At 41.3% G+C, this 72,089-nt stretch overlaps 1 protein-coding gene, 1 long non-coding RNA gene, 1 other non-coding gene and 2 pseudogenes across 4 annotated transcripts; 4 read left to right on the top strand and 1 right to left on the bottom strand.

Annotated features, from left to right (window-relative positions):
• The first annotated feature begins 19,656 nt into the window (after positions 1 to 19,656).
• On the top strand, positions 19,657 to 19,852 carry LOC121775609. Its single transcript, XR_006045161.1, has one exon. It is a non-coding gene; the product is annotated as a U2 spliceosomal RNA (small nuclear RNA).
• Positions 19,853 to 20,185: 333 nt separating this feature from the next.
• Positions 20,186 to 23,703, top strand: LOC121774449 (annotated as a pseudogene).
• A 455-nt stretch (positions 23,704 to 24,158) lies between these two features.
• On the top strand, positions 24,159 to 24,963 carry LOC121773934. The gene is made up of 3 exons (XR_006044885.1): positions 24,159 to 24,209; positions 24,387 to 24,634; positions 24,732 to 24,963. It is a non-coding gene; the product is annotated as an uncharacterized LOC121773934 (long non-coding RNA).
• Positions 24,964 to 41,335: 16,372 nt separating this feature from the next.
• On the top strand, positions 41,336 to 44,540 carry LOC121773201 (protein WVD2-like 3). 2 transcript variants are annotated; one of them, XM_042170015.1, is made up of 7 exons: positions 41,336 to 41,483; positions 42,493 to 43,039; positions 43,284 to 43,369; positions 43,506 to 43,587; positions 43,675 to 43,746; positions 43,853 to 43,963; positions 44,074 to 44,540. In XM_042170015.1, the coding sequence occupies exons 2-7, from the start codon at positions 42,497 to 42,499 to the stop codon at positions 44,323 to 44,325; spliced, it is 1,146 nt and encodes a 381-aa protein (XP_042025949.1). In that variant the 5' UTR covers positions 41,336 to 41,483; positions 42,493 to 42,496; the 3' UTR covers positions 44,326 to 44,540. The 2 variants fall into 2 exon arrangements, with proteins under 2 accessions (XP_042025949.1, XP_042025948.1); XM_042170014.1 differs by having other exon boundaries at positions 43,503 to 43,587.
• Positions 44,541 to 46,618: 2,078 nt separating this feature from the next.
• Positions 46,619 to 49,653, bottom strand: LOC121773949 (annotated as a pseudogene).
• Positions 49,654 to 72,089: the final 22,436 nt, after the last annotated feature.

Raw genomic sequence — 72,089 nt, 5'->3', positions numbered from 1 at the left:
TCAAACACGTACTTGCCCAACTGCGACACATGGAACACGTTGTGCACATTCCCAAAACTAAGAGGTAACGCCAGACGATACGCTACAGGACCTACTTCATCAACGATCTCGTACGGTCCTACAAAACGTGGTTTCAATTTGCCCTTCACTCCAAACCTCACAACTCCTCTCATCGGGGATACTTTCAAGAAGACTTTGTCACCAACATCGAATTTGATTTCTGTTCGGCGCACGTCAGCATACGACTTCTGCCTATCTTGAGCTTCTTTGATCCTTGCACGGATTTGATGCACAATTTCGGCCATCTCCTTAATAGCGTCGGGTCCTAACATCTTCCTTTCACCAACCTCATCCCAATAGAATGGGGATCGACACTTCCTACCATACAAGGCTTCATACGACGCCATGTCGATCGTCGCTTGATAGCTATTGTTGTAGGCGAACTCAACCAATGGCAGAACAGTTTCCCAACTTTCCCTTCTGTCTAGGACAACAGCTCGCAGCATATCTTCAAGTGTTTGAATCGTCCTCTCCGACTGTCCGTCAGATTGCGGGTGATAGGCATTGCTAAAGTTCAATTTTGTGCCTAGCTCCCCGTTGCAAACTCATCCAAAATCTTGACGTGAACTTCGTATCGCGATCAGATACAATGGTCTTTGGCACTCCATACAAACGTACAATCTCACTCACGTAGAGTTTAGCTAACTTGTCCGATCCATAGGTAATATTAATCGGCAAGAAGTACGCGCTTTTAGTGAGTTGATCGATGATCACCCAAATCGCAGTGTTCCCCTTTTGTGACTTTGGTAAACTCGTCACGAAGTCCATGGCTAAATTCTCCCACTTCCATTCGGGAATTTTGAGCGATTGCAATTTCCCATATGACCGTTGGTGTAAGGCCTTCACTTGTTGACACGCTAGACATAGTTCCACAAACGATGCTACGTCCCCTTTCATTCCATTCCACCAAAAACGTTGCTTCAAGTCTCGATACATCTTCGTGCTTCCAGGGTGAGCAGTGTAAGGCGTGTCGTGTGCTTCGCTCAAAATCTCATCTTTCAGCGCCTCATCGTTCGGCACACATAATCGTCCATCGAACGTCAAAGCATTGTCCGCCTCCTCACGAAAGTGGTCATGTTTCTCGGTTCTCACCTTCGCACGTGTCTCTTCCAACTTCTCATCACGTCGTTGAGCTTCTATGATCTTGGTTCTTAAGTCTGGCTCAATCACTAGCGTCGTTATCCTTCCTCCTATTGTCTCGGGCGCTTTCACTATCTCCAACTGCATCCTATCAAATTCACGGATCAACGCTTCCTCTTGAGTTAGAAAAGAAGCCAGTTGACATTGGTTCTTCCTACTCAAAGCATCAGCCACTACGTTCGCCTTGCCCGGATGATAGTGAATACCGCAGTCATAATCCTTTACGATCTCCAACCAACATCGTTGTCGCATGTTCAGTTCATTCTGCTCAAAGAAGTACTTGAGACTCTTGTGATCCGTATAATTCTCACATCTCACTCCATAGAGATGATGTCTCCAAATCTTTAGTTCGTGCACTACTGCTGCTAGCTCAAAGTCATGAGTTGGGAAGTTCAGCTCATTCGGCCTCAATTGTCGGGAAGCATACGCTATCACTTTCCCATCTTGCATTAACACGCATCCAAGTCCTACTTTCGACGTGTCAGTAAACACAGTGAAGTCCTTGTCGGGTTCCGGCACCGCTAGAACAGGTGTTGTAGTCAATTTCTCTTTCAACAGTTGAAAACTCGCCTCGCATTCTGGAGTCCAAACCACTTTGATTCCCTTCTTCAACAGTTGCGTCATCGGTCTTGCAATTTTAGAGAATCCTTCGATGAAACGTCAGTAGTATCCCGCCAATCCCAAGAAACTTCGAATTTCACTCGGCGTTTTCGGCGACCTCCAATTTTGCACAGCCTCGACTTTCGCTGGGTCCACTTGAATTCCATCAGCTGTCACTATATGACCAAGAAAGTTCACTTTATTCAGCCAAAACTCGCACTTACTAAACTTGGCATAAAGTTGTTCCTTCCGCAATGTTTCCAACACGGTTCGCAGGTGCCATCCATGCTCCTCCTCGTTCTTCGAGTAAACCAACACAATGACGCTGAAGACTAGCACAAATTTGTCGAGATACTCGTGGAAAACTCGGTTCATCAAGTCCATGAAAACTACCGGGGCGTTAGTCAGTCCAAATGGCATCACGACAAACTCATAATGTCCATAACGAGTGCGAAAAGCAGTCTTAGGCACATCCTCTCTTCGGACCTTTAGTTGATGGTATCCCGACCTCAAGTCCATCTTTGAAAACACGCCAGCTCCTTGAAGTTGGTCAAATAAGTCATCAATTCTTGGCAGAGGGTACTTATTCTTCAAGGTCAACTTGTTGAGCTCACAATAGTCGATGCACATCCTCATCGTCCCATCCTTCTTCTTCACAAATAAAACAGACGCTCCCCATGGTGACACACTAGGTCATATGAATCCTAAATCTAGCAGTTCTTGCAACTGAATCTTCAATTCTGCCAACTCCTTAGGGGTCATTCGGTATGGTGCCTTCGATACTGGCACGGATCCGGGTTCCAAGTCAATGGTAAACTCCACTTGCCTGTCAGGCGACAGTCTAGGCAAAGTTTCAGGGAACACGTCGGGGAAGTCTCGTACTACTGCCACGTCTTCCACCTTCAAGTCCTTCTTCTCCCCTCCGTTCAAGTACACAAGATATGTCGGACGCCCTTTTCTGATCATCGTGGTTGCTTGCAATGTAGAGATTATGGAGGTCCGACGGTTCATCGAGATTCCGTGCAAGATAGTCGGCTCTTTGCCAGGGGCTCGAAAAGAAATTTGTCTCTCCTTGCAGTGGATCGTCGCGTGGTTCTCGGCAAGACAATCCATTCCCAAAATTATGTCGACGTTCTCCAAAGGCATGACGTGCAAAAGACGAGCTACTACTCCTAACTCTCCTAGCACAAACTCTACGTTCGAGCATGTTTGCACAATATCAATCAGACCTCAAACAGGTGAAGACACCCTGATAATGCCTATTTCATGCATCGGTTTATGGGTAAAATATGTGCTATTTGATCGGTTTATCGCGCAAAACAAGTGTTAATGGTGCAGAAATGCCGCTTGACCAAGGTAGCAAGGCCGAACTGATCAAGTAAGTACAAAAGGCGATAAAAGGCCAAAAATCAGGGGGAGTTGATCAATGGGGAGTAATCAAGCAGTTAGGCGGGGACCGCTGACTTCTAGAAGAAGAACACGTGAGGAAATGAGCTGGATGAGGCGCACCATTCAGTTATCAAGGACGACGTTCTAGAAGGGGACACGTGCTGGCATATGAGACGCAAGGACGGGGCTGAGTCACGAATTTGTTACTGAAAAGAGTTGTCATTCTAGAAGGGAAGCACGTAGCAATCAATGAGTCGCTCACTCTCAGCATAAGCGAACATTCCCTGTCAAGATCGTTATCCAGCTGGAGGTCAAAGTCGAGCCTATAAATAGATGATGTGCCACCACAAGAAAGGGATCTGATCCTTTACTTTCCGTCTAGTTTAGCTTAGTTTAGTTCTCTAGCTTAGTCCAATTCTCTAGAATAGCTTAGCTTAGATAAAGTAATGCGTAGTTAGAAAGGGGAATTAAAGAGGCCCTGCAGAATACTTGTTATCTGTCGGTTCCTAAATTACCCGCCGAGATTCTTCTTGGTTTTACTTGCTTTCTTATTTTCCGAAGTATTAGCTTAGTTTCAATTTCACACTATACTGCTCTCAGTTTAGTTTAATCAAAGTTATTACGTTTTCATCCTCGCATTTACTGTTACGTTTTCACCTGCAATTCACTTGACCCAATGGTTAAATTTACCTTGATCAAGTTAGCAAGTTTAATTCTGCCTAAAGTAAAAATAGTAGTTAAAAACTCCCAAGTTAAAGCGTGGCAGCAGCCAACCCCCTGTTCACTACACACACTCTCGACACACCAACTTCTCTGTGGGATCAACCCCGAACTTGGCGCTTTACTGTTAAAGTAGTGCAAAATTGGGAGTTTACAAATTACATTGGTAGGAAACGAGCGAGAGCGAGTTTGAATCGATCAAGTGGCAACGACATTTGCTAACTGATCCAATCGGTTAAGTTATTTTCAATATAACTTGGTCCGAATTCGCGTCCCTCTCGAGGCCTTCCACACCCTCAAACCCAAATCAAGTTTAGCAGTGGAGAGTTCTAAGGCATTCACACATGACATCGAAATAAAAGAGTGCGAAGCACCCGTATCAAACATCACGATAATAGGTAGTTGCTGGAGCTTGCCCATACCTGCCAAGTTATCTTTGCCCTTGCTGGCGTGCTTCTCCTGCCCTTGATTTCCTCTCAGTACATACGCCCTTGCCTATTGTGAGGCCACTTGTTGGATCGGTTGTGGTTGTTGCAGTTGCCTCTGTCCTTGCCCGTTCTTCATTCTCCCTTTGTTGTTCAGACACTCTCGAGACATGTGTCCGTTTCCACGATAAGCGAAGCATCGAATGCCTCCGACTCTGCACTCCCCAACGTGAAACTTGGAGCACCAGTTGCAGTAACGCGTCCTCTGTTGATTTCCTCTCTATTGTGGCACGACTTGTCGGCCATAGTTCTGTGGCTGGCGGAAAGTGGAATGGATGTCGCTTGTTGTCAAAAGGGGCTCGGTTGCCTTCCCACATCCTCTTGTCTCTATAGTTCGGTTGTGGTGTGGGTGGTGTAGGATTTGCTTCCCTCTCGTTCTTAGGCAGTGCCTCTTCCACATATAGGGCGCAACTCAAAATCTCGGAGTAAGAAATTCCTTAGGCGGCTGGCCACGGCTACTCTTATCTCGGTTCTAAGGCCAGAGCGAAACTTTGCGGCCATCTTCTCATCCGTGTCCACCAACTCGGGCGCATATCGGGTCATCTCACATAGAGCACAGTCGTACTCCGTCACCGTCATATTTCCTTGTTCAAGGGTGTGGAACTCTACTATCTTGGCCCTTCTGTAGCTCATGGGAATGTACTTATTACACACCTCCTCTTTGAACTCGTCCCATGTCAACGCCTCTCGGCGGGCGGGGTTCATTGTCCTTCGCTTGTTTCCCACCAAAAATCGGCAGGCCCAGTCAATTGATAAGTCACGCAAGCCAGACGTTCCCTATCAGTGCACTCCATAAAATCAAAAATACGCTCGAGGTCGCGTATCCAGGCCTCTGCCTTTGGTGGCTCTCCCAGTCCATCAAACTTTGGGGGGTTTTCCTTTCGGAAGGTCTTGATGTATTCATTTTCTTGAGGTTAAGGTAGGGGCGGTGGTGGAGGCGGGGGTTGATTTCCAACACTCCCCTCGGACCTTTCCTCTTCATTGCCCCCTACTCGTGGGCAACGTCTACTGCTTGGTGGAATCTTGATCTAAAACACAAGTTAGCATCGTTGTTAGTATTCGTTGTTATTAACCTGACCACCACCATTCATTCGCTGTGCATTTGGAAAAACAAACTTCAATTCCTACAGAAACAACATAACATTGATAAGCACAGTGCACCAACCCCCACCATACTGTAAATTAAACATGACACAACCTTCACAAACTGCGCAAGGGGAGCACTAGGATGCCGTGACGTGATAAGCAAAATTTTAGGATCACTGACGGTTGCATTTGCATATTCATCATCAATGCTTGATCGGGGAACTGCATTCAAGAGAGAAAAAAAGTAACTTAGTTCAAATTCAAACCCATAATCTGTCACTCTTATATACCTATACGTATTCACAAGCCAAACCTGAGTTATAAACATAAGGCTTTTCAAAAGTTGCCGACTTTCAAGCTATAGAAACAACATAAAACTATTCGCAACGGGATTACAAAAAAATGTACCAGCAGTTTGTTCATCTTCGAGGTCGATTTGTTGTCGGAGGGCGGCCTCCTCGTTCCTGAGCTCGGTAGGAATCGGTACATTTTTCTTACAGTATAGATACTCTTTCCTTAACCTCACGTTTCTCCTCAACATTTTTCTCTCGCCAAAATCCACAAATTCTCTTTTGAAACCCTAATCTATCTATACATATATAAAAGCCGAGTTTTGGGCTTCATTTTTAATATATATAAATTTTGGGCCCAAATTTTAATATTTATAAATGATAAGGCTCATTTCATGCATTGGTTTAAGGGTAAAATGTATACTACTTGATTGGTTTATCGCGCAAAATAAGCGTTAAAATGTGCAGAAATGCTACTTGACCAATGCAGCAAGGCCGAACTGATCAAGCGGTACAAAAGGTGAAAAAGGGCCAAGATTCGGGGGAGTTGATCAAGGGGGAGCGATCAAGCAGTTAGGTGGGGACCGCTGGCTTCTAGAAGAAGAACACGTGCCGGAATATGAGAACGCAAGGACGAAGCTGTTATACAAATCTGTTACCAAAAAGCATCGTCATTCTAGAAGAACAACACGTAGCAATCAATGAGTCGCTCACTCTTAGAATGAGCGAATATTCCCTGTCAAGATCGTTATCCAGCTGGGAGTCGAATCGAGCTTATAAATAGATGATGTGCCACCACAAGAAGGGGGATCCGACACTTTACTTTCCGTCTAGTTTAGCTTAGCTTAGTTATCTAGCGTAGTTCAGCTCTCTAGCTTAGTTTAGTTCAGTTCTCTAGCTTAGCTTAGATAGCTTAGTTAAAAGGGCGACCGAAGGGAGCGCTGCAGAATACTCATTTCTGTTAGCGTTATCTTAAGTTTCCCGCGGAGATTCTTCTCAGTTCTTACCGCATTCTTAGCTTCCGAAGTGTTAGCTTAGTTTAAATTTCACGCTGTACTCAGTTTTTAGTTTAATCAAAGTTATTTTCGTTTACATTCTCGCATTTACTTTTCTGCTGTTAACTGCAATTCACTTGACCCAGTAGTTAAAGTTCCATTGATCAAGCTAGCTATTTAAATTCTGCCTAGAGTAAAGTCAATAGTTTAAAACTCCCAAGTTAAAGCGTGGCAGCAGCCAACCCCCCTGTTCACTACTAACACACTCGACATACCAACTTCTCTGTGGGATCGACCCCGAACTTGCCGCTTTACTGTTAAAGTTGTGCAAATTTGGGAGTTTATAAATTACTTTGGCAAGGAAGAAAGAGCGAGAGCAAGACTGCAGTGATTAAGTGGCAATGACCGGTTCGGTTATCATTCCATATAACTTGATCCGCATTCTAATCACGTTTTCGCCTATTTCCAAGTCCCGCCAAAATGGCGCCGTTGCCGGGGAAGCATGGTGTTATTTTATGTTTGTGTGTAGTGCGTAGGAGTAAATAGTTTTATTTCTTTCTTTTCTCATTTGTTTTTCCTGCTGTTGATGAGAAGGTACCACCAAGGCGATTACTGGAATCATCCCTTTACATACAGAAGAACTAACACTCAGTGGAGAATCCAGGAAGTCGGCGTAGTGACCACTCATTACAGAGCCGCACAAGCAGCAGCAGCCACCGAGCAGAACACAAACCCACCACCACCTGAACAAGCAGAAGTAAAAATGGCCCTTGTCCCTGACGACTCGGGAATCGGCTCTCTACACGCTCATGATGAGAGAGAGCCCACACATGCCATCGCCGCTACTCCTGGGATGCGGACCATCGCAATCAAATCAGGAGTACTGGCCGTTTTGTCCCACTTCTACGGCCTTTCGAAGGAGTGTCCGTATGCTTTTTTGGAGGAATTCTGCCTATACTGTGATATTCAGCCCGTGCCAGCTGGATCCACATCCGAAGATTACAGGCTTAAGGCTATTCCCTTCATTTTGAAGGGGGACGCGGGTGTCTGGCTGTCTAGGCTGCCAGAAGGATCCATCAGGACTTGGGCCGAATTCCGCATGATATTCCTCGATCGTTTCTTTCCAGCATCGAAAACAAGTGCCCTAAAAAGGGAAATTACAGAAGCCAGACAGGAGTATGACGAGCCCCTCGGCCAGTACTGGGATGGGTTCCAAGGGCTGCTTCAAGCATGCCCTAACCACAAGCTGGGAGAGAATGAGATCTACTCGATCTTCTATGGCGGACTCTCTGTGGAGAGCAAGAACGACCTCAACCTCGCAGCACAAGGGGATTTCTCAAAAACCCTTTTAGCCAAGCTAAGAATATTTTGGAGAGGCTGATTGAGGCTAAGCGGTCGTACGAAACATCTCAAAGGCAGTACAGGAGAGGAGCAGTGCACGCAGCAGAGGCGCGCAACGATAAAAAGCTGGGGGCTCGATTCAAGCAGATGGAGAAGAAACTGCTGGAAGTAGTAGAAAAAACGAGACCGCCGCCACCGCCTGCACCGAATGAGACACAATATGTTTATCACTACTATTACTGCGAGTTTCCCCCTGAGGTAGAGCAAGTAAACGCCGTAGGCCACTGGAACACAAATGGCAACTGGATCCAGGGGAAGCAGAGAGATGCTCCGTGGAGGGACCACCCCAACTTTAGATGGACTGATCAGAATCAAAGCCAACCACAACTAACCGTGATACAATAGGTACAGCCCTCTGACGGGCAGTCCAACTGGCCAGCTCGAATCCTGGATAGACCAAACACTGGAGGGAATAGAATGTAGGGAGGTCAGGCAGGTTGGTCAAGTGGACCTCAAGGGAACTGGTCAAGTGGATGACAGCCTAGCTGGACAACAGGAATGAGAATGGGGGTACCTACACCAAGCCCCTCAGTATAGCAACCAGGGAAGGCAACCAAGTAATCAAATGGTGAGTTATGTTCCGCAGTACCACAGAGGAAACCAGCAAAATCAAGGGAACCCACAGTATTTCCAAGGAAACCAACAAAATCATCTTTCCCAAGACCAACCAGGACATTATGGACCCTCCGGTTTCTACCAGCAAGGCCATGGGGGAAGCCGATTTAATTAGGGAAATAGCAGGCAGCAAAATGAAGGTCCAGGGGATATGATGATCCCACACCAGCCCCATGATGTTGTGCGAGAAATACAGGAAGCCCAGAGAGAACAGAGAGCTGCATTGGAAAAGCTTACGAAGCAATTATCTCAGGTCGCCATGTCACTGGGCGAGCTGAGAGGTAATAAAGGAAAGATTCCGGCTACAGTGCAACCTCCAACAGAGCGAGAGAATGTCAACACAGTCTCTCTGAAATCAGAAGGAGTTTATCAGAGCTCGACTGCAAGTTTTCCAGCACCTAGGACCAGTCTTAATAAAAGCCTTGAATCCAGCGCCCTTGATCAAGTCACAGCGAAAGAAGAGTCTAACATTTGTGAACAAGGAGCTGAAAAGAGGAGGAGGGTCGAAGCAGAAAAAGTGACCGGTATGATCCAATCTGGTGATATTCCCCCCAAGAGAACTGACCCAGGGGTATTTACGCTCCCAATTTCCATCAGAAACGTTCAAAGAGAGCACGCAATGTGCGGCCTAGGGGCTTCCATCAATATTATGCCATATTCTATATACAAGAAACTGGAGAATGCTAAGCTCGTCAAAACCAATATGGAAATACAGCTAGCAGACGGGTCTTGCATTTACCCCGAGGGAGTTCTGGAAGATGAAATCGTCAAGGTGAACAGATTTATGTATCCCACCGACTTCTTTGTTATTAAAATGACGGAACCAAGAGCGGAGGAGTCTATTGGAATCCTTTTGGGGAGACCTTTCCTATCCACCGCCAACACAGTCATTGACGTCCGCCATGGGACAATTAATCTGGAGTTTAAAGGAGAGCGACTTACAGTCGGCATTAATGAAGCTGCAAGAAGGCCACAGGACAGAGAGAGCATACAAACAGTAGACACTATCAGCCCTCGGAAACAGAAGTATTCGAAAAAGGAATCCTTCAAAGAGCCACCCTCTGGTTCCGCTGAAGGTGAATAGCTCAAGAGAGAGGCAGCAGAATGGTTTGATACGACAATGACGAGAAAAACGCATTTATAGGCTAGTTTGCCTTTAAAATAACGAAAATATACCCATTTTGTTATCTATTCCACAAATGGGAAAAACGCCACTCTCGTTGGCGTGTTTTAAGTGAAAACGCCAACCTTATTGGCGTTTTACACCGTATGTGGCGTCGTATTGCATGTACGTTGAAAAACGCCGATGTGGTTGGCGTTGGAACGAAAAACGCCAATCCCACTGGCGTGTTTCAAAAACGCCAATCTTGATGGCGTGTTTCAGTCTATACACGCCAATGGGATTGGCGTGTTTGCTGTGAATGGGATTGGCGTGGAAATAATGGCCAAAAATTCTCCTTATACACGCAAGTGGGATTGACGTTTTTGACGAAAAACGTCAATCCCACTGGCTTTTGTAAGTGAATTTTGAGTTAAAACGAAATGCACCCCCAGTGTTTGATGAAATGCCTCAAAGAGGATTATGTTCTTGTCTCTTACATAGCACACCAAGTGTTTGATGGAATGTTTAAGTGAGCTCCAGCCAACTTTTTACATCCTAAACTTCGATGAAAACAACGTCCGCGCCATCGAGGCTCTTGCCAACTCCACATACGCGGCGGCCTTCGGGGTCGGGGTAGGGATCGGGACCAACTTTTAACCTATTTCATTTTTCATACATATCTTGCAATGTCGGTAAATCACATCCAAAATTTCCACATGAAATAGTAGCCTCAATACGACAAATTTTGATGAATAGAAAGATAATGTTGCATCATTCGAGAGAGGGAGAGGCCTTTGAACGTTGAACTATTTTCAGGAATTAAGGAGACTTTATATCATTTCTATCACCCATTAATCATGATAGACCAACATAATTCAGGGTTAATGTCGGATTTAAACAGTATTTAGATGTTGCAAAATCTTAATTAAATAAGTAACTAAAGTAGTGGTCTAACTAATGTTCCCGTGCACGTAAAATCTGTGGAAGAATGTGGGTAGGCATTAAAAATTAATGTCAATTTGCATGGATTTTTAACCTTGTTTAATCATGTGGAGTATAGTAATTCATTATACGTGTGATTGTAACAATTATGTGTATAAGTGGTGTGTTGTAAAATCCATATGTTCCGGCCATCGGTTCCCAATTTTTATTTAAATTTTTTATATTTCCAATTTTTCGTTTTTTTTTTGTAACTCTCAACTTTTAAATTTTTTACAAAGTTGTGTTATACAACACAAGTGTAGTTCAAACAATGAGTATATAGCGAAATACACATAATATCCGTTCACAGTTAATAGACTTATTTTTTCATTTTTGATATTTATAAAACCTTTTTTTATTTTTTGCAGTAGTACTAGTTAAAAAAAGTATATCAATAAGGTAAGTGAATACTATTATAGGAGTAGATGTATTAGGTGAGTGCGATGTGTCAGCATATATCAAGAAAAATCAAATGTGATCCAAAAGATATCATAGTTCCCAAAGCTTGCCATATTTATTTTTTGTACTGGCATGAAGTATGAAATTTTACCTAGATTGCAAAATTTATTTTCTGTCACGTATTTTGTTTTGTTTTCTCGAGTTAGGATGGTTTGGCCTTGGAAAAGTATTTAAAAACTTTATAATATAGCTGTGCAGTTGGTAGAAAGTATAGTTACGTTCACACATTTGATTTGCTGTATGTATATGCTACAATAATTGAGTAAATAAAAGATAAATGTCTTTCCTGACATAATGTGGATAGTTGTCATTTACCAAAGAAATACTCCATGTATCAGATAATCATAGGAAGAGATTATTGGATATGTAGGTTTGGTGACATTCTTCTCAATTTATCCTTATTAAAAATATATATATAGTGTATCAATATCAATATAATAGAAGTAACTAACAAGGTTATAAATGTTAGAATTTTCTTAATATAAAAAGCGTCACTTAAACTCATCAAATCGTGTTTTCATCGAAGTTTAGGATGTAAAAAGCTGGCTGGAGCTCATTTAAACATTCCATCAAACACTTGGTGTGCTATGTAAAAGATAAGGACAGAATCCTCTTTGAGGCATTTCATCAAACACTTGGGGTGCATTTCGTGTTAACTCAAAATTCACTTAAAACGCCAGTGGGATTGGCGTTTTTCGTCAAAAACGCCAATCCCCCTGGCGTGTATAACTTGGGACAATTTTTGGCCATTTTTTCCACGCCAATCCCATACACAGGAAACACGCCAATCCCATTGGCGTGTATAGACTGAAACATGCCAATCCCATTGGCGTGTATAGACTGAATCACGCCATCAAGATTGGCGTTTTTGAAACACGCCAGTGGGATTGGCGTTTTTCGTTCAAACGCCAACCACGTCGGCGTTTTTCAACGTACATGCAATACGACGCCACATACGGTGTAAAACGCCAATAAGGTTGGCGTTTTCACTTAAAACACGCCAACGAGAGTGGCGTTTTTCCCATTTGTGGAATAGATAACAAAATGGGTACATTTTCGTTATTTTAAAGGCAAACTAGCCTAGAAATGCGTTTTTCTCCGACAATGACTGGAGCAATGGATGATCAATCCATTAGAAGGGCAATTATGGAATTTTGCCAGCCGTCACAACCAGCCGAGGCAAGAGAGATTACTCAACCAAGAAGGGTCGAGAAAACACCTGACCAAGCCGCCCCATTAAAAGGAATGCTGAAGAAGGATCCTTCGCTTACAAGGCAACTACTTTCCGTACCAGTATCGCCGATGGCTTTCAAGAACCTGTCCAGCCAGACAGATCACAAACCAGTCGAACCAAGATTGCAGAAACAGAAAGAACTACTCTTCCAACATCAACCCCAACTGATGTCCAAGAAGCGAAGTTCAAACTGGTCAGACCCTCGAACAGTCATGGCAAGGCACACACATGTGGCAAAACTTTCATACCCTATTAACCAGGAGGAGATCAGAGCCTTGTTAAGGCACGCTGAGGCCCATGGAGGACTCATCAAGGATTTCGCCGGGAGAGCCCAGATCCTGACGAAGCTTCCCCAGGATGACGTAAAGTTTAAATTTTCTGATGTCTGCAAGGCCGCGTTCTCATTTCTGAAAGATCGATTGGTGAGTTATTCTATAATACGCGGCCCTGACTGGAATCACTCCTTTGAGGTGATATGTGAGACTAGTAACTGTGCTGTGAGAGCAATACTAAGTCAGAAAATCAAGGGGAAAAGTTATGTTGTCCTCTACTCATCAAAAACATTGGGTCAGGCGCAAAGGAACTATGATGTGACCGAAAAAGAAATGCTGTCAGTAGTCTTTGCATTTGGGGAGTTCAGACAGCACCTATTTGGTTCCAAAGTGATGGTGTATACGAACCAGGCGGCCATCAAATACCTATCGTCGAAGAGGAGATCAAACCCGCATTTGATCAGATGGTTACTCCTACTACAGGAGTTTGAGTGGGAAACAGTTGATAGGAAAGGATGTGAAAACATAGAGGCGAGTCACCTGCGCCGAATTCTGCAAAAAAAAATAGGGAAGCCATTCCAGACAAGTTCCCTGAACGGCACCTGCATCTGATCAAGTCGAAGTCTGAGGGACAGCGGATCTGCCAGGAAAGGAGGATTGATCAAAGTAAACAGAGAAGCTGGGAGCAACTTGCACCTAAAAGGGCAAAGTTCGCAGGAAGGACCGACAGTTTGGAGGAAAGCGAGTTACCCGGTAGGAACGGAATGGAGGCGTTTGTAGTGAACGACATTTCACTACCAATGTTTATCTCACGCCAGTAAACAGGTAGAAGGAGTGATCGGGTATTCATGGATAGTCTGCTTGATCAAGCGACAAATTATAAATCTCTTAATCTGATCAAGTGACATTCCAAGGAAACCCGGTCAAATCCTTGTTAGTATAAATAGTTTTTTTTAGTGTGTTAAGTTTTTCTTAATTAATCAAAAGTCAGACGTGGAGGAAAGAAACTGATCAAGTGGAATTATGTGAGTTGTCATCGGGATTTAATGGTCCACGTGATCAGTGCAATTTGAATTTAATTGGTGGTGCAGTGATTGAGTTGATAAGAACAGGTGATGATAAGACCTGCGCAGTAATTTGAGAGGTGTCAGGCGGCGCCGACTGTTGAAATGAAAGGATGTCCTGGAGAGAGGAAGGAAGCGTATCGGAGAAGCTTTGCCACCTGGCACTCTAAAAAGGTGCGCCTGCACGTGAAGAGTCGCACAAATCTGAACAAACGCATAGATCTCAAACAGGTGGGAATCTCAACAGTCGGGACTGCAATATAAATAGGGTCTTCCGGATCTCACTTTCCATGAACTACCTTCAGAACCTTTGTGTTATCCTCATCTAATTCTCTCCAAATTCAAATCACCAGCAAACATAATCAGAAAGAAATGCAGGGCAATCAACTCGAGACATCCAATACATCCTCGTTTTCTTCAGGAGCCGGCATCAACAGTGAGTGGTCCTTGTTACCATCCAGTCCACCAACCACCAGAACCCCATTATTGCCTCCTAGATTCATCGGCCCGCTCCAATATGTGGACCCGGCTGACATAAGGCGTGTGGACTCCGTACTCAGATGTTTTCCCGCCGGCGCTGACCCCGTGGAGATTTACACTGCCCTAAAAGCTCGCCTAAGAATTTCTCGGTCTAAGGACCCTGCTCCGCCACCACCAACAGAAGGGCTGCCTCTTCCCAGTGATTTCCTTCTATGACGAAAGGAGGCAGAATTTAACCTTTCTTCGACTATAGAGGAAGACTCCATCCCGAGAAGGACGCGCCACCAGACAATGAACCAGCTGCTTCCTGAAGCTGATGGTTCAAGGCAGCAAGCGGATGAGGAGAAAACCAAGGGACCGGAGCAGTCATTGAAGCAAGCAAGACTGTGGAGTGCAACCAGGTGAGAGCAGAGGAAGGGGGAAGAAAGTATCCTTCCTTCCCCTAAAATGGGCGCTTACTAACGCTGCCAGCATGCTTCTCCCCACGAAAGAGAAAAAGAATAAAAATACCAAGGAGGAGGAGCTCCGATAAACGTGAAGCCTTAGAGGCAATAAGGAAGGCCTGTGTAATGGAGGCGATAAGGAAGGCGCGCAACATTCCCCTGATTCAACAATTTAGAAGGCAGCAGTATCAACCTTAACCCTGTTTCTTTGTGTAAATTGTGTTTTTGACTCCGTTCTCACACTTAGTCCAGTGTCTGGACTAAGTGTGAGAAGTTTATGGAAGTTATTGTCTGTTTTGCCTATGTGATATGTTTTTTCTATATTAGCATGTGTTGATTGCAAAAACTTGATCAATTTGAACGACGCAAGTATGATGGAAACGCTCAATTTTCTAAACCAACTGTGAAGTATCTCTATATGTGAGTTATAAGACAAAAGTAGAACACTTTCTACTATTTTTACAAAAGAACAAATTTACGAGAGGCTGACTTTTAATATTGAGATGAAAATTGCACAATTAGTAAGGACTAAAGGCACTAGGACTTAGCCTTTTGAGCCGTTTTCTTCCTTCGATTCCACAACCCCGCCTCATTAATCAAGGCACCCCTTAGTTAACCACTTTGAACCCAAACACCCTTACCCATTCTTTGAAGCCTTAAGACCAAATACAAGTTTCATATCACATGAGAAAAGAGGGTCGAAGAGATGAGGTTTGTCAAGGGAAATAAAATGGGATAACAATAGAATGATCGAAATAAAGGGTAGCCGGGTTGATCAAGTTAGACAATCGAGTTGATCATATAAAAAATGATGAAAAGGTTTGAGAAAAAGAAAAGGCAGTAAATAGTTGTAACCTGACCCTGAAAATCAAAAGTAAACAAATAAGCCGAAAGTTATAAGGCTAAAGGTCGAAATTTGATCGAGAAGGAGCATCAAGAAGATGAAGAAATAAATATCCCAATTCTGATCCAGCGAGTTTAGTCAAATCTTTGGCTTTTCGACTCATGTGATTTTTCTTTAAAATTTTATATTTGAACTTAGAACCCCTAGGACCCTACCCTAATACGTTACTACCCTTGAGCCTCGTTACAACCCAAAACAAAGACCTTAAGGAACTATCTTGTGCAGTCCGATTCAAGGTATTAAATTTATGGCAACACCAAGTGAACAGTCCTAACATCTATGTGAGAAATGAGTGACTGAGTGAATCCAACAGTGGTTTTTAAATTGAGCAATCTTGACAAGCTAACACCTTGATCAAGCAAATGCGAAAGAGAAGGAATACAAGCTACTGACAAATGGATTGACCTCGACCTCGGGTATGATTGTTGGAAAATTATTCGGTCTAATGCATATATATGTGAATACGTGTTTTTATCTTGAGGTATTGTTTTTTCTTTTCATTTTTTTTTCTTTTACTTGTGCAATAAGTAAACCATGCCTGAAATTTATCTTATCTTTTTCTTTTCTTTTTCTTTATACTTGAGGACAAGTATGTTTTAAGTGTGAGCAGTTTGATAAGGCTCATTTCATGCATCGGTTTAAGGGTAAAATGTATACTACTTGATCGGTTTATCGCGCAAAACAAGTGTTAAAATGTGCAGAAATGCTACTTGACCAAGGCAGCAAGGCCGAACTGATCAAGCAAGTACAAAATGCGAAAAAGGGCCAAGAATCGGGGGAGTTGATCAAGGGGGGCGATCAAGCAGTTAGGTGTGGACCGCTGGCTTCTAGAAGAAGAACACGAGAGGAAATGAGCTGGATATGGCACACCATTCTGTTATCAAGGACGACGTTCTAGAAGGGGACACGTGCCGGAATATGAGAACGCAAGGACGAAGCTGTTATACGAATCTGTTACCAAAAAGCATCGTCATTCTAGAAGAACAGCATGTAGCAATCAATGAGTCGCTCACTCTCAGAATGAGCGAATATTCCCTGTGAAGATCGTTATCCAGCTGGGAGTCGAATCGAGCTTATAAATAGATGATGTGCCACCACAAGAAAGGGATCCGACACTTTACTTTCCGTCTAGTTTAGCTTAGCTTAGTTATCTAGCGTAGTTCAGTTCTCTAGCTTAGTTTAGTTCAGTTCTCTAGCTTAGCTTAGATAGCTTAGTTAAAAGGGCGACCGAATGGAGCGCTGCAGAATACTCATTTCTGTTAGCGTTATCTTAAGTTTCCCGCTGAGATTCTTCTCAGTTTTTACCACTTTCTTAGCTTCCGAAGTGTTAGCTTAGTTTAAATTTCACGTTGTACTCAGTTTTTAGTTTAATCAAAGTTATTTTTGTTTACATTCTCGCATTTACTTTTCTACTGTTAACTGTAATTCACTTGACCCAATAGTTAAAGTTCCATTGATCAAGCTAGCTAGTTAAATTCTGCCTAGAGTAAAGACAATAGTTAAAAACTCCCAAGTTAAAGCGTGGCAGCAGCCAACCCCCGTGTTCACTACTCACACACTCGACACACCAACTTCTCTGTGGGATCGACCCCGAACTTGCCGCTTTACTATTAAAGTTGTGCAAAATTGGGAGTTTATAAATTACTTTGGCAAGGAAGAAAGAGCGAGAGCAAGACTACAGTGATTAAGTGGCAACGACAATTTGCTAACTGATCCGACCGGTTCGGTTATCATTCCATATAACTTTATCCGCATTCTAATCGCGTTTTCGCCTCTTTCCAAGTCCCGCCAATAAACTTTTGGCAAATTTGCATATTTAAAATAACTAATGAATATTTATGTATAATAAATGCCATGAAATAATTTAAACTATACACGGCATAACTAATGAATTTAGACTATGAATAGCAGTTACAAATATTTATGCGTTTTGGAGTGTTTGGAAAGGGACGTTTTGTAAATTAACATAACATCTATTAATAATTAATTGTATGACTAATATGTCTAACATAGTATAATACACAAGATTGCCATTATGAAATTTTTATACTATTAATGAAATGAAAAGGTATTACTTATATTCATCATAATTAGGATAAGTGAAATGAAAAGTTTTTTTTGAAGATTATAAGACATTATAGATTTTTAATAAAATTATGAATGTGAATTTCTCCTCGTCGTGGAAACACACATCCATAGCTATAATTGTCACACTACGAATTTAGCATTGATAAGAAATTGATATTTAGATACAAATCCAAATAATTTTAAATTATTGTACTCCTTTGAAAAGGTGGACATGGATACAATCACCATTAGTTTAACAAATTTTTATATATTACTAACGTTTTGCATAGGTATGTCTTTTAATTATAGAAATGTATTTTTGAAGAAGACAAAAATATAAAGATTTAAGAAAATAGGTAAACGCCGCTATCAATCATATAAAAAGTTCATATAATTTGATAAACGATACTATCATATCTTATCCATCAACACATTGCCTCTCTCTATATATAGAGCATTCTTTTACTCTTACACTTCAATTCTGTCTCCCAAGCACAATCCCTTTACAAGAAAATCTTATTATATAAAAAAAAAGATGGATCGTTCACCTCTATCTTCAGTCACAGCCAAAGATGAGGTTGAAGAGATAGAAGTGGCAGATTTCGACGTGAACGTGCTATGGGAGCTACTGCACGACGAGCCAACGGGGGAGGAAAAGGCAGGCCGTGACCATGATGGCACAGCTCCAAAGCAAATTGTAGAGGTTACAGACTCAAATCCCAACTCAGGCATTGAGAGCTACTGGTGCCTCAACAATAACGACAACAACATCACAGATTTCGACTGGTTTTCATATAATAGAAGAGACCTCAATACCATGCAATGAAATTGGAGGTTGGTATTGGGAGCCATGAATGGAGATGGATGAGATTCTTGAAATAGGAGACTACACATTTCCACACACTCCACACACTACTATTTTTTCTGATGAAATTGGATATATAGGATTGTGGCAATAGTTAGAAATCCCTATGACCAAATTGTGGTAAAAAACTAAGTTACCAATAGCAATAATATTTTATGCTTGTCACACTTGTAACAGAATGCAATATATGAAGAAAAACTTGCTATGATGAATGTTTGCTCTACGGTAACCACCCATTTAGACAAACAAACAAATGTAGTAAAGCTTAATTGTCCCTAAAACTCTGATCAATCGCCAACAAACTTGCGTTTTTTTGGAAGTGTTCATGTAAGGCTGGTGGACCCATTCTATAGGAGCTTCTTCTTGATCCATTGTTCCCAGTTTTATCTGATCCCTGACGTGCATGTGTCATACAAGCAGCCCCTTGTCGTGTTACCCGTTGAGAAGCAGAAACTTGTATCAGCATATTATGGAGTTGTGTATATTCCAAAGGTGTAAATTATTTAAGTTTTATACTTAAAAGATTCACCTATTTTGATGGCGACTTTGTTTGGCATGTATACAAAGGTAGGCAGAGAGTTATACAGGCCTGCTCAGTTTTCCTTTTTACTATAGTGCATTTTTGCACATTTTTTGGTTCTCCCTTACTTGTTGTAGACATCAGAGCTATCTACCTCGAACAATGTCATGTCGTGTGTATAGTTAATGCAATATACCATCTTTCATGTCGATGGACGCTGTGTTAATACAAAAGATAAGAGTATTAAGTAATAAAGCATCAATGTCAAATACAGATTTTCATGGCATGATCTTGTTGTGGATGCTAGCTTCTGCCTACTACTGTAACCAAGAACGAGATAGAGAGTTGTTTGTTTCATGCTCGAATGAAAAATAAGATAGGCGTTTGGAATTTGACAATCTACTATATTCCCATATCGAAAAGAAGAGAGTAGTAGTATGGGTGAGAGGACTATAAAAGGAGAAGGGCCTAAGCTTTAAAACTCATACCTTTCTCGGCCTTTTGGCTAAGATCAAGTGTAGTATCTGTTCTTATCAGTTTAATATCTTATATGTGGATCATCGGTCCACACGATATTAAATTTATTTTTTGAAGGGGATGGCCCATCAAAGTAGCTTGCTACTTGGGCCTTCACGTGTCGCCCCTGCGTTGCACTACTGCTTGGGTCTGGCGCACCCCACCAAAACTAGTTCAAGCTTTAATTCGTATTAATTTTTATAAATTTGTGAGTTGTGAAATTTTTATTTGTTATTATTTTGTAGTAAATGTTAGTGTCGTGTTAATTGCTTGTGGTTATCAGATTATGTCTACTGTATACAATTAAGTCACTTAGCTATTTTCAATTTTAATGGGGAGTCGAAATCAGTAAATCATAAACAAGGGAGTAAATCAGTAAATACAGGGCTGTACAGATTAATTATATTAGCTAAAAGCGTCAAATCTGAATAACAACTCTTCTTCCAAACAACGAATCATAACCGCTTGGAAGAGGACACGATTACCGATTACAGATTTTACTGCAACTGCGAAAATCTTCATCAAAACCTCATCTTTTCATCCATTAAAATTATTTCTTCTCCAAACCTCAGCGAATAAATATTGGCCAAGGTTAGCTCACAATCTACATTGTCATGTCCAATTGAAGAAATCGAGATGCTTGGTGGTTTGTCAGTGTCTGAATCCGCCGCCGAAGTTCTTCTATTGGGCCGGAATTCGTTGCTCCCTTGTGGATTTCCGGCATTGCGGAGGCCTGTTTCTGTTGCTTCTCCGAGGAGGGAGAAGTAGAGAACAGTCTCGGCGAGAAGCGCTTTGAATGATGGCGTTGTTTTTGGTAAGGAATTTGAGTTCACGCCGTCGTTCAGCGAGTATTTAAAGGCGATGGAATTTCTCAAGAAAGGGAAATACCAAACCCTGAAAGGAAGTGACAGTAGCAGTGTTGGTGGTGATACACCGAGGGGAAAGAAGAGTGTGAAGAGAATTGTGCGGGAAGAGGATAAGAGCGGTGATGAGCTGACCGCAGCTGAAGAGAATTCGAGAAATGGGAAGAAAGGGGCGTGGTATAAAGATGATACGAAAAGGGATGATAAGCAGAATATAGATAGGGATTTGAAGATTCGAAATAGGAAGATAAGTGATGGCAGTGAGAGTGAGTCCTTGAGTGTGGAACGAGATGCGTTTAAGCCGTTGGAATTGGGTGACGATGCTTTAGGGAAGCCAAGAGTGACAAGGGTAGACATGGAGGAGAGAATACAGAAGCTTGCTAAATGGTGAGGATAGTGAGTTTGATCAACTGGTTATGTACAAATATATATGCTTAGTGTCATTTCTTTTCTTATTGCTAGTCTTGCTTTGATTCTTTAGTAATTAGTTAGGTGTTTCTACTATGCTAGTTGTGAACCAGGTCTGTTTTTGATCTGTTGCTTTAGCGGGAGCTAGACAGAAATGTAGCATAATTGGATGATACTATGAAATTCTGCAGGGTGCCACTTATATGATAACTTTGTTCTGTTTATTGATTTTCCTCAGGGAACTGGTGGTTTATATGGAATCTATAGTTATGTAGCAGATGGTACCTTAAGGATTAAGAATATATATTGAGTCAATAGACTGTGAATTGTAGCGACTAGGCACAACTTAGTTTTGGGAAGTAGAACTTGCAATTACCGTGTTTGCAGATGGCGCATGGTAAGAATTGTATGTTTAGGAACTTAGTGCCACCTTTTAAGGACTTAGATCAGTGTGTGCTTAACATTCTATGCTGATTTTGTTTCTATGTGCTGGACCTTAGGGTAAGACATCATTTTGTTTCTATGTGCTTGGACAAGCTGGGTATATGAAGGAACTATTTGACGTGATTGATACCATGAGGTCCCCTCCCAGAAAGAAGTTCAAAACCGAATTGCTTGCAAAGTGGGATCCACGGCTTGAACCGGATGTCATTGTCTATAACGCTGTAAGGGGCATCTAGGAACTACGCATCTTTATGCTCTCCATATTTGTTTATATTGCATCAAACGTGTTTTCTGTTTAATTTGTAGCATTGCTATTTTGTTATATAGGTACTTAATGCTTGTGTTCGGCGCCAGAAATGGAAAGGGGCTTTTTGGGTTCTGCAGCAACTAAGCGAACAGAACCAACAACCTTCAAGCACAACGTATGGACTAGTTATGGAGGTAAGCCGGACATAGTTATTTCTGGCTTGGCTCTGCAGAGATGTTGCCTAAAAATGGCTACTTTTTTTTTCTCTTTTGCAATTAAAATGAAAATTCTAGGAAAATGCAAACATTCAATTCTGAGCTACTGCCTACTAAAATGCCTCTGTTGGAGCAGGTCATGTTGGCCTGCGGCAAGTATAACTTAGTTTATGATTTCTTCAAAAAGGTGCAGAAATCGTATATACCGAACGCTCTAATCGTATAACTTAGTTTATGATTTCTTCAAAATGGCCAGCGAAAAAAGAGTGAGACAAAACAACGTACCGCTTTAGTACATTAATTTCTTCAATGGCACCCAACACTCCAACTACTCCATCGTATACCGAGCAAAGCACATTTGGAGATCGGTATGATTCTTTTGCGCTAACTTGCCATCTAAATCATGACCTTTGGCCCGAATTGCAAATCTGTCACCACTTTCATTGCATTGCAACCAAAGTTGTTATTTGTGACCATTGCAGATGCGTGCGACATAGATGAACAGAGGAGAAATCTCGTGATCGAGAAAATCCATCAGTCCGCCCTGAGAATTTCAAAAGCTCGCAATGTGGAGCTCTCAGAATTCAAGATCGTCAACCAAGATCCACCGGCACTCTCAGAAGAGGTGATCACCAAAGCAACTGAATCAGCCTGCCAAGAACTGAATATGCCTTAAAAGAAGATGATCAGCAGAGCCTATCACGATTCCTTATTCATGGCCAGATAAGAGCATCTCCAATGGCAGCGAGCGGGCCGGCTAGCCGATTTCCGGCGCTTGCCGGTCCGCTCACCGAACCATTGGAACCGGCGAGCGCCATTTCGGCGAAAAAATCGGCTAGCGCTCGCCGCCATTGCAGGCTCTGGACCAGCGAGCGAATTTAATTTTTTTTTTTTTTCGAAACACTATATATACGCGATTTGCACGTCATTTTCATTCACACCACTTGTTTTAACGAGTACTCTCTCTATCTTAATTTCTGTACAAGATCAACAACGGGAAATGAGCAACGTTGGTGGTAGCAGTGGTGGTAGTGGTGGGGATGATGAGGAGTACGATCGTCGAATGAACGAAGCGTTAGCGGCCTATACGAACCGTGAGATTGATCGGCTGCTGCAGAGGGCCTTGCAGCCGGCGGTACCTCGACCTCGACCACGACCAGTTGTCCACCGCCGAACAGTGATTGAACGTGATCACATAGCTGCACATCAGCGCCTATACGCAGACTACTTTGCACAGGAGCCGCGGTTCAACGACAACCATTTCAGGCGCCGTTTTAGGACGAGCAGAGCCCTGTTTATGCGTATTGTTAACGCCTTGGAGCAGCGATATCTGTAATTCCGCTTCAGGCACGATGCGGCTGGCATACGCCACACACCTATTCAAAAGTGCACTGCGACAATCAGGCAAACTGCCTTACGGAGGCGCGGGAGACATGTGGGACGAGTACCTCCACATCGGTGAGTCGACTGCCCTTGAATGTATGAAGAATTTCTGTCAGGGCGTGATTGAAATTTTCCGTGATCAGTACCTTCGAAGCCCTACTTGCGAAGACTGCTAGTATGTGATGCAGATGCACGGGGAGAAGCATGGGTTCCCAGGTATGTTAGGCAGCATATATTGTATGCATTGAGAGTGGAAGAACTGTCCCGCTGCCTGGAAGGGGTTCTACACGACCGGCTACAAGGGAACACGATGATCCTGGTGGCCGTTGCTAACTACCGGCTATGGATTTGACATGCGTATTTTGGGATAGCCGGGTCGAACAACGATCTCAACGTCCTCAACTCGTCGCCCCTTTTCAACGAGCAGTGCCAGGGCGTCGGTCCGGCCATCAGTTTTGTCGCCAACGGGACCCAGCATAATATGGGCTACTACTTGGCGGATGGGATATACCCTAGGTGGCCCGTCTTTGTGAAGACGATCAGATGCGCATCGGATGAGAGGAAGACCTACTTTGCAAAACGTCAGGAGTCGGCGCGCAAGGACGTGGAACGCGCATTTGGTGTGCTCCAGTCTCGATGGGCGGCAATTAGGGGTCCAACGCGTTTGTGGCATATCGACTGCATTGCTGATATAATGTACGCCTGTATTATCATGCACAACATGATTGTCGAAGATGAAGGTGTACGACTGACTAGTTGGGCCAACGACGATAATGAAGCTGGTCCAAGCCACGGCATAGCCGCCCCCAACGTACGAAATGGGGTCCCGCACGATGAAGCCGGCCTCCTCCAAGCACATGCCGACATGCGCCAAGTGGATGCTCATATTCGACTCCAAAATGATTTAATTGAAGAGTTGTGGGCGCGGAGGATTACACGGCGTTAGTTTTTTTTTAATTATGTAATATTTTTAAATGTACTTTTTTTAAAATTTAAATAAAATAATTGGATTTTCCCGTATCTGTGTCGTAAATTTAATTTCGTATTTTGTGTGATTGTCAATTATTTGTTTTATATAATTAGGGGTGATGTGGCTAGGCTATTACTGAGCTATTTGCTTGTCCTGATGATGTGGCAGGAGGATTTTTAGTGCTGATGATGTGACAGGAGGAGTTTAATGCCGGGCGAAAGCCACTAGAGATGCCCTAATCATTCTTGGCAAATACGCGATTACCCAGGCGGATGCACCAAACTCTATGCTTCGTTCACTTTGATTCCTTCATCATCGAACTGGAAAATGCTATCTCACGACGTGCCTTAAACCTTGATTGTAAATGTTGGCAGGATATCTCCAATGGGCATGATCTTCATTCCATGCTAATAAAGGTACGGTTTCTATCATATGCAACAACACGTTATCCATGCTCGCAAGCAGTTGCAAGCAAGAAGCGATGTGGAGAAATTGATTGATTTTTGGTGGCAGGATATAGCCATAAGCCTGAAGAGTTCGCAGTGCAACAGGATATCGCAAACGGCGTGAGAGTATTAGCGCTAACGCTTGCCAAACTCTCCGTTTCTTGATGCCTTGAACTTGTTACTCAAGGCTACATGTATGTGTACCTAAATAAATCGCCTATTTTTGCTTTTGTTTAGAAAATTATGAATTCTGGCAATACCATTATGCTCTTATTGCTCCTTTTTCAGCTGGTTTTATTCACTTCTTGATCATATCATCATTTCGAATTTGATTATATTTCAACACAGAAAGAGATTAAAAAAGCAATTATATAAATATAACAAACAAATTTAATGTCGACTTGCGAGATAGATATACGGTATGAACTAATGTTTTTGATTTAGTTATAGCGAAACTCGAATGATTTAATTCTCTTAAATTCATGCTAATTATTAAGCTCGAATCCAGTTTTAATACCAAGGATATTGGCGTGAAACTTTCCAAAAATTTATTTTTTCCCAAAACCTTTAAACTTACGTATAATATCATGAATTTAAAATAGTTGTAATTTTTTCCACTAGCGCCAAAATCCGGCTACATTTCATTTGTTATTAAATCACATAAGATATAGTTATCACTAAAAATGATAATGATGTGATTACAAAGTCCTGAGCCAGATATAGTTATCTATCTCATTTTAATATAGTTGGATTTTGTCGCTACTGGGAAAAATTAACTTCATGATATTTTATGTCAAGTTCAAAGTTTGTGGGAGAAAATAAATTTTTAAAAGTGATATGTAGGCATCAATATATCCCTTAGTACTATCCTAAAAATTAATCCCAAGTGATTCAGTTGGATGTCATATTTCATATAAGAAATGTCGAAACCAGAAGGATTTAAAATTCAGATCTCCTATACAATATGGAAACATATACTCCATCCGTCCCGTAGAAATAGACACATGTTTTAATGCGTCATTGGTAAAGTAAGAGAAAAAGAGAAAAAATAGGTGCAATTGTGTAAGGGATGGTGGGACCCATAAATAATAAAATAAAGAGAAGGAGAAAAAAGTAGCTATAAATAGATGTGGACTATTTATATGGGACGGACGAAAAAGAAAATATGACCTATTTCTATGAGACGAGAGAGTAGTACATTTTTTTGTTTTAATTTAATCGCAGAAAAAGTAATAATTATGAGAGATTAATATGTAATTGGAAAAGGGAAAGAGCATAATGACAAGCATATAGTAGCATTTATCCTACAAAATTACAAACACAATGGTAGATAGAATCTTGGATAATGGAGATTGGGGCCTATGATGCTTCACTTAGGGTTGAAGATTCCATTTATAGACAATAAAAAGAAAGGGAAAAGGAGCCCTATTAGTTTAATTCGAATTTATTTAAAGCAATGGCCATTTTTCATTTCTTTCCCACTCCAATTATAATAATTGTTACGTGTCATATATCTACTATGTGTTATTGAGATATGCTTGTATGTACTATAATATCACTTGAAATTAGTGGTAGATGATTGTAAAGCTTAATATTCTTTTTGTATTGTTTATGTTGGCGGCTGAAACCTCAACCACTTACTATCAAAAACTTTTATTTATATGTATTTAATGGCAATTAGTTAAGCATAGGACAAAGTTACAATAATTAAAGTCGAACAAACTTAGAAACAAATAATTGATGGGAAACAAAGAATATGTTGAAATCGATCTCTTTATTCCTAATTGCTATGCCAAATGTTTAGTTACACTAACTCTATTGTGTAAATATAATATACTCCATACGTAGATGTTTTTGGGGTTTGGTAAGAAAAGAAGGATTATCCTTTTGATAACCACTTCATAAATCGAATTAAATTAAACACAATTATTAGTTGATGAGTAGGTGATTATGCTTTACTTGTGCAGATAGACCTGAAAAACAAGGACAGCAATTCGTTTGTTTGATTTGTTACTTGGTTTTCCAATTTATTAGTAGTATATTTATAGAAACATACAAAATATGCAATAGAACAAACTACAAAAGTTGTTGTATACTTTCTGATGAATCGGCGAATTTTTGATGATGATGAATGCTCGTAAAAATAAATTACGACACAGAGAATTTTACGTGGTTCGATTTACTGAGGTAAATCTACGTCCACGGGGAGAAACGGGGGCAGGTTTGTATTGCTTGATCTGCGAATTACAGCTTACAACACAGACTTGCTATATGATTATTTCTCTAGAGAGATTCTAACCCCTTTCTACCAGATCTAAGTTCTATTTATACATTGAACTAAGATCGTGGCTTACATCATCACTCTAGGTCGTGGAGGTCGTGTAGGTCATGGCCTAAGATCGTGGCCTGAGTTGACGCCACGTGGTAGTGGGTGTGTTGGAAGTTGTGGAAATCCTGCATGGGTCCACTAACTCCTTGTTCGGTCGAATACTGAGACCGAACTGCTTTGGTTGCCGATCTGAGAGTAGAGCTTGATGCCGACCTGAGAGCAGAGCTTGATCGGTTGGCTTTTACCGAGCTGTAGGCTGAGGCCGAACTCTTTGGTAATGCCGAACTCCTCCGAACTCTTTGGTAATGCCGAACTCATACTCTTCCTTGGGCTTTGGGCTGATGGGCCGTCACTGCTGTTGGGCTTGTTTAGTTCGTACCCCATCACTACCCCCCCCGAAAGACGAAGTGAATCACTTCGGCGAAGCGAGTCACTTCGGCATTCTGGATAAAGGTACGGGGGAGGCTGACGTCAGGGGACGTGCCTTGCATGTGACTGCATTAAATGCGACAGTAAAATCCGGCCGTTGAATCCTGAAAAGGTGGGATTCGAAACGGTGCGACGATTTTGAAATCTTCGCCGAATCTGATAAATATGCTCTTTCTTCCTCATTTGAACACCTTTGCTGTTGCGTCTTCTATACACTCTCTTTCTCGAGAAATTTTCTTCCGCTTTCAAGAGCTTCTTCAGACTTCCTTCACTTTCAAAAAGTAAGAAAAATGTCTTCTTCTTCTTCTTCGGTGTCGGGTAGCGGTAGGAAAGGGGATAAGGGGTCTTCTAGCCGGAAAGAATCCGGGGAGAAGACCGTAGAGTATTTTCACAGTATCTTGAGTAAGGATACTGTGATATCCCTTCACGAGAAATATTTTTTACCTGGGGGGAAGGCGGTGGTTCCCGACGATGATCATAGGGCTAACGACCCGCCGGAGGGTTATGCCACCGTTTACGAAGCCTGCTTAGAATGCGGGCTTCGTTTTCCTCTTCCCCCACCTTTTGTAGAGCTTCTTGATTTTTTTCAACTCCCTTTAGGTCAGGTGACTCCGAACTCTTGGAGGCACTTATCGGCTTTTGCTGCCGAACTGCGTAGGCTAGATAAGGATCTGTCTCTGAGGGCAATCCTTAATTTTTTCCAGTTTAAAAGGAAGGGATCTTGGTTTTACTTGATCCCCTTACAGCCTTTTAGGGCCTTCTGCAAAACCAAGTGGCCGAAATGGCAAAACCGTTTCTTTTTTTATAATAGGACTTCGGCTCCGGGCTTTCCTTGGAGAAGGCCGAAGTCCGTGATTCCCCATCCTCGGTTAGAACCGTTGGCCGAGCTCGAGGGCGAGCTCAATAAGATTCCTATGATTAGGAAACAGTATTCGGAAACTGAGCTCGTCAAGGGCGACCTCGTGTTCAATATCTCGTCTTCGGACGAAGAGGCCGAGGGTGAGGATTTCTCTTTATCTTTATGCTCTACTGCTTTAACGAAGAAAACTAACCTTGTTTTCTTGCTTTTTGGCAGTGTTCATGCTGAATAAGGCTATCCGAAAGTCCTCCGAGCTTGAGGAGCCGGAGAAAGAGAAGGCTACCAGCTCGGCGCCTGATGCCGAGAAGAATCCGAAGAGGCAAAAGACCTCTTCGGGTCCAAAGAAGCCGGAGTCGACTTCGGCAAGTAGGAAGGGGAAGACCCAAAAACCCCCGAGAGCGCCAGAGAAAGACGTGGTCTTGGCGCCTCCTTCGGAGCATATCTGTGAGCCATTTTTATGGCCCACGGACTTCGCCGAGGTGAATTGTCTTCTTGATTCTTTGGCTTGGCTTCTGTCCTGTATTTTTGGTGCCCTCTGTTGACTTTTTTCCTTATCCATTTTCAGAGGAACGATATGCTCTCCAAGCTCGTCGCCGTCGAACTCTCCAAAGCGTCCAACGACTATGCTGAGATGCAGAGGAAATTGGCGGCTGCTTGTCACCGGGCCGAGCAGGCCGAGGCAAACTTTGAGAAAGCCAGAGCTGCTAGGATTTCGGCCCAGGATGAAGCTCAGTTTGCCAAAAACCAGCTCGTCATCCAGCGAGAGCAGACGAAACGGAGTGATGCTGCCGCCGTGGTTGCCCAGGGGGAGGCTCTCCGTGTTTACACGGAGAAACTCTTTTTGAGCAGCCAGTTCTCGGCTTTTGTCGGTAGTCTGGTAAGGCTAATTGCCGATAAGGGCGAGCAGGGGGCCGACGTCGTGCTGCCTCTGTACAGCCGAGAGATAGCAGCTCGGCTTCAGAATCTGCCGCTCCTTGAGGAGCTCGCTTCATCTTCGGTCCTGCTTTCTGCAGACCGAGTCCGGAGTTGTCGAGCTGATCGGGACGAGAACCTGGAGGCTATCTTTGCCTCCGTGGGACCCGTTTCACCCGCTTCGACTTACAACGGAGAGGGTGAGGCCGAGCCGCTGGAGCGGGAGGCCGAAGTCGAGCGAGCCGGGCATCCGGAGAAGGAAGCCGATCAGGAGACGCAGCAGATCGGCTACGGTGGCGCCGAGCAGGCTGGGGAGAGCAAGGAGGCAGAGGCTGAAGCTGAAGCAGATAAGGAGAAGGAAGCTGAACCTCACCGAGAAGGTGGAGACGAAGCTAGCGAAGTATGATTTCGTCTCCCTTCTCCTAGTTTAGTTTCTTCCTTTGTGTAAAATGGCCTTGAAGCCCTCCTTGTATAGAAAAATTTTTTTTTTTCTTATGAATGAAAAAATTCTTCTTTCTGCTCTTGTGTCTTCGTATAGCCTTTCGTACTCTCTTACTCCTGCTGTGGTTTACTACCTGCTCGGTAAGCTGAAATGCCGAACTGACGTAGCTGCTTTGTATTCTTAACTCTCAAGGAGCTGGAGGTACTTCACTGGAAGCGGCTGTACTCTTCGGCTTTAGACGAAGCTGAGAAAAGAGCTATAGCCGATCAGACGAAGAATGACGAGCTTCTGGCTCGTTTAGTGAAGCTGGATGCCGATAATAAGGACTTAGAGTCCGATAAGAATGATCTGGAGGCCGAGCTGAATACGACCATTGCTGAGAGGACTGCGTACGAGGATTACATCCGTGTGCGCGGGGGAATGACCATATCAGATGTTCAGAGTCGAGTTGACGAACTGTGGGAGGAATATAATGTACTCCGGAGGAACAATGCGCTGGAGAGCTCGGCTTGCCAACAAGTCGTGACATCATTGCGGCGCTGGGCTTCTCGGTACAACATTGTTCTTTCTCGGCGCCCCTCCATAGAAAGATTCCTTCGGCATATCGTGCCAACAGATGCTCGCACTCCAGATCAAACCTTTGATTCACTTGCTCAAAACCGTACTCCAAGTCAGCAACGAACTCTGGAACAGCCGGAAACGTCAAGACGAGAACAGGCTGAAGTTCGTAGAGGAGCTGTGATTATGAGTGAGCAAGATCAACAAATGCTTCGTGAAGAGACTCTTCGCCGCCGAGGTGCTAGGGCTTCCCGGGCTCAGAGAAGAGGTGGCAGGTCGATTAGAGCATCTCGTCGACCTGCTTATTCTGCAGCTGCCTGGAACGCCCGAACTCAGCTTCACGAGGATTTTGTGAATAGATGGCTCAACTTTAGCAACCCTGGACAGTAGAATAGTCCTTTGTAATAGCGTAACGCCATCTTGTAGGGTAGCGGAGTTGTGTGCCGAACAAGATTTGAAAATGAAATTTTGTTTTCGTTTTCGCTTCTAACACTGTGTATTTACAGCTTAGCGAAAAAATTTCATCGTACTTGTCCTCGGTCTTATGAAGTAAACTTCTTTGACCGGACTTGTCTTTGGTCTGATGAAATAAACATCTTTGACCGGACTCGTCTTTGGTCTGATGAAATAAACATCTTTGACCGGACTCGTCTTTGGTCTGATGAAATAAACATCTTTGACCGGACTCGTCTTTGGTCTGATGAAATAAACATCTTTGACCGGACTCGTCTTTGGTCTGATGAAATAAACATCTTTGACCGGACTCGTCTTTGGTCTGATGAAATAAACATCTTTGACCGGACTCGTCTTTGGTCTGATGAAATAAACATCTTTGACCGGACTCGTCTTTGGTCTGATGAAATAAACATCTTTGACCGGACTCGTCTTTGGTCTGATGAAATAAACATCTTTGACCGGACTCGTCTTTGGTCTGATGAAATAAACATCTTTGACCGGACTCGTCTTTGGTCTGATGAAATAAACATCTTTGACCGGACTCGTCTTTGGTCTGATGAAATAAACATCTTTGACCGGACTCGTCTTTGGTCTGATGAAATAAACATCTTTTGACCGGACTCGTCTTTGGTCTGTGTTCTAATTTGGCGATTTTTGTCGCCGGGATCGAACTTTCCCTTGTCCTAATTCGGCGAGTTTTATCGCGTGGATCGGACTTTCCCAGTTAACCGAAGTGGTCTTATGCAGTAAACCTCTTTGACTAGACATGATCGTCCTCGGTCTTATGAGGTAAACTGCTTTGACCGAACTTGGTCGTCCTAATTCGGCGAGTTTTATCGCATGGATTGGACTTTCCCTTGTCCTAATTCAGGCAAGTTTTATCGCGAGAATCGGACTTTTGTTGCAGTTCGTTTCAGACGAAGTGCTTGATTTTTAAGCAGAATTGTGGTCTTGTATCCTCTTTAGAAGCTTTGACGCACAATCGTTGGCTTGTTGCAGCTCGTTTCGGACGAACTGCTTGTTTAAGCTGAATTGTGGTCTTGTATCCTCTTTAGAAGCTTTGACGCACAATCGTTGGCTTGTATATGTTCTAAGAAGGGGATCAGCCTTCGAAGAACAAGATACCTCAGTAACATTTGTAAGAGACGACACGCACATAGACAGACAAAACGCATATAGACAAATAAAGACCAAGCAAACCAAAGAAAGCACATTGACCGGACTGTCTCTTACAAATGGAACTTTTTGAGGTTGGAAACGTACCATGTTCGGGATACTTGTGCTCTTGACACGTGAGTCAATTTGTAAGACCCTTTGCCGAGGACTTCTGACACCCGATATGGACCTTCCCATGTGGGTTCGAGTTCGCCCAGCTTTTCTGCTCGGCTTACTTCGTTGTTTCTCAAGACGAGATCTCCCACTTGAAATTGCAGCTTCTTCACCCTTTGGTTGTAATACCGGGCTACTTGCTCCTTGTACTTGGCTGCTTTTATGCAGGCCAATTCTCTTCTTTCTTCGGCAAGATCTAGTTCGGCTCTCAGTCCGTCACCATTCATTTCTGAGGAGAAATTGAGTTCGGGGACTGGGTATGCCAATCTAAACCGGAATCACGGCTTCAGTGCCGTACACCATTGAGTTCGGCTCCGGTGTGACTTCGGTCATTCCGCCTGTCTCTGACTCCGGCTGCTGTGATTGCTATGCTTGATGGTGCCGAACTGATTGCTCGGCACTTTTAAGCGCAATCTGCGAACACACTTGCTCTTTTTTCGATCACCTCGGATGACCGCTATCTCTCCTTTGGTGGGGAAGGTGTTCGGCGAGGAAGCCTCTGATCGCTATGATCGGGCTTCTTTTTGTCTTCTCTAGATGAGCTGTCTAAAGACCGTTTTCGACGGTCTGCCTCATCGGCACGAGAAAACTTGTCCGCAATGTCCCACATCTCTTGAGCTGTTTGCGGACTGCATTCCACGAGCTTTCTGTAGAGAGCTCCGGGCAGGATTCCATTTTGGAATGCCGAAATGACAAGTAGATCATTGAGATTATCTACTTGTAGGCATTCCTTATGGAGTCTCGTCAGGAAGTCGCTGATCTTTTCGTCGCGACCTTGACGTATAGAAAGCAGCTGAGCCGAAGTAATCCGGGCTTCCGCTTTCTGAAAGAACCTCCTGTGGAAAGCATCCATTAGATCTCGGTAGGATCTAATGCTGCCTTGGGGGAGGCTATCGAACCACCTTCTTGCGTTCCCGATAAGCAGTTCGGGAAACAGCTTGCACATGTGGACCTCGTTGAGACCCTGGTTCGCCATGTTATATTGATAGCGTCCCAAGAAATCATGAGGATCCACGAGTCCGTCATAGGTTATCGACGGAGTTCGGTAGTTCTGTGGTAGGGAAGTTCGGGTAATATCGTCCGAGAACGGAGTCCTCAATGCTCCGTACATGGCGAACCCGACATTTCTTCGGTATGGAGGAGATGGAGTTCTCCTGTGATTCCGGTACCGAGGATTCTTTCTTCTGGAAGACATGACACTACTGCGGTAGTGACTGTCTCGTATGGAGGGAGAGGGAGAATCCGCCGTTTTCGCCTCCGGCTGCTTTTGGCTTCTCTGCAGGAAGGTTAAGAATTCCTCCTGCTTTTCAGCCAAAAACAGCTTGGCAGCCTCGTTCAAATCGGGCTGCTGGGAAGACTCGGTGTGACGGCTTTTGGAGCGGCTTGTTCCTCCGCCATGAGAACTGGTGGGGGATTTATCCCTAGGCTGTTTTCCAGACCTATGGGGTGGATTGGCTTCCTCCTGGTTCTCACGGGCAGGAATACGGGTACTCTGCGATCTGGTATGCATTTTTTGGGTTGAAAAAATGGTCAAAAATTCGCTTTATCACAAATTTGGTTCTCTGTTTCCCACAGACGGCGCCAGTGATGAATCGGCGAATTTTTGATGATGATGAATGCTCGTAAAAATAAATTACGACACAGAGAATTTTACGTGGTTCGATTTACTGAGGTAAATCTACGTCCACGGGGAGAAACGGGGGCAGGTTTGTATTGCTTGATCTGCGAATTACAGCTTACAACACAGACTTGCTATATGATTATTTCTCTAGAGAGATTCTAACCCCTTTCTACCAGATCTAAGTTCTATTTATACATTGAACTAAGATCGTGGCTTACATCATCACTCTAGGTCGTGGAGGTCGTGTAGGTCATGGCCTAAGATCGTGGCCTGAGTTGACGCCACGTGGTAGTGGGTGTGTTGGAAGTTGTGGAAATCCTGCATGGGTCCACTAACTCCTTGTTCGGTCGAATACTGAGACCGAACTGCTTTGGTTGCCGATCTGAGAGTAGAGCTTGATGCCGACCTGAGAGCAGAGCTTGATCGGTTGGCTTTTACCGAGCTGTAGGCTGAGGCCGAACTCTTTGGTAATGCCGAACTCCTCCGAACTCTTTGGTAATGCCGAACTCATACTCTTCCTTGGGCTTTGGGCTGATGGGCCGTCACTGCTGTTGGGCTTGTTTAGTTCGTACCCCATCACTTTCATTGATAGCATATTATAATGTTTTATATTATGCGAATAAAGAATATATATGCTCATTTTATTTATAACATATTTTTTATGATAAATCAGGCCTAGATAATACGGCCTATCACAATCATTAACTATATATATATATATATATATATATATATATAGGGATGTATTAATTTCCTTTTCCTATATTTCTTCCTATTTCCTTCTTGATCTTAGCCTTTGATTTTCCATATCCTATGGCCTAAATTTGTTTGTAAAAACATTAAATTTAATGATTAAAAAACACGATAAGGGCTAAAATGGAAATTAAATGTGGATCAGTTTCTCTCCCCCTTAATTCACGTGTTTCCTTATTTTCAATATCTCAAAATCGTCTTCAATCTGGAAGGAAGATATTCACGCAATCGTTGTGCCAATCAATTAATTCATCAAAATCGTTGTCAACACCAGTGAATTCTATCCTTCAATTACTGTGATTTGTTCTCGAAATCCAGAGAATGATTCGTTCTCTCAAGTCCGACGATCAAATCGAATCCAAAACCGCAATTTGAATAAAATCTAGAAGGATCCTTCAATCGCTGCAACGACGTGATCAAACTTCAATTGGTGCGGAGATTGACGATTCCGCTCATCGGCAAGTACGCCGTCGATGGCTGCTGCGAGTTCATGCCTACCGGTGAGGACGGCACCGCCGCCGCCTTGAGGTGCGCCGCCTGCAACTGTCATCGGAATTTTCATAAGAAGGTGCGGCGCTGATCGATCGATGTTGATTTGATGATTTATAATAGCCGTGATTTTTCATTCATTCATTCGAATGCTGCTTTGCGAATCGAATAATTGTATAATTGATCTCGAGAATTTTGAATTGCTTTATTGTTCATTGTTGTTAGGTGTTTTTCGAATTGAGGATGAATCGATTGTATCCATATAATGCACCAAATTGTAGCGAGTAATGCATATTATTGACTGTATAATGCAAATTATGTGAACTGCAATGCATACGAATAAGATGTACCGTGATACGATGTTTGACACACGTTTCTTGTTTCCCCCCAGGGTTTAATAACAGTTTATGTATGACAACATATGGTATTGAGTAATGGATATATTTGACTATATAATGATCAAAATCTGAACTGCAATGCATACGAATAAAATTTACCGTGTTTCGTTGTTTGACACACGGTTCTTGTTTCCCCCAAGGGTTTAATAAGATTAGGGGCTAGGGTATAGTACGTACACATTAATTACAAATTGTAAAACAATTCGAATAATGCACCAAATTGTAGCGAGTAATGCATATTATTAACTGTATAATGCAAATTATGTGAACTGCAATGCATACGAATAAGATTTACCGTGTTTCGTTGTTTGGCACACGGTTCTTGTTTCCCCCAAGGGTTTAATAAGATTAGTGGCTAGGGTATAGTACGTACACATTAATTACAAATTGTAAAACAATTCGAATAATGCACCAAATTGTAGCGAATAATGCATATTATTGACTGTATAATGCAAATTATGTGAACTGCAATGCATACGAATAAGATTTACCGTGTTTCGTTGTTTGGCACACGGTTCTTGTTTCCCCCGAGGGTTTAATAAGATTAGGGGCTAGGGTATAGTACGCACACATTAATTACAAATTGTAAAACAATTCGAATAATGCACCAAATTGTAGCGAGTAATGCATATTATTGACTGTATAATGCAAATTATGTGAACTGCAATGCATACGAATAAGATGTACCGTGATACGATGCTTGGCACACGTTTCTTGTTTCCCCCAGGGTTTAATAAGATTAGGGGCTAGGGTATAGTACGTACATATAGCAACATCTTGTGTCTTGCACTAGGTCATGTTTTTGTTTTTGTTATTGTTATTGGAACTTTATATCTGTCATAATGCAACGTTTGGTTTTTATTTAAACAAGTCAACTTTGTATCAGTTGTGTTCTGATGAATTATTTTGTTTGTTCCCAATTTTTTTTTCTAGGTCATAATGCAACGTTTTAGTAAAATAATGCACTAAAATGTCTATTGCAGAATTGATATCCGATTTTAATATTCCATGGACCCCTGAATTCTGGCAAAACGATTAAATTAAAAAATTCACTTATTGGAATAAATAATGCAGCCCGTTGATACGTCTTATTCAATACAAAATTTTAAATAATGATAATTTCTTGGTAAATAATGCAACGTTTTAATCAAATAATGCACTAATTTATCTAATGTTGAATTTATATCCAGTTGAAATAAACCATGCACCCCCGAACAACGTTTATATCCACTTTAAATTTATCATGCATACTTCTTATAATGCATAATTAACTGTAAATAATGACGATATAATTACACATAATGCTCAGACTTTGCATATACACAATTATTATCGTAACGAACACTACATTGCAAATAATGACAGTCGATAAAGGAGTAATGCACAGATTGTAAAACACAATGCACAATCTATAATGCTGAATACGGACAATTTACCCAAATCTAAATCATTAGCTAATATCCAAACGCACTTATTAAGTTGCGAAAAAGTACAGTTTTAAATTGAAACATCTATCCGAATATCAGTTTACCCATTAACCAAGATCTCCTTATAGCCGAACCAAAACTCACTCCAAACCACAATTCTCGTCAACTGGAATAACATCGTCAACTGCATCGTCAATGTCTGATCTTAGCCGTTTCTCTGATATGGAACAAACAAAGTAAAACATCAAAACATTATCAATAAATCAGAATAAATAATGCTGCTAGCTTTTTACATATTAATGCATATATCATATGAAATAATGCATAATACAACCTCATAATGCATTAAAAATTACTCATAATGCATTGTCTAAACACAAAAATGCACATGTGTTACACAGAAAATGTATTAAACAATATTAATAATACCACTCATATAATGCACACAATACTACAAAAAAATGCACTATTACTGATTCACAATGCAGTACCAACACAACATAATAAAAAAACTTTCATACTAACTGGGCAGCTATTACAACAAACCCAATACCCTTAGTAATGCATAATTTAGTAAACATAATGCATAAATTATGTTCCATAATGCACAGTCTATACTACTCTTTCCTGAGTTTAGTCACTAAAACACACAACACCCTACATATTGCATAATTTACTGCACATAATGAATACCACTCATCCTGACTGGGTAAATATTAGTACACACCCAATACGCTTAGTAATGCATAATTTAGTAAACATAATGCATAAATCATGTTCAATAATGCACAGTACAAACTAAAAAATGCACATATGTACTATTTACTGATTGTAGTCACTAAAACACACAACACCATACATATTGCATACTTTTCTGCACATAATGACGGTTTCAGTATAGACATAATGCACTAATCAAACCATATAGTATATAAAAGTAACAAATCATCAATCAGATTCCTCTGTAAAAATCTGAGGCAACAAACCAATACAACCAATGACCAATGTTAAAAGCAACATAATGCATACATAATGATACATAATGCACTGTCAGGCCTAAAAAATGCACACGGAATTCTTCCATAATGCATTCTGCAACACACTACCTACTCTACATAATGCACAATTCAAAACATTCAATGAATATCCAACCATATACATAATGCACTAATCCTAATAAACAATACATGTATATACTCTTGAGCACTGGACATCACAATACCCCTAAAATGCTAGTTGTACAGCACGTAATTAAACTAGACATCTAAATAAGGCTATTCGTATTCATACTACTGAAATGCACAACCAACGAGTGCAATTTACCTGCTTCCTGCGATGCTTGCGCGGGGGGACGACCTCTTTTTGTCATTTTTGATCTGGAATAAACCGAAATAAATAAGATACTTGCACCGAGACGTGGTAAACCCAACACAATGTCGTGGACTCATAATCAGAGAAAACCCTAGACGATTACCTGGGTAAAAACGATATCCTAAAGTCTAGGCATACGCTTAGTTGACTGATTTCATAATGCATACCTGCTCGATTTGTTGAATATGGCGTGCAAACACGACAACGTCGGTCGATTTTGTGGCAGCGGTAACTGCGGTGGAGTGGAATCGACGCAAATCGGTGGCGGAGGCTGTGGAATTCGAAATGTGGCGGATGTAAGTAGGGTTGAGAAAGGGGAAGGAGTGGGAGAGTTGAGGAGTCGGCTGGAGTAAATGGGAGAAAACTGAAGAGTGGAAGATTGCAAATCCCGTGACATTCGCACCTCCCAAAACAAAAGGCGGTTCCAATTTAGGGATTTTACTAAATTACCCCCATAATGCACAACGAAAGGAGCTATAATGCAACGCGGAAATAATTAATAAGGATTAACGTGGTCCATTGATTGGATGGATCTAATGGCTATTATTAAGAAGAGAAAAGGATCTTAGAGTGGAAAAGGAGAATAGTGCAACCCTATATATATATATATATATATATATATATATATATATATTCCACTAATTTGACATGAGAATAGACTGTTTTAAGAATATTAATTCATGCGACACTTTTCCACTTCAAAAACATCCGAAAGATGACTCGAAAAAAATAATCTAATTAATTTGATCATAAAGTTGGAAAATGAAATGAACATGTTACATTTAATTTGTATAAAGTTGATAAACGTTATGCTTATATTTTTAGGTAGGCATGTTTCTCGACTCAGTTGTCAATCTTTAGCTATCGTGTTTCACTATCACAATTCACACCAATAAAATTGCTGCTATATTAAGGATTAGTCGATATCTAATAGTTGCATAATCAAAATTCAAAGCTAGGGATGGACCAATCTTAGTTGAACATTTTAGATAATTATAGATATTAACTACTTTCTCTTCCTCCCATTCATGAATCATTATGTAAGTCATTTGGTGATTGGAGCTAAAAAATTGAAAAAATAGTTTGAGTAACAAACAAACTTATGGCATGCATGTATACATTTTATAAAATTAGATGTAAATCGCAAATAAATCAAAACTCGTGAATTACTCAATAATAAATCGTTGTTAGTAGATGAGATTTTAATGGGTTTGGCAGAAGGGGTAGGGAAGGTGTAATTCCAAAATACATTACAATAATACTAATAATAAGGTGCAAGGGCTTTATCAAAGGATTAGGAATAGTAATGAAAGAGATGGGGCCCATCGTAAGCAATAATTATTGGGCCACAATTGGCAAATACTAATTACAATTTGTCGGACAAAACGTCGTTATGACAATCTAACCCTTCATAGTTAGACTGTCAAAATTGTCATTAGCTGTAATGCTATGATCCACCCATTTTTTCATGAAAAAAAATCGTAATCAGTCTTAGTCATTAATATTTTTAGACGTGCAGTGAATAAATTGAGAATATGGAAAATGATTTAATCTTTTTTTGTGTCCACATATATTCATAAAATATAGTAATATTAATGATATATCTCTAACACTGTGTTTATAAGGGAATGGATCCCATGCGGTGGAATTAACTATTTAGGTAGATAGTTCAAATTAATCATAAGCTAAGTTCGGCATGAGGAAATGGCAGTATATTTTAGTACTTGTAAAGAAAATGCTGTTTTCCATATTTCAGAGGATAATCTATGTCATTAATAGATTGCACTATAATAATTTTCAAAATTAATAAGGAATAGATATTGTGATGGTGATCTTGGTATTATTTGACTGTTATTGGGTGAGTTTTTGTTGTGTGTTGTTTGGCCCTTTTTTTTTTTTTACTATGTATCTGCTTGTTTAAGTCTTTTTTTTTTCTTTCGGCCATTCTTTACTCTCTTTCGACTATTGTTGCATGGGTTCAATTACGGTAAGAGTATTTGCAACTGGTTCTTAGTCATCTCCATCTCGTCTTGGCAATACGAGATGGCTAAGAGACCGAGTTGCAAGCAATTGGTCTCTAAAAAATCTCTTGGAGGGAGATATTATCGAGCCAACTCTCCGTGCGACCCCCACACGTGCCGAGTTGGCATTGGCGGTGACGCTCACTCGCCGGCACGCGAATGAGCGTCAAATTTTAATATAATTCTTTTTATAAAAAAATCAGAAAAAATAAAAAAAATAACAAATTTAATAAAAGTTTTCCAATTCCTCAAATATTAAAGTTTTATGACCGTTTTCTTTAAAAAATTATTTTTTTATTATCCAATTATCCTAAACTCTTCTATAAATACCTCATTCATCACATAAATTTTTCTTTATTCCAAAGAAACAATATCTCACTAAATATATTAATTATGTAATTATTATATTTTTTTATAAAATATATGAATATTATTTTTAAAATAATATTCCATCTTAATTTAAATTAAATTTGTTTGGAAAAAAAATAAAAGTGAAATGAAATAGTGTGACCCACGAATAGTTAAGAGATGAGATGAATCGGAGATGGAGGGTTGCAGTGCTATCTCTTTAGGAAGAGATGGAGTAAAAAGTGGTGAGGGGCCATGAATAGTGTGCGATGAGATGAATTAAAGACGGAATGAAGATAAGGTTGCGGATGCTCTAAGAACTTCTATGGTGGTAATAGTTTTTTTGCCATTTTTGTATTGTATTGTATTGTATTGTTAATTTGACTGTTTTGTTAATACTCCATATTTTTTATGATGTAATCTCAACTTTTCATTCTTATGGCTTGAGCATTTCTACTTATTGGAAAAAAATGTGATGCCATTTTTGAAAAAAGACAACTACAACGGAGTATACAAAAATCCAGACATATGAAATTTGGACCCAATTTAGTCATTCATCCGTTTGGTAGTAGTGAAGTCATTTTACTATTTTGGTACATTCTATAATCGTAGAGTCATTTCCTAATCTAGCAAAAAAAACAACACATTTCTTCTTTATTACTTTATTTTCTCTTCATCTCTCAACCCTTTTCATTTCTTAATCGTTTGCCGAAAAGAAACGTCTACAGTACCGTAGAACGGAGCGAGTTATTTACAACAAAAGAAAAAAAACTCATGCGCAGCAAAATTCAAAAATTTTACCTCCAACACAGGGCCTTAAATGACATTTCACACCATCACTTTGTGACAAATTTATTAGTAATTATTCAGAAATTCCCAATTCCATTTCAAAATTCTCAACCGCCGTCAACAAACGTCATTATTTTATTCCACCCCTTGTCTCTATAACTATCTGCAACAGCACACAGACAAAGCCCACCGTCACACACAGTACACACACTGGGAGTTCAAGGAAGCTCTTGATAAAGAAAACCCAGAAGCCAAATTAAGCAAAAAGTTTTCATTTTTATCATACCCGTAAGTAGAATTTCCTACATTTTCAAATCCTTTCTTCTTTACTCTATTCTATGCTTGCACACAAAACTGTACCTATCAATCAAATTTTCGTTTCTATTTTTTTTTCCAGCAGATGAATGTTTGGGTGCTGGAATTTTTCAGTTTTTCCGAAATTTTACCTAATTTATTGATTTTTGAAATTCCGCAATTACGATTATTGAGTTGGTAATGTCATGTTCTGATTTCTTAGAGATGTTCATTGTTTTTATGTGATATTATGCGACAAGTTATGCATTTGGTTTATCATCTGGTACCTTGTTCATCCAAGCTGTATCTTCTCAGTAACTAGAGCTTTGAGTATGATTTGTCACTTTATTTTTAATTCTTAGTGAATTATTTCAAGCTAGGAATGTCATTGGCAAAAATTGAAGTTACCATTTGTCTGGATTTCCATGAAATGGAAGACATTGAATCATCGTTTGTTTAAACAATTGTTCTTGTTTCCTATTCATAAACCGGCTAGCATTGAATTTGAAGTCTGAGTGAATATGATTAGGTTTGTACATTCATCATAAGTAAATATGATCATAGGTTTGTTCCATGTCCTGGTTCTTGTGTGATCGATAGCTCGGATAATTCAGCTAATTCAAGACAAAAAGCATTAACACACCTTACAGGATAAACAAGTTTAATGAAGTGTTATGAATGCCACCGAAAGATGTACTTACTTCTTCTCTATAAAACTGAAATGGCTCTTTTGATTTTATTATTTTGTTGCATAGATTGTCTAAAAATAGTGTGTTTTAAATGTTTCTTTTGTTGCTTGAGATGACGTAGTGGTATATGGCTGTGTAAACCAGTGTAAGGTGAAATCACTATGGAGCAATTGCATATATGTGTGAACTCAATGTACAATACTACTATATGTGAGGCATGGATATAAGTATAAAGACTTGGGGATTTTGCTGACTTTTATGCAATTACATTATACACGGACCTTTAAAATAGTGCTTTTTGTTTATCATCTTAGTGATATGGAGATAGATGGCAGCGATGTTCATATTGACAAGGAGCTCGATGGTGTCATTATATATGCAAATGGTGTCACCAGTGGTTCAGGTTGTGACAATGCCTGCGATCAGGATGTCGCACAGCTGCCTGAGATTATCAACATTGATCCTCAACATGTTGATGTATCCGATGAGAATGGCGACTGTGTGGTGAAGGAATGCAATAGTGTGAAGCCTGAGGAAATAAAACCTTGTCAGCAGGAGAGTTCTGTGGAGAGTGTTGCTGAATCCAAGAGGGGAATTGAGAAGGATGGTGTGAAATTGGAAGGTCATAAAGCAAGAGATCATGATAAGAAGACACAGCCTTGTGGGAGAAAAGTTACCAAGCCCGCTGTTGGGAACTTCAAAACAAAATGCACAGTTCCACAGCCATTTGCTCTGGCAACTGAAAAACGTGCTTTACATGGAGCTCGTCCAAACGGAGCTGAGTGCGACAACACCACTGGTGGAGACAAGCCATCACATATTCGTGTCCCGCTGCAGCCTAGTTCTGTTAAACAGAATATGGTAAATTCCCAGACCAAGTAGAATCTTTATTTGTTTGGAAATGTGATTTGGTTCTTGCTTATATTTTCAACCACTTGTTTGTGAAGTGGTATGCTTTAACTGTAGATGTGATCTGGTATCTTAAGTTTATGTCACACGCTTAATTCTATAACTTGCCATGAGACTAAAAGTTTATTATGATGAGTTCTTTCTTAAATACCGATTAAGGTATTACGATAGTGACTCTTTGAGCATGTGGGTGCAGATAGTCACACCTGTTGTCCAAAAGAAGCCACCGCTGCCCGATAACAAGAAGCTAGTTGATGAAGATAATTGCTCTGTTACCTCATGATATCCTATTCTAGCATAGAGCTATTTATTATTAGTAGTAGTATTATTATTACCACAACATGATATTATTATCATAGTAGTAGTAGTAGGTAGTGTGACTGCTTATATTGATTTGCCTTAACTATCGAAGTACTACTGTGCCAGCAAGAAAGTGTAACATAACAGTTGCCTCAGCCCCAACCTTTAAAAGCAGTGAACGTGCTGAAAGAAGAAGGGAGGTAACGTCTATTGATTGAATTTACTTTGCCCGTGAAGTAGATTGTGTGATTCTGTCGTGTTAATTTAACGATACTTGTCTGTTTTAGTTTTTCACAAAATTGGAGGAAAAACATCAAGCACTGGAAGCAGAGAAAAATCAGTATGAGGCAAGGACTAAGGTATTCACAATTTTGAAATTCTTTGAATTTTTGTGTTGATTCGGACCTAGTCATGACTCTTGAAATGTTTCTTTGTGCTATTTCTCTGGCTTCTTCGATTTTGTAGGAAGAGTCTGAAGCAGCAATCAAGCAACTAAGGAAGAGTTTAAATTTCAAAGCAAGCCCAATGCCGAGCTTTTACCATGACGGACCACCTCCAAAAGTCGAACTGAAAAAGGTACTGCAGTTGTCTAATGAAAGAAAATATATGAGTAGCATTTTCTTATTTATTAGTAGTATTTGTGTTACATCTTAAATTTCACTATTTTACTGTTTTCTGGAAATCAGCCACCTCCAACTCGAGCAAAATCTCCTAAGTTGGGAAGAAGGAAGAGCTTCAGTGACTCAAAAGATTCCGATAGAGGGGCAGAAGAAGGTGGCCATGGTTTTCACATTTTAAGAGACAGGTCCACGAACAGGAAAAGCGGAAGTGATAAACAGAACGGTTGGAAAAGTCGAGAACAAGGAGGGGAGATGGATGAATCGTTTACATCTAACCTGATGGGCGAGAGACACATGGACATTGCTGTTCATTCTTGATGAGCTGCTGTAAGTTATTTAATTATTTAATGTCGAAACCAAATTGATCTATAGAGAGATGAAAACCTTTGTCTTGTGCCTTGTGGATCCAGAACCCGTTCGAGTGGCTTGTTTTTATATTTAATGCGTGAAAGTGTAAATTTCTGTAACTTATTTAGATGCATTTGCAAAAACATTTTCCTGATTATGAATTCCCTTTTCAGTGTTGCAAATCATATCTGAGTTTATAGAGTATGTATGTTTTCTCTGTTTTTGTCTGAGATTAATACTAATGTATTTTGTGTTAAAAAATATTCTTCCACCCAATTCTAATGTATTCAGTGTGATTGGAGAAATTTAATTTTGCATTAACCTCTCTAATAGATCCAAATCATAACAATATGCATAATATTTGGTGGAATACTAAAACTTAACCATGATATCAAATTTTTATTGCAGTCACATAGAGACTTTACTCAATATTTTTGTCATGCATGATAAAAAAAATGAATAATAGTAATTATGTTGTTGAATAATAGTGAAAATGAAAAAGCATGATGATGTAGGAAGTTGTCAAAAGTGTAACTACTTGTCAAAAAGATAGCCCTCATCAGTTGTCATCCTGAGGTATATAAGGCCCCATAACAAATCAAGTGCATGGCCATTTCTACTTGTACTCTCTTCCTCCTCAACTGCTGAGGGGGATGTTGTCTGGTTCGACACCGTTTCAAGCCAAACGACGTCGGACCAGGCTTCATTCCCCCCAGCTGCTCTGCAATACTTGAAGCAATCTTCATCTTGGTTTATTATATGCAGAGTATTCTCATTGTAGTTTGTGTGTTTTTTTTTATATATTGTCATTTGAATAGCAGAAGATTGATTCTTGCAATCTGTCTAGATTTGTATTGGGAGATTATCTCTCCCTCTTGATATGCTAGATTTCTTGATGATTTGGGATCCAAGCTGTTGCATATTGTAATGGTGCAGAGGTATTCAAATAATTCTAAATATAAATATTAAGAGATTTTGGTTTTGGTTTTGGTTTTGGTTTTGGTTTTGGTTTTGGTTCGTGATTACTGAGTTTATTGGTGCAAAAGAAGAAGAACAAGCTATTTTGAGGATGTAAAAATGGTGGATTTCTTAAGAAAGTGTAAAGGTGTTGTGTGTGTGTGTGAAAATGAGAATAAATCTCTGGAAAGAAAGAAAGCAAAAAAAAGGTTTCATCTTTTCAATGTTGATGCTTTCTACACGCTACTTTACTTGCACAGAGCGACAAAGAATATATAGAATTCACAAAATTAATAAAAATAAATTTCTTAATTTTGCATTTCAACAAGAGTTGTAGTGATATATTATTGACTTTGATATAATATCCATGGCATATTGTGCAAGGGCAATTAAAGTTGACTGGGTTATAAATAAACTAAACTTGATGTTCCATTTAAATACTATTGCACACTCTAAGTGATAACTAAAATAAAATCACTATATAGTTTGCTAATAAATTGATTGTGATTAACTCAAATGAAATCGTAAACAGCCTTCGCTTATTTATTAAATATCTTTACTAATATTTGAAGTAGTTGTTAATCAAAGGCCGTGTGACCGTGTCTATGTAATTAATTATACACACGTAACGGTACATGGACCAATTATTTTGTAATTGTGAATCTCATAGTTTAACAGTCAAAAAGGAAAGGGGACAACTTGAGTATGTTGAATGAAAAAAGTAGTCTTAACATTAGTAAAGGGATCGCAATATGGAGAGATTATTTTTTGTCAATATTGAAAATTACATACTAGCTCTTTTTTGGCTACTGCATTTTATGCCTTAATTTGCAGACAAATGGACTCCAAATTTAAGAAAAGAAAATCTAAAATCTATTCCCAATACATCTATCCTCTACTTCTCTCTTTTTTCCATCTCTATCTTTTTTAATCTAAAATATATGAGTAACTTTTTTAACAAGAGCATATATTACGGAGAAATTTATATTATAAAACAAGAATAACTTATATAGTACAAAGTATTTTATATTTGGTCCTTCTAGTATAAAACAATCAATATACAAAATAATTTAGCCCTTTTTTATAAAACAATAAATATAGATTATATACAAAGTATTTTATATTTTAAAATAATTAAAACATATGATAGATCCTTATATATTAATTTACGATTTGTGATTTATGATTTTATAGCCAGAAATAAGAAATACATCCCAAGCAAAGAGTAAGATATGGACAAGGTATGAAACATCCAAAACTAGAGCAATAATCAAATATGTGTAACAATATAGAATACCCTCCTCTCTTAGTTGCATTACTTGTTTCTTAAAGCCTCTTTTTCATACATCTATCGCCTCCCATTACCTCGTCTCGCGGCAATCCTATGCCCTGCTCCCCCAATTACCATCGCTCTCCCAGTCCCAATCACACCGGTTTGTAGCCCGCAAACAACAGCCACCATTCCCCCTATCGCTACCCACCTCCAATCGATTCCACAGCCACCTCTCTGCCTGTGTCCACTCCTGCCAACTCATTTTGCTCTCGTTCATCAGGTTCTTGCTCCTTCATTGCAGGAGATTTTTGTGGTAGTTCTTGCCATGATAGCACACCTGGTTAGTGATAATGACTCTTGCTTTTAGCACTCTGATATGCTCTAAAGCCAGCATGTAGCTTCTTCACAGTTCCCCACATCTCGTGACGAACACCTAGCTTAGCAACGTCTTTTGGGATCCCCATATCTTCATAGTGAACGAGATTGACCTCGCATGCTGATGTCTGGCCATCTTTCCGCTATTGAACTGCATATTTTGCATTTCGTTACAATATATATATATATATATATGAGAGAGAGAGAGAGATCTTAATGCCATATGGAAAGGAATGCTCACCAGGCTTGATAACCCAGCTCGAAAAATAGAGATCAACACGCCTAGGATTGTCAAGCCTTGGCAAAGCTGCATATGGTACTCCCTGCACCCACAGCATTAGCAAATTCATGTTAATTTCCCATAAGAACTTAAGGAGTAATATCATATCCTATATCACATTCTGAAAGCAAAATAGGCAGTGTGGACTACATTTCATGTAGAGTCAAATACCATACCTTTGTCACACAATAGTATGCGTTTCCTTGTTCCCATATTCTCCTACCAATGATATATTCACGATCACTACAGAAGAAAGGGAACTGTATAGGCAGGAAAAATCGATGTCATGAGGTGAAAATCTGTCAAGAAAGCAAAAATTAAAGTATTGAAGTGGCACAGCTGCTTCTGACTAATATACCTTCTTAATCCAGTGCATCATCATCATCCCTGTCTTGGGGCATTCTTCCAGTATATTGACATATACAAGCATAGGATGCCAGTTAGGTCGAAACTCGTCATCCCAGAAAAAATCTCTGACAAGCTCCGGAGTTGCATCCTCAAAAATGGTTTTGCTTCGGTAAATTGTTTGGCCATTCTATGAACAAAACATAGTGACGAATCAGTATTCATATGCTTCACAAGTCCTATGAACAAACTAATTTCCTAATAGTAGATGAAAGACTAAATTGTAACAAGAAACCTAGCAGTAGTTCTCATGTGATTCTAAAACGCTAGGCATAAAGAACATAAAAAGAGTCACCAGTATAAAAGCATTTGACAAAATATTATTGAAATAAGAATGTACTACTATTACTTATAAGATAAAACCAGAAATTCGACATCGTCTTTATTATAATCGATATTTTTAATTTGCTCCATTAGAGAACATAGAGCAGCAGTTTCCCATAACTGATATATAAAACCACCTACTCCTACCGTAGGCTCATGACGCCAAGCTTGGTAATGCATGTTTGTTGTGGAGCGCTCCATCATGCTTTGCCACGCCATGTCTCCATCTTTAACATTAAGAAGCTTTAACAGGCGTTCCAAGTCTTTTTCTGTGACAACATTGGATTCTCCCTCTAGAGCTCCAGTTAGAGAGCTACTGAAGGAGCAAAGTCAATATTGAGCATCATATATTTATAAATAGTTCCACTGATCACATAGAAAGAACATTTGATTTTGAACAGTACATCTACTGGATAACATGTTGCCACTAATCTTACGAATAACTGGTTATGTATTAACAATCATGAAGATTAAATTACAAAAATTCATCAAAAACTCACAGCAGAAAGGTTTTAATAACCTTATGAGAAAGGGTAATACATTAACTACTGGGGAATGCATAAAGAACTTAACTAATCCATCTAAAAATCATTCTCGAAGGCAAAATATCATGTCAAATAATGGAAAATGCAGCTATAACCACCAATTGACTTAATCTCTGTCTCTCTCCACATATTTCATCAATAACCCTATGATAAGATATGAAGGGTAACCAAACATTCTTGGGCAACAATGTTTACGAGATACAACCTTGCAGACTCCATAGATAATCCTAAAGCAGATATTGCTTGCCTATCTAAGCCCAGAGATGAAAGTAAGATAGGAATAATATGTAAGATGTCTTCCACGCTGCTTTATCATTTAAAACAGACTCCTCACTAAGCAATGCATCACACTAGATTCTTGTGTTCCTTGTACAAGTTTCTTGAAAACAACTGCTAAACATAGCACGAGATCTCTTAGAATTGGAAAACACATTTATTAACCACACACGTATATGCATATATCACGGTGATGATTAGTTCTCTTCATCCTGAATCCAATGGCATTCCAACTCTGAAATTCCACTATCATTGTGTGTAATTAGCTTTTACTAACACCTCAATCACTAACCTCACTACAAAAACTACAACTAATTACACGGTTAATTGGAATTTATAGAACATTCCTGAACTGAATATGAATACATTAAATGTATTTTTTTTGTCGAGATCAGGTTCAAATTGAATACAATAAATCCACACACCTACAAAAATAATCAATGTGCAAATATCCGCATAGGAAGTGGATAATAGGTACCTAATATCGCGGCAGCTACCATTATCAACCGACTCCTGAGCAGAGGCGGCCGGCGTCGGAGGCAAATTCGACGCCGACTCCTTTTCCAACTTACGCGTCATTCCACGGGATCTAAACCAGGGGCCGCGGCAAAGCGAGAAGGCGGAGAGCGCCGTGAAGGCGAGCCAGAAGCGGCGCGCGCCGAGGCCCGGCGGCAGGGTCCAAACGTAGCGGAGTTTGGATCGGAGGCCGAGGAAGAGCAATCCGGACCATCTCGGGCGCCACGACAAGCTGATCAACAAGCCGATCATGACCGCCAGCCAAATCGGCACCGCGCAGACGAAGATGTCGACGAACGCCTCCATCAGCGCAGAGCTATTGAAGAATTCCATAGCATTATTGCTCAATCCTGTCCAACCCCCTTCCATTTGTGAAAATTGTCGAAACAACGAGGGATTATCGTTTCACGCAGCCTTCAATGGAGTCAGCTACACATGCACAAACCGAACCGGCCCGGCGGTTAACCGCCGGTTCGGGCCCGCCGGTTCATGAACCGGAACCGGAACCGGAACCGGCGGTTTGAACCGTCCGGAGGGTTGCCGGTTAACACGGGCCGGTTCAGGGTCGGCGAATTGTGAACCGTGAACCGGCGGTTCAAAACCGGCAGTTCGGCGGTTTGAACCGCCAGTTCAACCGAATTTTAAAAAAAAATTATTTATAAAAATTGATTTTTATATTTAAAATCAATTTTTACAAACTAGTGAATACAAGAAATTCGTAATAGCCCATATATATTTGATGGGCTTGAGAATTTATGAAACCATTCTTGGTTGTTTCTCTTTTATAGAGACATCCTTGAATGTTTTATGTTCCACTTTCGATGTGGGACAAAGTCATTCTTGGTTGTCTATTTTATAGAGACATCCTTGAATGTTTTAATTTCGGTTGAACCGCCGGTTCAGGCAAAAAACCGGCGGTTTTGAACCGCCTGGTGAACCGGCGGTTTTTTGAACCGGAACCGGAACCGCCGGGAGATAGGCGGGCCGGTTCAGGTTCAAGCATTTCCTGAACCGTGAACCGCCGGTTCATGAACCGGAACCGGCGGTTCGTGACCCTTGTGCATGCCTAGAGTCAGCTAGCTACATGGGTTAGGTGTGTGTGTGAGAGAGAGAGTCTGCGGTGGATTGAAATCTTTAATTTAAGAGAGCTAATTGCTCTGAAAATGAGATACAGTCTTGCCGGGCGAAAATTACAATGAAAATAAACAAATGAAAATTACATGGAAAAACTGAAACAATTACACGGGAAAATATCTGTGGAAAGCGGTAAGCCGAGTCGAGGAGTCCTCTTTCCGCAAGACGAGATTCGCCCCGGTAGTGCTCTCGGTTTGGCGTGTCGTCCTCAAAGATAAAACGGCTATGTCTCTGAAGTAGCAGCACCGCTAGCAACAGAGCTCCGGCGAACGGGAGTAAGGCGGGCCAGAGCTTCGACAGGAAGATATGCAGAGAGGGAGAGAGCGTGTATGCAGGAATGCTTGTGTATTCTATGTCTAGAATGCAATGGATGCATGCCTATTTATAGGCCAAGTCCACCTACAGGGCATTGATGGAGTCAACAGTCATTATGTGTGCCATGATGGCTTGACCGTAACCGCCGGGGGTTATTGACTGGTGCACTAGCCAGTGGGAGCTGAAGAGACACGGCGCACCTGGACATGCTACACGACGGGATACACCATGGACCGTCGGGGTCCATCGGGGGGTCTATCGGTGACCTTTTGTCTCTCGTTATGCGTCGGGGTCCAGCGGGGACCTTTTGACTCCCGTTGTGAGTCGGGGTCCAGCGGGGACCTTTTATCTCCCGTCATGCGTCGGGGTCCAGCGGGAACCTTTTGTCTCCCGTCATGCGTCGGGGTCCAGCGGGACCATGACGTGGACCAGACCCGTCGGGGATAGCGTGGAGTTTGGGGTGGTCTAAAAAGAACAAGCGGGGCTCGAACCACGCTCAACGACCAGCTCCAAAGAACAGCCCAAAGACCACCCAAAGACCAATTGCCAAGGCACAAGGCACAAGGCACAAGGCACCTGGCACCCGGTGCACGGCGCCCGGGGCACGGGTCACGGTGCGCGGCTCGCAGGCGGGCGGCGGCACGCGTGTACGCGCATGTGGGCTCTGTCACCCGTCTTATTCCACGATAATTATTACACATAATAATTCATCTGATTAAATACTTCATCAAAGAATTCTATCATCCCCGATGTGGGATAATTAACACTTAGTTGATTAATCCCTTAGTCTTTTCACATAGCTCATTTCTAGCTTTATTGTGACCAACTTTAATATATTATTTCTCACTTACCGGGAATCGGATTTGAGAAAATGAATATAATATGGTCATCTACTCGGAACGTAGATCGACGTTATTGAATTTAATTTCACAAAATTAAATGTCTTGTAATATTTATTATTAGTCAAAAATCATTTGACCAAGCACGATTCCAACAATCCCCCACATGAGTGGAAATTGCCAAATGCATATGTATGCAGACACAAGCTCAACCCTCAAGAGGTATGTAAGCATAAGGATAGGTAGTTTTTTGCTTTGAACCATCCATAGTCAACACCATCAGATACACAGGCGGACTAGTAGCGCGATGCTTTGAACTATTTCTCCACGGCGTGCACCGAGACAATGATGTTAACACTTAAACACCTCAACCTCATCCGTTCTCACGTTTTGTGTCCATTTCAGGCCTTGGACACCACTTTGGATTCATAAGTGTATAGTTTGAAGCAGCCCCACTTCACACTTACATAGGTGATTCCTCGTTAAGTATCTTGTCATACTTAGTCTCCTCGAGAACTTCATCTCAACGAGATCCTTTAGGAATCATTAATAGTCATATACTTAACCTCACCACTAGGCAAGTTTTTCAAACACTCTATTGCTCTCTAGGGAATAGATATAGATGAGTGTTTCACACGAACTCTCATAGCTTAGTTTTCCCATTGAACCAAGTTCTTGGGATCTCCAGTCATAATGGTTGGGTTACCACTATGACAATTCTTTAGTTTGTGGATTTCAAACTCATTCCCTCTAGCAATTTATTCATTTGATCACGATTTAACCCTTTGGTTAGCGGATCCGCTAGATTATCCAATGACTTCACGTAGTCAATTGTAATCACCCCTGTTGTGATCAAATGTCTCACGGTATTGTGTCGTCGACGAATGTGTCGAGACTTACCATTGTACAAGCCACTGTTTGCCCTCCCAATAGCGGCTTGGCTATCACAGTGAATTAACACTAGAGGCACGGGCTTTGACCAACATGGAATATTTTCAAGGAAGTTTTTAAGCCATTCGGCTTCTTCCACGGCTTTATCTAAAGCTATGAATTCAGATTCCATGGTGGATCGGGCTATACATGTCTGTTTCGTGGATTTCCACGAGACAGCACCACCCCCAATAGTAAAGACATATCCACTTGTTGAAAGTGAGTCTTTGTTATCGGATATCCAATTTGCATCGCAGTACCCTTCAAGTACCAGGGGGTATCTCGAAAAGTGTAGCCCATGATTTTGAGTATACTTGAGATATCTTAAAACTCTTACAAGAGCTTTCCAATGCTCTTTGCTTGGATTGTTTGTATAACGGCTCAACTTGTTCATGGCGCAAGCAATATCAGGTCGAGTGCAATTAGTAAGATACATAATGCATCCAATGACCCGTGCATAATCTTCTTGTGCAACGGGCTCACCTCTGTTCTTGCTCAAGTGAACATTGAGCTCTATAGGCGTCTTAGCCGGGATGCCATCATAGGCATTGAATCTCTTTAATACTTTCTCAACATAATGAGATTGTGTTAAGGTGATTCCTTCGGATGTTCTTAGAATTTTCATTCCAAGAATTAAATCGGCTAGACCCATATCCTTCATGTCGAAGTTTTTCTTCAACATGACTTTCGTGTCGTTAATCACTTAGGTGTTACTACCCATGATTAACATATCATCAACGTAGAGACACACTATAACGTATCCATTATCAGTGTTCTTAATGTAGACACATTTGTCACATTCGTTGATTTTAAATCCATTTGATAACATCACGTTATCAAATTTCAAGTGCCACTGCAATGGCGCTTGTTTCAATCCATAGAGGGATTTAACCAGCTTGCATACATTTTCCTCTTGTCCAGGTACTACAAAACCTTCAGGTTGTTCCATATAGATTTCATCTTCAAGGTCACCATTTAGAAACGCAGTCTTAACATCCATTTGATGAATCTCAAGATTGTGCACAGCAGCAATCGCGAGAAGCACTCGAATGGATGTAATCCTCGTTACAGGTGAGTATGTATCGAAGAAATCGTACCCTTCCTTTTGTTTAAAGCCTTTGACTACCAGTCGAGCTTTATACATGTCCACTGTTCCATCGGCCTTAAACTTTCTTTTAAGGACCCATTAGCATCCTAAAGGTTTAGCACCTTCAGGTAGATCAACCAACACCCACGTGTGGTTTAGCAAAATTGACTCAATTTCGCTTTAAACAGCTTCTTTCCAATGCAACCCGTCTGGGCCAGCAAAGGCTACTTTTATTGATGTTGGTTCTTCATCCAACATGAATGCAATGTAGTCAGGACCAAATGTCTTTGGTGTTCTGACCCTGCTACCACGTCTTGGTACCACATCGTTTGGATCAGGCATTGTTCGCTTGCGCGATTCTGGCTCTTCATCCGCTGATTTAGAACTAGTGGCTTCATCCTCAATTCTTGTCTCAGAATTGGGTACAATATTTTCCTTGTCTTTGCGAGGAAATATGTTTTCAAGAAATACAGCATTTCTTGACTCGATTGTTGTTCCCACGGTCACAATCGGTATTTCAGACTTGTGGACAACAAATCGATATGCACTACTATTAAGTGCATACCCAATGAAGATGCAGTCAACCGTTTTAGGACCGATTGTAACTTCTTTGGGCGGAGGAACCATCACCTTAGCCAAACACCCCCACACTTTGAGGTATTTGTAGGATGGCTTCCTTCCCTTCCACAACTCATAAGGAGTAACGTCCTTACCTTTGAGTGGGATTTTGTTTAGGATGTAGTTGCCTGTCAAAACAGCTTCCCCCCACATGTTCTGGGGCATCCCCGAACTGATCAGTAACGCATTCATCATCTCTTTGAGAGTTCGATTCTTGCGTTCTGCAACACCATTAGATTGTGGTGAATATGGTGCAGTCGTTTGGTGAATTATACCACTTGCGTTGCATAATTCCTCAAACGGGGCTACGTATTCACCTCCTCTAGCACTTCGAATCATTTTGATTTTACATCCAAGTTGATTCTCGACTTCGTTCTTATAATTTTTGAACGCTTCTATTGCTTCATGTTTACTTCTTAAAAGATAGACATAACAATATCTTGTGCAATCATCTATGAATGTGATAAAGTATTTTTTACCACCTCTCGTTTGCACCAATTTTAAGTCACATACGTCCGTGTGAATTAATTCAAGGGATTTCGTGTTCCGTTCAACCGAATGAAACGGTAACTTAGTCATTTTTGCCTCAAGACAAGTTTCATATTTGTTTTGAGTTTCTACTTCATTTGCCTTTAGTAAATCTAAACTTACTAATCTTTTAATGGCATTTTGATTTACATGTCCCAATCTATTGTGCCACAAGTTAGAACACTCAGCCAAGTAAGAAGAAGTAGAAGCATTCTTATTATTAGCCAACGGCTTAGGGACATGGCGTACAGCTACACTAAGCTTGAAAAGTCCGTCGGTTACAAAGCCTTTTCCGAGTGACTTCCCAAACTTGTACAAATAAAACCTATCAGATTCAAATACAAGTTTAAACCCCTTATTCACTAGTATTGATCCTGACACTAGGTTCTTCGGGATGTCCGGGACGTGCAACACATCCTTCAAAGTGATGGTGACACCGGACGTCATCATGAGAATCACGTCTCCAATGCCGAGGACTTGAGACGAGGCTTGATTCCCCATATTGATCTTCCTCCCTTCAAGAGCGGTGTAGGAGGCAAACTTGCTCTTATCGGCACAAACGTGGGCAGTAGCTCCAGTGTCGATATACCAGCCACCTTTGTTATCAACAAGGTTAACTTCTTCCGTGACCACAGCAACAAGGTCACTTTCATCCCAGTCCTTGAATTCTTTTTCAACAACGGGGGGCAGCCGACTTCTTCTTCGGCTTGCGGAAGTCCTTGGAAAAGTGGCCAGGTTTGCCACAGTTGTAGCAGTTGCCTTCAACCTTCCTCGCAGGCTGCTTCTTCTTGCCCTTGTCCTTTGCAATTGGACGGGAGCGTTTGTTGGAGGGACCGCCCCGCTCCAACAGATTGGCCTTTGCAACCGGTGGGCCATGGCCCTAAGCCAAACCATCGCGTTTGTGCACGTCTGACTCAATGCGCAACTTCACGAACAAGTCTTCAAGATTCATCTCCTGTCGCTTGTGCTTAAGGTAGCTCTTGAAGTCCTTCCAGCCGGGTGGAAGTTTTACAATGACCGTGCCCGCCGTGAAAGCTTCAGGCAGGGCCATTCCCTCGGCGGCGAGGTCGTGGATGATGAGCTGGAACTCTTGCACTTGGTCCATGATTGGTCGGGAGTCGATCATTTTGTAGTCCAAGTACTTAGCTATTACAAATTTCTTAGTACCCGCATCATCACTACGGTACTTCTTATCTAGCATTTCTCACACTTGTTTTGATGTGGGAATAGTACAATACACGTTATAGAGACTATCATCTAAAGCACTTAAAATAAAGTTTTTACAAAGATAGTCTCCTTTGCGCCAAGCGTCATACTCGACGTACATCTCGACATGTGCCTCATCCTCGCTCGGCGGGGTTGGCTCGTTCTCCTTGAGGAAGTTAACGACGCCCAACGTTGTTAGGTAGAACAACATTTTCTGTTGCCATCTCTTGAAGTCCGTTCCAGTGAACTTCGACGGCTTCTCAGCGGGTGGCATCATCCTTGGTGCCATTGGTGCCGAGCTTGTCCCATGGAATGGACCAAATCCGTTGCCCCCGTAGAAGCTAACAATTGGTTGGGGCACAGTACCCCCCACAGTTGCATGGAGCATGGAGGCCCCCGCATTTGTGCCGACCCTGAAGGATCCAGCACCCGTGCCGACCCCAATGGATCCAGCACCCGTGCCGACCCCGAAGGATCCAGCACCCGTGCCGACCCCGAAGGGTCCAACACCCGTGCTGCCCCCGAAGGAGCTAGCACTCGTGCCGACCCCGATGGGTCCAGCACCCGTGCCGACCCCGATGGGTCCAGCACCCGTGCCGTGCCCGAAGGCCCCGACACATGACCCAATGAAGGATCCAATGGAACCACTGAAAGTGGAACCGACCGACCCACTCGAGGTGAATCCAGAAACCGTCCCAAATGGGTTGTCAAACACCCAAGGGGTTGTTGATGAAGAGGTTGAGAAGCCAGGAGTCGGAATCATCGTTATGTCCGACGACGTGTTGACGGGAGTGACGGGGGACACGGTGGATGGAACGGTGGCAGCGGCGGTAGACGGGTCAGTCGACATCTCCAAGCAAAGGTGTTGATTTCAGTTTAGTTGGTGTGTGTAAAGTCCTTTAGTGGCATGAATATCTCGTCTTGCGATTACTGTGGAAATGAGATACAAGTCTTGCCGGACGAAAATTACAATGAAAATAAACAAAGGAAAATTACACGGAAAACTGAAACAATTACACGGGAAAATATCTGTGGAAAGCGGTAAGCCGAGTCGAGGAGTCATCTTTCCGCAAGACGAGATACACCCCGGTAGTGCTCTCGGTTTGGCGTGTCGTCCCCAAAGATAAAACGGCTACGTCTCTGAAGTAGCAGCACCGCTAGCAACAGAGCTCCGGCGAACGGGAGTAAGGCGGGGGCAGAGCTTCGACGGGAAGACATGCCTATTTATAGGCTAAGTCCACCTGCAGGGCATTGATGGAGTCAACAGCCATTATGTGTGCCATGATGGCTTGACCGTAACCGCCGGGGGTTATTGACTGGTGCACTAGCCAGTGGGAGCTGAAGAGACACGACGCACCTGGACATGCTACACGACGGGATACACCATGGACCGCCGGGGTCCATCGGGGACCTTTTGTCTCCCGTCATGCGTCGGGGTTCAGCGGGAACCTTTTGTCTCCCGTCATGCGTCGGGGTCCAGCGGGACCATGACGTGGACCAGACCCGTCGGGGATAGCGTGGAGTTTGGGGTGGTCTAAAAAGAACAAGCGGGGCTCGAACCACGCTCAACGACCAACTCCAAAGAGCAGCCCAAAGACCAATTGCCAAGGCACAAGGCATAAGGCACCCGGGGCACGGGGCACGGGGCACGGGACACGGGTCACGGTGTGCGGCTCGCGGCTCGCGGGCTGGCGGCGGTGCGCGCGTGTATTCTCTGTCACCCTTCTTATTCCACGATAATTATTACACATAATAATTCATCTGGTTAAATACTTCATCAAAGAAGTCTATCATCCCCGATGTGGGATAATTAACACTTAAATGATTAATCCCTTAATCTTTTCACATAGTTCATTTCTAGCTTTATTGTGACCAACTTTAATACTCCCTCCGTTCCATGTTAATAGAGTCATTTTTCTATTTTGAGAAGTTCCAAGTTAATAGAGTCATTTCTATTTTTGGCAAAAAGTAATTCTCCCTTTTACTTTATTCTCTCTTCATCTCTCTTACTTTCTTCTCTCTTACTTTTTTCACTATTCATTTAACACACTATTATTAAACTCCGTGCCAAAAAGAAATGCCTCTATTAACAAGGAACGGAGGGAGTATATTATTTCTCACTCACCGGGAATCGGATTTGAGAAAATGAATATACTACGGTCATCTACTTGGAACGTAGATTGACGTTATTGCATTTAATTTCATAAAATTAAATGTCTTGTAATATTTATTATTAGTCAAAAATCATTTGACCAAGCACGATTCTAACACTAATCAGATGATGCGAATCGGATAAAATCGGTTTTACAGTTTCGTACAGTTGCTTTCTCGCAAATGTAACAGAATTCTGGGAAATAATATTAATGTGCATTTAAAATTAGTAATTTGACAATTTTATATATAGACTAATATATTTATTTCATTAGTTTATTCTATAAATTTTATTGATATTATCTGTTATCAATTTATATATTTATCATTTTCGTGCTTATAAACTTGTTACTTTTTAGTGATTCTTGAGTTAATATAGCAATTAAACTAATTTAAAAAGATAAATAAGAGAAAAATAAATAATAAATAAATAAATTTAGTCAACAATAGAGAATTAATTAAACTGTTAAACCTGTTAAATCAAAATTCAACCAAAGAATCTTTTAAATAAAAATATGTTAGTATAAGAACCTAATGAAACAAAAAATTACAAAAAGATATAGTGAAACAAATTACATTATAACAATGAAATAAATTTTTTTAAGAATATCGAATAAAATAAAATATATAAGTATAAGTAGACTTCTAAATGTATTTTATCTAATAATAACTCTTAAAGTATGTATTTAGTTAAGAATTTTCTTTGAATAAAAGCAAATATTATGGTCATGTAAATTATTAATTAGACTAAGATTAGAAGATATGCGAATCTAAATTTGAGAAGTTGTTTTAAAAAGATAATGAAGTTGAGTAGGGAAATGAAATCATACACATGTCATAAGAGCACCAAGCCACCACTTTCTTTCGATGCACATTGAGCATTGTTTGTTTTTTTAAATATATATTTAGATTAGCATCGAGCCAATGATAAGATGATTGAAAAGAAACACACCCTCCATTCCTTGTTAATAGAGACATTTCTTTTAGCACAGAGTTTAAGAATAGTGTGTTAAATGGATGGTGAAAAAAGTAAGAGATGTTAAAGTAAGAGAGATGAAGAGAGAAGAAAGTAAAAAAGAAGAATTACTTTTTGCTAAAAATAGAAATGCTTCAATTAACTTGGAACTTCCTAAAATAGAAAAATGACTCTATTAATATGAAACGGAGGAGTATATATTTAAATTTGGGCATCAATTAAAAGATGGAAAAGAAGAAGAAGATGATAAGTGTTATGATTTAGATTAAAGCTCGAGAAAGAAAATTCAATGGCTACTTTCACAAACAACAACCTAATGGCTCTACCAACTAGCAACACAAGAACTAGCAAGATACCTTAACAAATAATCTAAGCTCGACAATAGATTAAGTGCAACCACAAGAGATTTTGTATAAATTTTCAAAGATAAAGATGAGTGCTCAAATTTGAGTTTTTGTTCTTCAATAATGTTCAAAGTCTAATGGCAAAACCCTAGACATGGTATATATACTAGAGGTTAAAAGTGTTAAATAAAATAGGCAAAATGCCCGGTTGGGCGTTTGTCCTCCTTCAGAAACGCCCTCTACTCGGGCAAACTCTCTGGACTCCGACCAAAAACTGCCAAAACACCCGGGACGGACGTTTTCTCCTTGAAAATCGCCCGTTCGGGCAAGCTCTCCAGAAACTACAATTACACTGTCTTCATCTTCGGAAGGGCATCGCGTGATACCTTGCACGCTCCAATCGGAGTCCGTATGAGAGAGTTATGACCATTATACAAAAGTTGCGCATTGACGAGCGGAGTCCGTATGAGAGAGTTATTACTTCAAAAAGAAATGCCCAGACGGGTATTGCTTCGCTCGGGTCGGGCGTCGCTTCTGTTCTCTCCTCCCACGAGGCCTTGAGCACCATTTTCAGCTTTCGATCGTCCCCTACCCCAGCACTCTCTTCAGATGAGCTTATTCCGCGGATGAATGTGCTTAAGACTTCTTGCGTCTTCTTTGTCATTGTCCTCGTCATTGGTCGATGGATGTCTTTCGTAGGGTTGATCAAATAATGTGTGATTTGTGAATTCACATCACCAAGTATATTACAATTTTATTTTAATTTTAATTTTAATTTTAATTTTAATTTTAATTTTAATTTTAATTTTAATTTTAATTTTAATTTTAATTTTAATTTTAATTTTAATTTTAATTTTAATTTCTACTAGAAGGTTTCTTGAGAATATTCCTTTTAGCAACTAGTAACCTTTAATGGAGAAGGACCATTCAACCTGTCATGCTTATTTAGTAGACCAAATTATTACAATGTTAGTACTTTATTCAAATTACAGATCAGAAATGAGAAATATAATGGGCAGTTCACAGTCCAAACAATATTTCCAATTAAACTAATCGTAGTTAATTTTGAATGTTGAGATTCATTGAAAACTTTAACATTGCTGAATGTAAAAGGGCAAGGATCCCCTACTGTGTTTCTTAACATGGCATGGGGTGCAAAGCAAGCGTTTAATGCTAATTAACCGGCCACATAGATCGAGCACGAAATTTACCTTCATCTATCAATAATATCTTTACTTTTCTGTCAACTCGTGTTCGATCTCTCTCACTCTCACACTTGGTGTTGGTGCGTGAGATGGAATCAATCGAACAATCAACAAGATCAAATCAGAATAAGAAATCAGAAACTTTATTGATACAACAGTAAACCAATCTTGAAGAATCAAGAATACATTTCGGTGCTGGGATAGAAGCAAAAAATGAAATTGGGGAAAAACAATGAAGCTATAAAGACTTTTAATACTAGTCAACTAAACAGTCAATAACAAATCAACAACTCAGATTAGATCGATCAATAAGGCCTTGATCCAATGGTCCCTGAACACTCTCGGCTATTTCCAGTTGTACTTGACAACCTACTTAAAAACCCCATTTCTACTTACTCCTCCACACTCCAGCTGAATCTCCAACACAGATGAATGGCCAATACAACAAATCTCCACCTTGGTCTTTCATCCCAAACTTCATTCCTTTCTGCATAATCCCACCAATCTCATGCACAGTTCAAATTTATCATTTGCTAGAAGCTTGGTGAGCATATCAGCAGGATTCTCTATTGTATCAACCTTGAAGACTTCAACTCTTCCCTTCTCAATCTCTTCTCTGATGAAGTGATGCCGCACATCAATGTGCTTGCTCCTCTCATGAAAAACTTGGTGTTTGGTTAAGCTAATTGCACAATTATTATCACAACCAATGGCTACTGATTTTTGCTCCACCTCAAACTCTGATGCAATTCCCTTAAGCCAAAAACTTTCCTTCACAGTCGCAGTTAATGCCATACACTCAGCCTCCGTTGTGGAGAGAGCTACTACACTCTGGAGGTTGGACTTTCAGCTCACTACTCCACCAAAAAGTATGAATACATAACCGGATTGGGACTTCCTGTTGTCAAGATTGCCAGCATAATCACTGTCACAGTATCCCACAAGAGGATCACCTTCCCATTCCTGATTTCCACTGAACAATATTCCATAATCTCTAGCTCCCTTCAAGTACCTGAGAGTCCATTTCAAAGCTAACCAATGTTGCTTTCCATGGTCTGCCATGAATCTACTAGTCACACACACGGCTTGGGCTATGTCAGGTCTAGTTCCTATCATGGCATACATCACACTCCCCACAATATTAGTATATGGGATAGCCTCTATTTCCTGCCTTTCCTAATCATTACTCGGCATCTGCTGAACAGAGAGCTTGAAGTGCTGAGCAAGTGGGGTTCCAGCTGTCTTGACATCATCCATCTTGTATTTCTCAATCAGCCTTCTGATATAGTCAGCTTGATTGAGCCAAATTTCCTTCTTTTCTCTGTTTCTTACAATATTCATGCCCAATATCCTACTGGCACTTCCAAGATCCTTAATGTCAAAAGCTGAACTTAAATCATCTTTCACTTTGTGCACTTCCTCTCTACATGCCCCTGCCACAAGTATGTCATCAACATATAACAATAGGTATGCCACCACTTTTCCACCCTTCCTTTTGATGTACACACATTCATCATATTTGGATCTTTTGAAACCATTCCTCAAGATATGCTCATCAAATTTCTTGTGCCACTGCCGGCTTGCTTGCTTCAAACCATAGATACTCTTCTTCAGTAAACACACTTTATGTTCTTCTCCAGCCTTCACAAAACTTTGAGGTTGTTGGATGTATATGGTCTCTTTCTAAATCTCCATGCAGAAAAGCGGTCTTCACATCTAACTGCTCCAGTTCCCAGTCCATTTTGGCCACAACTGCTAGTAGAATTCGAATGGATGTGTGTTTCACCACTGGGGAAAATACTTCTGTATAGTCTACACCTTCTTCTTGAGTAAACCCTCTGGCCACCAACCTGGCCTTGAATCTTACTTCTTATCATCAGCATATTCAATCTTTCTCTTAAAGATCCATTTATAGATAACTATCTTCCTCCCCTCAACTTTATCCACAAGCACCAAGTCCCATTTTTAATTAGGGACTCTATCTCCTCAATCATTGCCTTTAGCCACAAATCCTTCTCTTTACAATTCATGGCTGCATTGTAAGACTCAGGCTCTGAAAACACCATCTGCTTAGCCACCCATAGAGCAAAATACAGCAGTTCTGAATCTATATACCTTGCCGGTTGTTTCACACCTACTCTTCTGACTCTATCCCTTGCCAGCTGATAGTTCCTCAGATCATCTTGAGTGCTAGTCTCAACCTCTTGATCATTATCATTCTCCATCCTCTCTTCTTCCTGCTCAGCTGACTCATGCTCCACCTCAATTCCAGAAGTGGACTCATGCTCCACCTCAATTCCAGAAGTGGACCTATTCTCGGCCTTGGTTACTGGTCAGTATAAGGTGCTTTATTGGATAATATCTGCAAAATAGTTGTTAAAGTGTGCAGGTTGAAGTACTAAATCAGGAGGAAGGGTTCAGAAGGAATTCGAGTGAAAAAACTGCGAAAAGTGTGCAAGCTGGTTAGTATGAGCAGAAAATACACAAACTGACCAGGATGGATGCTACAGTACTGGACACGAGAAGGAATCACTTGCTTGGAATAATCACCTATCTAAAGAAGGGCAGAATTGTCATTCCACATGAAGAGAAAGCCCTAGAAATTAGGGCAAGCCACCCTATAAATAGGAGCTGAACATAAAGAAAAGGGAGGAATTTCGACACCACTTCACTTAGGACTTATCATCACTACTACATCACTTTTGGGGAGAATAGCTCCACTAGCTCTTAGTTCCATCAAAATCCAGCAGCCTGCCTTGAAGATTCCGGCCACCTGCCGGCGAGGAGCATCATGCCTGATTCATTCCAGCCGCCGTAGTTCCAGAAATTCTTCCAGTTTCAGTTTCCGATGAGCCAAACAATCTTTTACTTGCTTTGTTTTTAAGATTTCTTAGTTTAAGAACTTGTTTTTGCTTGCCTTTGACTTGGATTCCAATAGCTACTTAGTTGGAATATCTTTTGGGTGATAATCTTGAATGCAATGAAGTTTATTGTGGTTTTATTTTGTGTTTCAGCTTGTTTATTATTTCTTTATGCCTAGTAGCTAGATCTGGTAGTTTTACGTTGATTTCTGTTGTTTAAGTGCTTGAATCTGCTTGCTTAGTTAGATCTAGGTTTTCTTGGAGTGTTTACAAGTTTTAATCGGGTTAAGTTCCTCAAAAAATGCATGGGAATCGTTCTACTTACTTCTGTCACCTTGTCCCGCTGATCAGTTTGCGTAGATCTCAGTTTTCTTAGCTTTCGTTCTCGATTTCAAGTTAAATATTGCATTTACGAATTTTCAAGCTTGATCATTCATCAATGGAGTTTGTTAGATCTTGTTTGTTTAGCTTGGTGAAGAAGATAATGTCACAATCAAAGAATGAGACCACTTGTGTTGCTTTTGTTGCTTTTTGCTTTTGTACTTGCATTTTTTCAGCTTTTCTGCACACCCAGCAGACAGTCTGCCAGCATGTCCTTTGATTCCCTTTACCTTTTGTCTAGCCATTTTTAGTAAGTTTCGTCTAGTAGCTTCTCACATGCACACTCGCACCCTAGTTTACACACGCATTTTAATTTCTTTTAGCATGCAGCATTTAGAGCCCACCCTGACCTACTGGTCAGGAGGGGTATAGGTTCCATTTCATTTTCCGACTAGGTAAAACTCAACCCCAAAAAGAAAGCGTGGTAGCTAACCAACCGCTCCCAGAATGTCATCGCAAGTGTATCTCGCCGACATCCATCTCTGTGGGATTCGACCCTTACTCCACTATACTAGCCAATAGAAGTGGGTTGAGGTATTTTTTTGTTGATAGGGAAGATAGACACAGACCCAACGACACAGCTAGGTCTAGGTACCTTCCTGGCTAGTTGACACGCACACACAGAGTCATAGTCTCATCTTTTCCCTCTATCAAATGGCGCCGTTGCCGGGGATGGATGGCATTTTTGCATACATTTGTTGCATGACACTTTGGTGTACATATAGTTAATTGTTTTTCTTTTCTTTTGTTTCTTAGTTTATGAGGAGTTTTGTTAAGAACTTTGGTGTGAATATTGTAGATAAACTTTTCTTTATTTTTTGTGTTCCGCAGTTAAATGAAACTGAGTCCAACTGGCCAAGGGAAGAAGGGGTAAATCCAGTCACCACTCATTCAGAATTAACCACTGCCTTGCCTGTTGACTTGGAGGCGAGCGGTGAGGAGGATCGCAGCACAACCATCAAGAGTGAACCGGAATCAATATCCGCAACTGAAGAGGAGAAAGCCAACATGGCTGACCAAGAAAATGATCCCGAGATAACCTCGTTGTACGCTCACTTGGATGGCGAACCACCGCAAGCAATCGTCACGACCCTAGGACAAGAAGCAATATACGTGGAGCCCCATATTATGGCCGTCCTGCCTGTGTTCTTGGGAAGGAGTTGTGACAGCCCATACGAGTTCTTGCATGAATTTTGCAAAATCTGCAAGGCTCTAAAGCGGCCAGCGGGGTCGAGTGAAGACGACTACAGACTGAAGGCCCTTCTGTCACGCCCGCATTTTCTAAGGATAGAAAACACGGTTGATCGCGACTAGGGGAGGATTAAAGAAGCGGGGAAGAAAGGGGAAAACAACACAAATCGACCATAGCCCGAAACAAATGGGAATAGCTCGAATAAAATCATAGTATCATTTCAACAATCAACAACTCCAAATGAAAATATCTCCACAATACACAAACTCAAAGAAACAATATTTAGCGGAAGCATTTCGAGAGTAGAATAATGCTATGTATGAAGACACAACATATTCTAGACATTTGATAGACATTCTTCACTTTTATGCTCAACACCCACCGCGCTCGTCACCGCTCAACCTGCACATAAGGAAAACACATGCAGGGTTGAGTACTTGATGTACTCAGTGAACAAATGCCAAAACAATTTTATAAAAACAGTTATGTCATGCCACCATTGAGTGACCTCGGGGTTTTAACTTAAAAAGGCCCGAGACACTAAAAATATCTCAAACACAAACTTTCAACTCATCTTCAAATCCTTTTTCCTCATCATTTCAAAACACAACCATTTCTCCTTGACTTATTTAAGAAACTGCCATATATGTTCTTTAGGGTGCCGTGTAAGGGGGGCCACTTTCCACGAGCACGAAAACCGGCCAACCCGTTCGATGACTCACGGTCCTCATCGTGTACACTAGTCCAAGTAGGGACGCACCCTTGCTAGGACCCGAATTCGATTAAACTCATAGTAGGGACTCACTCCCCACTAAGCAATCATCAACATCATCATCTCAACAACCTCAACAACATCATCTCAACAATCTCAACATACATGACAAGGAATGCGGCCACATTCAGAGTCACTAGACCGGCCAACTCGAAGAGATAGCGCACGATCTACGTGGTGTACACTAGCCTGAGAAGGAACTCACTTCCTAGTCAGACCCGAATTCGATTTCAATAGGTCTAGTAGGGACAACTCCCTTGCTAAACAAACAGATAGACATTTCTCAAACAAAAGCATGGCATGACATTCCCTTTGCAAACCTTATTTTCCTCAAAAACGTATTTGAAGCATAAATCATTTTTCTCTATCAAGGTCGAGCATCATCTCACATCACATCAACAAGTCGAGCAAATCACAAATCACTCGATAAATCAACACATATATCACATAACATCGCTTTCACTTAAATCATCTCACTTTAAGCACATAAATCACATCATCATCAAATAAAATTAATAAAACTTGCAATCCCAGTTAAAAGGATTTCGTCACATAAAATTATGCTCAAACCAATATATTAAATCGAAAGCTCTTGAAAATACTTTAGTTCGAAAGCCCACCTCGTTCGTTTAAAGCCTTAGCTTGAGTTCCATTTCGTTCTCGAAAAGCGTGTGTGAAGTCATCCATTAATTTAAAGTACTCCGGCCCAATCTTCCATTCAATTAATTTGACTCAACCCCAAAATAATTCCAACTCCTTGTCAAAACAATAAACCCAAATATTTTAATTAATTCATTAGGCCCAAAAAAAAATTTAAATAAAAAGGGCCCAACTTCTTTCTTACTTGCCCACGTGAAGTTCAAAAAGGAAATGGGTTGAAACCCCCAAATCTCTTCTCATTATTCCCTCTGTCGTTTCCTTCCTCTCTCAAATCAAAATCAGGAGAAAAATCCAAACTGAAATCTCTGAACTCCTCCTTCTCTAAATTCAATTTCACTCTCTAAAATCCCTCTTCTTCTTCTTCACGTGCAGCCCTAAATTCCTCCCCCTCGATCTCATGCCGAGCCACCGCTGTTATCACTCCTTCGTGATGCCGCTGCTGTCTGCTGCCCGTGTAGTGGCATCAGCTACCGTCTCCTCTTTTCTCTCTCTTTCGTTGATTGTCGCCGGCAAAACACAACACCACCGCTGCCAATGCCGCGACGCAGCAGGAGCTGCTGCTGCTGCTCGCTGATTCACCCTTCCTCCGTCGCAGCTCCACATCGGTTCAGCTAGGAGTGGATCCCATTCTGTCGCTGCCTTGCTCCATCCGAAATCATGCCGCCGCGAGACTCCATCGCGTTCCAGCAGTAATTCCCTCATCGTCGCGGTCAGTCCCTGCTGCCCGAAATCTAAGTATCACCGAATCCAACTCACTCTGCTCTCCGCCTAGCGCCGTCGCCGGAATCCGCTGTTGCTCTCCATATTTTCCGTCTCAATTTCTGTCGCCTCATCGTTATGCTTATTCCGTCGCAGTTGCTAGGAAATTTGTGAGATGATATTGGGGATTCTTTCTACTCCAAGCTTACTGACCTCTCTAAACTTACATTCAAACCTTTGTTCTCTATAATTCTTCTCGGTTTCTCTCCAAATTGTGAATGGTAGTGATAATTGCGAAATTGGTTGAATCCGACGAAATCGTGGAGTTGTGGGCTGATATGTATATGTGGATAGCCGATATCATGGAATCATGGGAGCTAGAAACCGGATTTTGTGGAACAGAAATTGGGTGAGTGAAAAGTGGCGTTCAAATAGTGATTGGGCTGTTGAGAAATAAAGAATTGGTTTTGGCCCAAAATTTTAAAATCCATCTCTCGACAAAAGAAATAAAGGCCAAAAAATTTTCAGATGCACAAACGACGAGCCTTTCAAGGACACAATAAAAAGGTAGAAAAGTCGGGGTGTTACACCTTCCCTTTGCCCTTAAAGGGGAGGCGAATACTTGGTTCAAGAGACTGCCACCAAATTGTATCAGAACCTGGTCTGGCTTCAAGATGATGTTCTTGGATCAGTTCTTCCCAGCTGCCAGGACAAGTGCACTAAGAGATAAAATCCGAGGAGTTACACAAGGTTATGATGAGACCCTGAGTCAGTACTGGTCAAAATACATGGGTCTGTTGGACGCATGCCCAAACCACCACATGTTGGAAGTAGAAATTTACTCGATTTTCTATGCGAGGATGAATGCGGAGAGCAAGGACTTAGTGAACTCATCAAGTGGAGGAAGTTTTTCCAAACTACGAGTTAGTGAGGCCAAGAGAATCATGGAAAGACTTCTCTACGCGAAAAGAGCCTATGACAATCCACGTACTCTCCTGTCCAGAAGAGGTATGGCGAATGATGCAGCAGTATGAAATAATGATCAATTAGAGAGTCGGATTGACAAGCTCGAGAGGGCACTTTTGTCAGCAATTGAGAAGAGTAAACCGCAAGTTCCTCCAGTTAATGCCACCATGGTAACTGCCCAAGAGGATCACTATTCAAATACGACTGGGCTTTGGAATTCAAATAGGAACTGGAATCTTGAAAAGCAGGAGGACACGCCTTGAAGAGAACACCTGGACTTTAGATGGGGAGAGGGAAACTCTAACCAGCCCAACCCACCTCAGAATGCATACGATGGACCCCCAGCCCAAGATTCACAGCCGAACTAGTCAGGAAGAAACCAGCATAATCCGCACCCACCAAATCCATATCAAGATACCACCTATGTGCCACAATATCAGATGGGAAACCAGAATTACCAATCCCACTCACCCCAACATTGCCAAAATCACCCATGCCCTAACCCCAACCAGCATCACCACCCCAACCAGTTCAGTCAGTACCCTTCACACCAAAATCAGCCAAACTACCCTTACAATCAAAACCATCCCATCTACCAGTCGCATCCCAACGGCCAGTATAACTTCCATCACCAGCAAAATCCCTACCTACACCACCCGAATCCCAATCACAGTCAACCCCATAACTCTAACCAATCCGGCCAGTACCCCTCTCATCAAAATCAGCCAAACTATACCTACCACCCATACCCTAACACCCAGTATAATCCCCACCATCAGCAAAATCCTAACCATTTCCTACACCAATACAAGTCAGGAAGATCTATGGAAGAGATGATGGGAGAGATGTTTGCTTACCAGCAAACCATGAGGAGCGAATTTCAGTCAAATAATGAACTGGTGCAAGGCATGCAAAACACCCAGAAAGAGCATAAGGAAAATATGGACATGCTGAATAAGCAACTGTCCTACCTGGCCAGTTCGATGAACGAGATTTGTGGGAATGCAAAAAGGCTCCCAGTTACGGTGCACATACCTGACAAGGCTAATGTGAGCAAGGTGACATTGTGGTCAGGAACATCCTACAAAGAGCCTGAACGGAAGGAGTCATTTGGGGAATCAAGCAAGACGAAGGATAAGGGGGACATACTGACCAAGAGGAGTGGTCATGATGAAACTGAACCAGTTGCTGAACCTCAAATCAATCAAGTTTCGGAAGAGAATTCAAGGGAAACCACTAAAGAACCTAATGAAGAGGATATTGAAGAGACTATTTGTCAGAAGTCAAGATTCGCTAGAGCCACTGGGGCTCACCAACTGGCCGAGAAGAAGGCAGAGAGAAAACAAGGGCTTAAGCGCGCATCGAGGCAAATTATCAGGCGTAGGATTGAGAAAAAGAAGGGGCCCAACAAGGTTCATGATCTTGTAGAGATCTCAAGCGAGGAGGACAAGACTCATTGCAACAAAAAGAAGAGCAAGGACATTGATATTGGCCAGGAAGATAGTGGACCTCCTACAAAACCTGGGGAGGATCCAAAACATGTTACAACCAAGTCAGAGACCCCTGCTGTTGCTGGACATCCGTCATCGACCCTTACTATCCAGGAAGAGGGTTCTCCTACAAAACCTGGGGAGAACCCGACTGCAACTTTCGCCCAGCCAGTACAGGAGGCCAACATCGACAATCCACTTGCCATCCCTGCTGCCCAGAAAGAGACACCAGTACCAGAAACCGACTTACAGGAAAATCAAGACAAAGAAGGAAAATGCAACCAAGAAAGAAAGAGGAAAGACAATGGGGCAGCAAAGCAAAAGAAGGAGACCAAGAAGCCCAGGGTGGTCCTATCGGCCATTATCATCAAGAAGCTGGGACAAGTGCCCAAACTAATCGGGAGTAAGGTCCCCAGCAACCATCGTCTGCGGCCCATGGAAAAGAGGAAAATCAAGGGGACTTTCAAGAATCATAAGAAAAAGAGTGACACCCCTGATGTGTACCAACAAAGGAACCCGAGAAGGAAACTGCACAAGGCTCCTGACCAAAGAGGATCCAGAGGAGAAGATGACCGACCATACCAACTGACCAGTTAGCTTTCTTTTTATTTTCAGTAAACTTGAGTTTTTTTTTTCTAGTTGTGTTGTTTCTATTTTTTTTGTACATGTTTTAGCATGCGTATACCCTCATTCATAACACTTAGCCTATTCCATAGTCTAAGTGTGAAAAGACGAGGGTTTACAACGTTATATGTGTTTAGGATGTTAGAAGTTGTCTTTGTTTTGTGTTTTTTTTATGTGAGTCCTATACATGCAATAGTCTAAGTGTGAGAAGTTTTTGTTGACATAGTATGTTTTGCATATTAGTTCTTGTTCCACATTGTCTATGTGTTCTCTATGTTCGTTATTCTTCTCCCACTTAGCCTTTTGCATAGTCTAAGTGTGAGAAGTTTCATATAATATGTTTTCCATGTGTTATGTGTTTTCTGGTCTTTTGTGCTTCTATGTGTTGGATACTGGTCATCCTGTTTTCCACTCCACTAAACTTGCGTGAAGGTAAGCAAGGATGAAGTGGGAGGAGGAGATAATGGCCAGTATAATTGTATATATGTGTTGTCATGTGTCGAGTCAGTCCCTAGTAAGTCAGTTTAGGTTAAGTTTTTTTTAGGTTATATGTTAAAACACGGGCTTAAAACTCAACTGATCCAATCTTAAGGCGAGATGATCGATGGAAATAAAACACACCAAGAGTAGAAACCACCTTTCTTAGATCCAGGCTAGTCTAGATGATGCAAGTATGAAAGAAAAAAACCGATTAGAAGCCAATTGTGAAAGCCCTCTTAAAATGGTGAGTTAAAAGCCTAAAGTGGAACCACTTTCCGCTAAACATTTTAAAAAGAGAAAAAAGAAAAGAGTGGCTGCCACATGATGCCTAGGGTAAGGTGACCGCGTGTAGCAAGTCCTGAAGGCATTAGGAAACCCCCCATGCAAAAAAAAAACCACCCTTAAAACCCCTCTTTCTAGCCAAATCTATACCCAGATATAACCCACTAGCCACTGGGACTGTGTGTGTGCGAGGCATAAGGCAAGAAGGCGACTGGCCAGGAGGACGTACAAGAAAAATCAACTGGAGAAAGAAATCGAGAGGTAAGGAGAAAATCGACCAGGAAAAATTCCGGGTCCAAAAAAATAAGAAGGAATAAGGGTGGCGAAGCCACATAAAGAAATGTTGAAGAAAATGGTCGAAAACACTTGACCACAAAAAGAAGGAAGAATGAATAAGGGTGGCGAAGCCACAAAGAAGCTACTGACCAGTTGGAGGTCAATATCAGGAAACGCCCAGCCAAAGAGAAGCAACAGCCAAAAGCCCAGATACACACAGTTCCCCCACATCAAAATAAAGTAGTATTTCTTTTAACCTTAGAGCCTTAGGAACACCCACCCCAAACACTACAAACCAATTGCCTCATTACAAGCCTTAAAGCCCTTCAGGAGCCGCACGTGAGATCTGAGTCCGAAGCATCTGTGGTTCAGCAATTTGAGAGAATAGTCCTAACATTTCTGGTGAGGAATGAGTGACTGAGCGAACCTAGCTTTTGGCTTATAAGAGTGGCGATCTTGAAAAGCGGATAGACTAGCCAGTGAAGGGGAGAGTGGTAGAATTTCGAAGTTGTTTACTGCCGGATTAATTCAACCCAAGGGGGAGGATTGATTGAAAATATAGCCTGTGTAATGTGTTTATGAGTTTTTTTTTCTTTTTTTCGTTTTCTTGTTTTTTGTTTTCTGTGAGTCATCTATGTGTTGAAGAGTCTTTTAAGTTTTAGAGTCTTAGGTCGGTGAAGGGAGGTAACCAGGCTTCCGTACTCAACTCATTATTTTTATTTAGCTTGTTTCTTCATACTTGAGGACAAGTATGTGTTAAGTGTGAG

The sequence above is a fragment of the Salvia splendens genome, chromosome 17 (genome assembly GCF_004379255.2).
Source record: "Salvia splendens isolate huo1 chromosome 17, SspV2, whole genome shotgun sequence".
In the NCBI taxonomy this organism is placed as follows: domain Eukaryota; kingdom Viridiplantae; phylum Streptophyta; class Magnoliopsida; order Lamiales; family Lamiaceae; genus Salvia; species Salvia splendens.
This window is presented reverse-complemented; position numbering and strand designations above follow the sequence as displayed.

Bases quoted from the DNA above. Each gene is read 5' to 3' on its own strand.
- LOC121773201 (XM_042170014.1), top strand. From the start codon at position 42,497: ATGGAGATAGATGGCAGCGATGTTCATATTGACAAGGAGCTCGATGGT. The intron at 43,588-43,674 runs GTAACGTCTATT...TGTCTGTTTTAG, and splicing joins GTGCTGAAAGAAGAAGGGAG to TTTTTCACAAAATTGGAGGA. The intron at 43,747-43,852 runs GTATTCACAATT...TCGATTTTGTAG, and splicing joins AGTATGAGGCAAGGACTAAG to GAAGAGTCTGAAGCAGCAAT.